The 71585-nt window shown below is 39.5% G+C and overlaps 2 protein-coding genes across 7 annotated transcripts; one reads left to right on the plus strand and one right to left on the minus strand.

The window, feature by feature from the left end:
• Window positions 1-284: 284 nt before the first annotated feature.
• Window positions 285-31821, plus strand: CHEK1 (checkpoint kinase 1). 3 transcript variants are annotated; one of them, XM_047071044.1, is made up of 13 exons: window positions 285-332; window positions 1062-1146; window positions 2207-2430; window positions 3605-3669; window positions 3759-3828; window positions 18602-18790; window positions 19231-19335; window positions 21831-21926; window positions 25584-25692; window positions 26121-26298; window positions 26564-26695; window positions 29397-29498; window positions 30999-31821. In XM_047071044.1, the coding sequence occupies exons 2-13, from the start codon at window positions 1082-1084 to the stop codon at window positions 31092-31094; spliced, it is 1431 nt and encodes a 476-aa protein (XP_046927000.1). In that variant the 5' UTR covers window positions 285-332; window positions 1062-1081; the 3' UTR covers window positions 31095-31821. The 3 variants fall into 3 exon arrangements, with proteins under 3 accessions (XP_046927000.1, XP_046926999.1, XP_046926998.1); XM_047071043.1 differs by having other exon boundaries at window positions 304-349; XM_047071042.1 differs by lacking the exon at window positions 285-332 and having other exon boundaries at window positions 849-1146.
• A 20650-nt stretch (window positions 31822-52471) lies between these two features.
• ACRV1 (acrosomal vesicle protein 1) lies at window positions 52472-58241 on the minus strand. 4 transcript variants are annotated; one of them, XM_047072500.1, is made up of 7 exons: window positions 58190-58241; window positions 55356-55424; window positions 55108-55265; window positions 54888-54972; window positions 54831-54857; window positions 53350-53469; window positions 52472-52596 (listed from the first exon to the last, which is right to left on the minus strand). In XM_047072500.1, the coding sequence occupies exons 1-7, from the start codon at window positions 58239-58241 to the stop codon at window positions 52472-52474; spliced, it is 636 nt and encodes a 211-aa protein (XP_046928456.1). The 4 variants fall into 4 exon arrangements, with proteins under 4 accessions (XP_046928456.1, XP_046928457.1, XP_046928454.1 ...); XM_047072501.1 differs by having other exon boundaries at window positions 54831-54972; window positions 55108-55205; XM_047072498.1 differs by adding an exon at window positions 55018-55062 and having other exon boundaries at window positions 54831-54972; window positions 55108-55424.
• Window positions 58242-71585: the final 13344 nt, after the last annotated feature.

The following is a 71585-nucleotide window of genomic DNA, read 5'->3' on the forward strand; positions in this document are numbered from 1 at the left end:
CGGCCCGACTGCGGGCCACGCACCGGACACCTGCATGCACTGGGGCCGGGAGATTCTTCGCGTTGATGCGCTCGGCTGTTCTTAAACCTCTCCAGCCTGGGTCTCCTCTCGACTCTAAAGTAACCCGGGCCTGGCCAGCTCACGCCTCGGGGTCAACCTCTGGGTACCGGCCGCCCGAAGAGGCCACTCTTCACAGCCGCCTGAGTAGGAGACGCGCGCTCTCCTGCTTTACGGCAAGGGTGCGCGCGTTTGCGACAGCGTGACGCCGGGAAAGTTTTGGCGGGAAAAGCGCCGCATTTGGATTCCTGTGGTGGCGGGCAAAGGACGGCCTGGTGAGGAGAGGCAGCCGGTAGGGTTGGAAAGGAGTCTGGAAAAGGACTTCGGGGGTCTACATTCGTTGAGAGGGGCATGGCGAGAGAAAGTTATGGGTGACAAGCGAAGTGGATCAGAGATTCCCGCGGAGGGGCGGTTTCTGAGACTGGAGGAGTTTGGGACCAGGGGGACCCTGTCGTAGAGGGATTGGAGAGACTACCTCTCTGCCTGCTGGGGACCCCAAAGGTTTGGGCGCCAGCCGTCTCGAGTGCCAGCTAGCCCTTCCTTCCGCTTCTTGGGGCAGTTTGGCCCCGCCCCAGGCTCCTCCCGGCCTTCTGGATGGCGTGGGGGTGGGAATTGGAGCTGAGCAAGGGGGGAGGAGGGGCGGCAGGCGTCGTCGGGAAACCCTGTCCTCCTCTAGCCCGCAGCCCTTCACCTGTCTCACCCCTTCCCTTCCCCAGTCACCACCCCCCCCCCAAAGCATTTGTGCCCCCAGCCTCTCAGCACAGCCTCTGCATTTCCTCGGAGGCCTGAGGGCGGCAGTTGTAGCTTCGGTTCGCGTGGGAGTGGGGAGTGTGAATTACACCACAACATGCCAGAATTTAGCATACTTGCTGGTGCTTGAGAGCCTTGGGTAAAATACGGGTGAGGCGGAGGGGGAAACCAAACTGTTAGTTACGTTGAGGGATCGTGGCAGATGGTTGAAGCTTATCCTCAGCCCCATCTTTTCCGGGTCCTGCCTTTTACAGCCGTGATCCATCCTGGAGTCATGGCAGTGCCCTTTGTGGAAGACTGGGACTTGGTGCAAACCCTGGGAGAAGGTGCCTATGGAGAGTGAGTTTGAGTCCTTTTACCTTGCCTTCACGCTTGCTTTCGTTTTCTGTCTGTTGTCTTGTTTGAGTACAGATTTGTTGTTTTGGAGTTGTGTATTCTATTTTATTTTCATTTATTTATTTAGACAGGGAGCGAGCATGGTTGAGAGGCGGGGGGGGGCGGGGGGGGGGAGAGAGAGAGAGAGAGAGAGAGAGAAAATCTTACACAGGCTCCGTGCCCAGTGTGGACCCAAACTTGAGGCTCGATCTCACGACCCTGGGATCATGACCTGAGTGGAAATCAAGTCAGATGCTCAACCAACTGACCCACCTAGGCACACCAGGAGTTGTTTAGTATAATACAGTGGCATCTCAGAGAACAGATCTTTGCATTTGAAATCTAAGACCTTTGGGAACTAAAGCCGTGTGAAATTTTGTAAGGATCAATTTTTTTCTTCCTTTTTTAAAAAATTTTTTTCTGTAAAGAAGTGGAAGAGACCTGTGAAGTCAGGTTCTCCTCCCACATATTCCTTGCTGGGTTTTAAGCATAGTGGTTAAATGAGCAAATGAACAGACTCTGGAGTCAGATTACCTGGTTTCAGATTTTCACTCTGTTACATACTAACACATTGTTTTATGTTCTTAGGCAAGCTCCTTAATGTATCTCTGTTTCCTCAGGTCTACCATGACAATAATAGTACCTACCCCATAGGTGCTTAGAACAGTTAGCACAGGCATATATAGCATGAGGTTAATAAATATTAGGTAACGTTATTAAAATCAAATAAATAGAGCATGTGTATATGTGATGTGGCCTAGAATTACTGTTACTCCATTTTAGTTTACTTTATCAAGCATTTATTAAATAACCTTTGGATACACAACATAATGACTTCTGTAGAGCATTAGCCATCATACATCACATTTCAGAAAGGAGTACTCTCTGTTGAGAACATGGCAGAAACCATTTTCTTGGCTTTTACCGGGTGGAGAAAGTAACGAAGGTAAAATTGTTGGATAAGTCAGTATTTAATCTTTTGAAGTCTTAAATAGAATTCACATGTCTTCGTTTTCCTTTTTAGAGTTCAACTTGCTGTGAATAGAAGAACTGAAGAAGCAGTTGCAGTCAAGATTGTAGACATGAAACGTGCCATAGACTGTCCAGAAAATATTAAGAAGGAGATCTGTATCAATAAAATGTTAAATCATGAGAATGTAGTGAAATTCTATGGACACAGGAGAGAAGGCAATATCCAGTATCTATTTCTGGAGTACTGTAGTGGAGGAGAACTTTTTGACAGAATAGGTATGGAAATAAGATTTAAGATATCTATTCTACTAATTAAGTTTCTAAATTTGTTTTTTAATCTTGGATCTGCTATTTGGTCATTGTCCACTCAGAACTGCTTATGCAACAAGGAAATTACAGTAAGTTTTCTTGTTTTTGCAAGTTATGTTAATACATTAAAGTATATATAGATTCATCAAGGAGAACCTTTTTCCCAAATTGTGCATGTGATTTTGGTTAGGGTTGCTGTTTTGTAGAGTTTAAGAATGATAAACTAATCTCATGGTGAAGTATTGTTTTACCTATACAGTGATTTTTCTTTATAGACATTCCAGTTACAGAGCCAAAATAATAGCATGTTGTTATATTTGTTCTTTTTTGTTTAAGTGAAATAACTTGAGAACTTTTTAGAATTGCTTTACCTATATTTAGTAAATTCTGTACTTGCTACTTTCAGCATTCTATGTAGATTCAAAGGCTTGATGTTTCAGAACACTGAGAAGTACGTAAAAATATATTATGTGGATCTAAATTTATTGTCTACAGCTATTGTTTTCACAGTTAAAAACTGATTATTTAGAATCTCCAGTATGTATCTCAGGAGAGAGTTCAGTGTAAAAGAAATCAAGAGGTAAAGACAGATCAAAATATAAAAAGAAAACACAATAGAACATTTTTTAATAAAACTGTATTTCCTAAAGGAACTTTGCAGGCATTCATAGCTTTGTAGTATGAGGGATTAGATGAAGTTTCATTTTGTTGTTCAATATTTGGTGATATTAGTTTATGTTTGCCCAGGCTTATACTTTGGCAATTACATTTTAGCAATGAAGAAAACAATGTCAGAGCATTTAGAAGAAATTAGGGGAGAATTGGAAAGATACCAAATAAATCATGATTAGTGTAAGATAATCAGAGGCTTTCAAGGTATGGCTTGCATTCTTGATCTCGATAATAGTTTCTCTCTGTAGTTTTCCTGTGATGTTATTTTATTTTTGCCACATAACAGATGGGGAATGTGAGTTAATTAAGTACCATGTGAATTAACGGACACTAGAGTCTTAATTGCTAGCGTAAGATTCTGTTTGCCAGTATACCATCACAAATGTCTAAGCTTTGATTTAGGAGACTCTGTGGTTGCTGCCTGATTATGTTTACATGGCAGGCTAACTTTCATCATTAATTCTTATAGAGCCAGACATAGGCATGCCTGAACAAGATGCTCAAAGGTTCTTCCATCAACTCATGGCAGGGGTGGTAAGTACATTTGTTTCTTTTCCTTTTACATAAAATTAATATGAATGAAGTAAGTTACCAAAGTATGCCTCTCTCTGTTTCTCTTTTAGGTTTATCTACATGGTATTGGGATAACTCACAGGGATATTAAGCCAGAAAATCTCCTATTGGATGAAAGGGGTAGGTATAGCATTTTGTCACTGTTGCCTAAATTATTTTAATCCATACAAGGCAGAGTTGAAGCTTTTGCATTATTGAAAATTTAGGGCAAGAAATCTGAAAAGTGTAGGAAATTTGAGACAGTATATTTTACAAGCCCTTCCTGATATAGTTGTAGATGAAATAGAGAAATCTAATCTAGATGCAGGGTTAGCTCACTAAATGAATAACTGTATGAATAGTCTTAACTCTTCAGTGAATTAATAAAGGAAAGTTTATGTTGGAATACCCTGGACCATAGCCTTATCCTGTTTGTTCTAGTTAGTTAATTAGTTAATTTTTTTTTCAAGGTTTTATTTAAATTCCAGTTAGTTAACATAGTATAATATTAGTTTCAGGAGTAAAATTTAGTGATTCATCACTTACATATAACCCCCAGTGCTTATCATAACAAGTGCCTTCCTTAATACCCATCACCCATTTAACCCATCTCACAGCCCAACCTCCCCTCCAGCAATCCTCAGTTTGTTTTGTATGGTTAAGAGTCTGTTTTATGGTTTGCCTCTCTTCTTTTTTTCCTTATGTTTATCTGATTCATTTCTTAAAGTCCACATATGAGTGAAATCATATGGTATTTGTCTTTCTCTGATTGACTTATTTTGCTTAGCATAATACATTCTAGTTCCATTCATGTCATTGAAGATGGCAAGATTTCATTCTTTTTTATGGCCGAGTAATATTCCAGTGTATATGTATACCACAACTTTATTCATTCATCTGTTGATGAACACTTGGGCTGTTTCCATATCTTGGCTATTGTTGAAGATGCTGCTATAAACATCAGGGTGCATGTGTCCCTTTGAATCAGTGTTTTTGTATCCTTAGGGTAAATACCTAGTAGTGCAGTTGCTGGATCATAGGGTAGTTCTTTTTTGAACTTTTTGAGGAACCGCCATACTGTTTTCTAGAGTGGCTGCACTAGTTTACATTCCCACCCACAGTGTAAGAAGGTTTCTCTTTCTCTGCATCCTCGCCAACATCTGTTATTTCCTGTGTTGTTCATTTTAGCCATTCTGACAGGTGTGAGGTGATATCTCATTGTAGCTCTGATTTCTATTTCCCTGATGATGAGTGATGTTGAGTATCGTTTCATGTTTGTTAGCCATCTGTATGTCTTCTTTGGAAAAATGTCTGTTCATGTCTTCTGCCTATTTCTTAGCTGGATTATTTGATTTTTGAGTGTTGAGTTTTGTAAGCTTTTTTTTTTTTTTTTAATGTTTATGTATTTATTTTGAGAGAGAGCTTGAGTGATCAGGGGAAGGGCAGAAAGAGAGAGAGGGAGAGAATCCCAAGCAGGCCCTGCGCTTACAGTAGGGCTTGATCTCACAAACCATGAGATCATGACCTGAGCCAAAATCAAGAGTCAGATAGATGCTCAACCGACTGAGGCCCAAGTTTGAAAAGTTCTTTATAGATTTTGGATGTTATTAATAACCCTTTGTCAGATATGTCATTTGGAAATATCTTCTCCCATTCCAAAGGTTGTCTTAGTTTTGTTGATTTTTTTCTGTGCAGAAACAATTTATTTTCTGTGCAGAAGCTGTTTATCTTGATGAAGTCTCAGTAATTCATGTTTGCTTTTGTTTCCTTTGCCTCTGGTGATGTGTCTCATAAGAGGTTGTTATGACTGAAATCAAAGAGGTTGTTGCCTGTGTTCTCCTCTAGGATTTTGATGGTTTCCTGTCTCACATTTATGTCTTTGATCCATTTTGAATTTATTTTTGTATATGATGTAAGAAAGTAGTCCAGGTTCATTCTTCTACAGGTTGCTGTCCCGTTTTCCCAATATCATTTGTTGAAGAGACCATCTTTTTTCATTGGATGTTCTTTTCTGCTTTGTTGAAGATTAGTTGACCATATAGTTGTGGGTCTATTTCTGGGTTATCTGTTCTGTTCCATTGATCTATGTGTCTGTTTTCGTGCCAGTACCATCCAGTCTTAATGATTACAGCTTTGTAATATAACTTGAAGTCCAGAATTGTGATGTCTCCAGCTTTGCTTTTCTTTTTCAACATTGCTTTGGCTATTTGGGGTTGTTTGTGGTTTTAGGATTGTTTGCTGTAGCTCTGCAAAGAATATTTGTTCTTCCAATCCACGAGCATGGAATATTTTTCTGTTTCTTTGTGTCATCTTCAATTTATTTCATATGTGTTCTGTAGTTTTCAGCGTACAGATCTTTTATCTCTTTGGTTAGGTGTATTCTTATGGGTTTTGGTGCAATTGTAAATGGGATTGATTTCTTGATTCCTCTTTCTGTTGCTTCTTTATTGGTGTATAGAAATGCATTAGATTTCTGTACGTTGATTTTGTATCCTGCAACTTTACTGAATCTATGTGTCAGTTCTAACAATTTTTCAGTGGCATCATTTGGGTTTTCTACATAGAATATCATGTCATCTGCAAATAGTGAAAGTTTGACTTCTTCCTTGCTGATTTGGATGCCTATTATTTCTTTTTGTTGTCTGATTGCTGAAGCTAGGATTTCTTGTATTATGTTAAATAACAATGGTGATAGTAGACATCCTTGTCTTGTTCCTGATCTTAGGAAGAAAGCTCTCAGTTTTTCCCCACTGAGGATTATATTGGCTGTGGGTCTTTCATGTATGGTTTTTATGATGTTGAGGTATGTTCCCTCTATCCCTACTTCATTGAGGTTTTGTGTTTTTTTTTAAGTGTTTATTTTTGAGAACGAGAGACAGAGACAAAGAGCGAGTGCAAGTGGGGGAGGGGCAGAGGGAATGGGGCACAGAGGATCCAAAGTGGGCTCTGTGCTGACAGCAGAGAGCCTGATGCAGGGCTTGCACTCATGAACTCGGAGATCATGACCTGAGCCGAAGTCAGATGCTTAGCTGACTGAGCCACCCAGGCACCCCTCTTAAGGGTTTTCTTGTTTGTTTTTTTAGAGAGAGAACTCGAGTAGGGGAGAGAGGCAGAGGGAGGGAGAGAATCTTAAGCAGGCTCCATGCTCAGCATAAAACCCAACACGGGGCTTGATCCCACAACCCTGGGATCATGACCTGGGTCAAAATCAAGTCAGTTGCTCAGCCAACTGAGCCACCCAGGTGCCCCTATTGAGGGTTTTTATCAAGAATGGATGCTGTATGTTGTGAAATGCTTTTTCTGTCATCTACTAAGAGGATCATATGGTTCTTATCCTTTCTTTTATTAATATGGTATATCATGTTCATTGATTGCAAATATGGTATATCCTATTCATTGATTGGATGCTTGCTTTTAGTCCAAGAATAACTATGTACTATTGGATTCAATTTGCTAGTATTTTGTTGAGAATTTCTGCATCCATTTTCATCAGTGCAGAACCCAATGCAGACTCTAATTCATGAACCCTGAGATCATGACCTGAGCTGAAGTTGGACGCTTAACCAACTGAGCCACCCAGGAGCCCTTGTTTGTTCTTTTTAATCTGTGATTTGGATAGAGATGCAAGGAGTTTAGTTATATTTTATGGATGTCATGAAAACTGAGAGAGATGGATAGTGAAAGTGTTAGCTTATTAAGTCAGGATCAAAAAAGATGACAGAAATGTCTGTAGCATGAGACAGTGATTTTTGTCTGTTTTGTTTAATGGTTATTTAGTACATTAGAATAGTGCCTGGCCAATAGTAGGCTTTCAAAAATATTGAATGAATGGATACAGCAGGCCAGAGAAGTGGGTCAGGTTTAACTTTTCCAGGACAGAAAAATCTGAAGTTCAGGATTTGGATTTTGAAAAGTAACTAAGTTTAGTTGAATCACATTATCGTTGGTAGAAAAGCAGGTTAAAAAAGACTTTTACCAAGTAACATTTCATATTAGTCACCTGTGTGATGTAGTCAGTAGAAAACTAGGGTGATATTGAGAATGAGGAAGATAGCATTCCAACACTGCTTAAGTGAGGCCATACTGGAAATAATGGGTGTCCTGGGACACTACTGTAAAAGGTATGTAGATCACTGAAGTGCTTTTACAGGACAGTGATGAGACTGGTGGAAGGGGCACAAACTATGTAAAATAAGGAATAATTGAAGGAGCCCAGGAGAACGTTACTAGTGGTTAAATACAGTTTTTCTGAACACGTTGGTGAAAACTATACAGAAGCAGTGGATTAGTGCAAGCATGGACCCTGTTATTGGACCTATCCAAAAATTGAATAGGTTGCTTTGGAATGTAATAAGTTTATAACATGAGAGTCAAACACTAGATTATTAATTATCAGGGAATATTATAAAGAGAATTTAAACATTGCTTGGCTAGTTGGACCAAAGTATTTTTTTTTTTTTTCAACGTTTATTTATTTTTGGGACAGAGAGAGACAGAGCATGAATGGGGGAGGGGCAGAGAGAGAGGGAGACACAGAATCGGAAACAGGCTCCAGGCTCTGAGCCATCAGCCCAGAGCCCGACGCGGGGCTCGAACTCACGGACCGCGAGATCGTGACCTGGCTGAAGTCGGACGCTTAACCGACTGCGCCACCCAGGCGCCCCTGGACCAAAGTATTTTTAAGATCTTGTCCAACCCTGACATTTAGTATTGCTGGCAGTGTTGTTCACAAGTCACTGTACTTTCTTTTCAGCCTCCTAACATTTTCCTGAACTCTGTAATTGACCTTCATACAAGGAGATAAGCTAAGAAAAGCCAGTTTATTTAATAAGTAATGGAGATGTGAATATTTGGAATAGGAAAGCTTTGTTTCCAAACTAAAAATATTGGGTGTTTTTCTTTATAAAGATAAAAGTTAATCATGAAGTAAGATGAAAAACATAAAGAAAAAGGTAAAAAATCACCAGAAATCCATCAGTCAGTTATAACCACTGTTAAGTTTTGGTGAATATCTTTTTGATATCCTTTTATTAACCCACCTACCTAGCTACCTAAGATCCTCCTTTGGTTATTTAGCCTTTTGCAAGTAGCTTCTTAAGGCACATAGCAATTTGGTGTATGGGAAAAAGGAACAGAATCGTTGATTGATGAGTGCCAAGAAATGAGAGTACAGCTGGAGAATTCCTTTATTTATTTATTTATTTTTTTAATTTTATTTTTTATTTTTTAAATTTACATCCAAATGAGTTAATATATAGTGCAACAATGATTTCAGGAGTAGATTCCTTAGTGCCCCTTACCCATTTAGCCCATCTCCCCTCCCACAACCCCTCCAGTAACCCTCACTTTGTTCTCCATATTTATGAGTCTCTTCTGTTTTGTCATCCTCCCTGTTTTTATATTATTTTTGTTTCCCTTTCCTGATGTTCATCTGTTCACTGTCTTAAAGTCCTCATATGAGTGAAGTCATATGATATTTGTCTTTCTCTAATTTCACTTAGCATAATACCCTCCAGTTCCACCCACGTAATTGCAAATGGCAGGATTTCATTCTTTTTGATTGCTGAGTAATACTCCATTGTATGTATGTATATATATATATATATATATATATATATATATATATATATACCACATTTTCTTTATCCATTCATCCATCGATGGACATTTGGGCTCTTTCCATACTTTGGCTATTGTTGATAGTGCTGTTATAAACATGGGGGTGCATATGTCCCTTCAAAACAGCACACTTGTATCCTGTGGATAAATGCCTAGTAGTGCAATTGCTGGGTTGTAAGGTAGTTCTATTTTTAGTTTTTTGAGGAACCTCCATACTGTTTTCCAGACTGGCTGCACCAGCTTGCATTCCCACCAACAATGCAAAAGAGATCCTTTCTCTATGCATCCTCGCCAACATCTGTTGTTGCTTGAATTGTTAATGTTAGCCTTTCTGACAGGTGTAAGGTGGTATCTCATTGTGGTTTTGATTTGTATTTCCCTGATGATGAGTGATGTTGAGCATTTTTTTATGTGTCAGTTGGCCATTTGAATGTCGTCTTTGGAGGAGTGTATTCATGTCTTTTGCCCATGTCTTCACTGGATTATTTGTTTTTTGGGTGTTGAGTTTGATAAGTTCTTTATAGATTTTGGATACTAAACCTTTATCTGATATGTCATTTGCAAATATCTTCTCCCATTCTGTCGGTTGCCTTTTAGTTTTGCTGATTGTTTTCTTCGCTGTGCAGAAGCTTTTTATTTTGATGAGGTCCCAGTAGTTCATTTTTGTTTTTGTTTCCCTTGCTTAAGGAGACGTGTTGAGTAAGAAGTTGCTGCAGCCAAAATCAAAGAGGTTTTTTCCTGCTTTCTCCTCGAGGATTTTGATGGCTTCCTGTCTTACATTGAGGTCTTTCATCCATTTTGAGTTTATTTTTGTGACTGGTGTAAGAAAGTGGTCCAGGTTCATTCTTCTGCATGTCGCTGTCCAGTTTTCCCAGCACCACTTGCGGAAGAGACTGTCTTGATTCCATTGGATATTCTTTCCTGCTTTGTCAAAGATTAGGTGGCCATACGTTTGTGGGTCCATTTCTGGGTTCTCTATTCTGTTCCATTGATCTGAGTGTCTGTTCTTGTGCCAGTACCATACTGTCTTGATGATTACAGCTTTGTAGTATAGCTTGAAGTCTGGGATTGTGATGCCTCCTGCTTTGGTTTTCTTTTTCAAGATTGCTTTGGCTATTCGGGGTCTTTTCTGGTTCCATACAAATTTTAGGATTATTCCAGCTCTGTGAAGAATGCTGGTGTTATTTTGATAGGGATTGCATTGAATATGTAGATTGCTTTGGGTAGTATCAACATTTTAACAACATTTGTTCTTCCTATCCAGGAGCATGGAATCTTTTTCCATTTTTTTGTGTCTTCTTCAATTTCTTTCATAAGCCTTCTATAGTTTTCAGCATATAGATTTTTCACCTCTTTGGTTAGATTTATTCCTAGGTATTTTATGGTTTTTGGTGCAACTGTAAATGGGATTGATTCCTTGATTTCTCTTTCTGTTGCTTCATTGTTGGTGTATAGGAATGCACCCGATTTCTGTGTGTTGATTTTATATCCTGCAACTTTGCTGAATTCATGAATCAGTTCTAGCAGTTTTTTGGTGGAATCTTTTGGGTTTTCCTTATAGAGTATCATGTCATCTGCAAAGAGTGAAAGTTTGACCTCCTCCTGGCTGATTTGGATGCGTTTTATTTCTTTGTGTTGTCTGACTGCAGAGGCTAAGACTTCCAATACTATGTTGAATAACGGTGGCGAGAGTCGACATCCTGGTCTTGTTTGTGACCTTAGGGGGAAAGCTGTCAGTTTTTCCCCATTGGGTTGTTCATATATGGCTTTTATGATCTCGAGGTATGCTCCTTCTATCCCTACTTTCTTGAGGGTTTTTATCAAGAAAGGATGCTGTATTTTGTCAAATGCTTTCTCTGCATCTATTGAGAGGGTCCTATGGTTCTTGTCCTTTCTTTTATTTATGTGATGAATCACGTTAATTGTTTTTGCAGATATTGAACCAGCCCTGCATTCCAGGTATAAATCCCATTTGGGCGTGGTGAATAATTTTTTTAATGTATTGTTGGAGCCGGTTGGCTAATATCTTGTTGAGTATTTTTGCTTCCATGTACATCAGGGAAATTGGTCTGTAGTTCTCCTTTTTAGTGGGGTCTCTGTCTGGTTTTGGAATCAAGGTAATGCTGGCTTCATAGAAAGAGTTTGGAAGTTTTCCTTCCATTTCTATTTTTTGGAACAGCTTCAAGAGAATAAGTGTTAACTCTTCCTTAAATGTTTGGTAGAATTCCCCTGGAAAGCCATCTGGTCCTGGACTCTTGTTTTTTGGCAGATTTTAGATTACTAATTCAATTTCCTTACTGGTTATGGGTGTGTTCAAATTTTCTATTTCTTCCTGTTTCAGTATTGGTAGTGTATATGTTTCTAGGAATTTGTCTGTTTCTTCCAGATTGCCCATTTTATTGGCATATAATTGCTCATAATATTCTCTTATTATTGTTTTTATTTCTGCTGTGTTGGTTGTGATCTCTCCTCTTTCATTCTTGATTTTATTTATTTGGGTCCTTTCTTTTTTCTTTTTGATCAAACTGGCTAATGGTTAATCAATTTTGTTAATTCTTTCAAAGAACCAGCTTCTGGTTTCATTGATCTGTTCTACTGTTTTTTTGGTTTCGATAGCATTCATTTCTGCTATAATCTTTATTGTTTCCTGTCTTCTCCTGGTTTTGGGTTTTATTTGCTATTCTTTTTCCAGCTCCTTAAAGCATAAGGTTAGGTTGTGTATCTGAGATCTTTCTTCTTTCTTTAGGAAGGCCTGGATTGCTATATACTTTCCTCTTATGACCGCCTTTGCTGCATCCCAGAGGTTTTGGGTTGTGGTGTTACCATTTTCATCGACTTCCATGTACTGTTTATTTTCCTCTTTATCTTGGTTAGCCCATTCATTCTTTAGTAGGATGTTCTTTAGTCTCCAAGTATTTGTTACCTTTCCAGATTTTTCTTGTGGTTGATTTCGAGTTTCATAGCATTGTGGTCTGAAAATATGCAAGGTATGATCTCAATCTTTTTGTATTTACTTAGGGCTGATTTGTGTCCCAGTATATGGTCTATTCTGGAGAACGTTCCATGTGCACTGGAGAAGAATGTATATTCTGCTGCTTTAGGATAAAATGTTCTGAATATATCTGTTAAGTCCATCTGGTCCAGTGTGTCATTCAAAGCCATTGTTTCCTTGATTTTTTGATGAGATGATCTGTTCATTGCTGTGAATGGGGTGTTGAAGTCTCCTACTATTATGGTATTACTATCAATGAGTTTATGTTTGTGATTAATTGATTTATATATTTGGGTGCTTTCACATTTGGCGCATAAATGTTTACAATTGTTAGTTCTTCTTGGTGGATAGACCCCTTGATTGTGATATAATGCCCTTCTGCATCTCTTGATACAGTCTTTATTTTAAAGTCCAGATTGTTTGATATAAGTATGGTTACTCTGGCTTTCTTTTGTTGACCATTAGCGTGACAGATGGTTCTCCATCCCCTTATTTTCAATCTGAAGGTGTCTTTAGGTCTAAAGTGGGTCTCTTGTAAACAGCATATAGATGGATCTTCTTTTCTTATCCATTCTGTTACCCTATGTCTTTTGATTGGAGCATTGAGTCCATTGACGTTTAGAGTGAGTACTGAAAGATGAATTTATCGCCATGATGATGCTTGTAGAGTTGGAGTTTCTGGTGGTGTTCTCTGGTCCTTTCTAATCTTTGTTGCTTTCTTTTCTCCCCTCAGAGAGTCCCCCTTAAAATTTCTTGAAGGGCTGGTTTATTGGTCACAAACACCTTTAATTTTTGTTTGTCTGGGAAAATTTTTATCTCTCCTTCTATTTTGAATGACAGCCTTGCTAGATAAAGAATTCTTGGCTGCATATTTTTATCATTCAGCACACTGAATATATCCTGCCACTCCTTTCTGGCCTGCCAAGTTTCTGTGGATAGGTCTGCTGCAAACCTGATCTGTCTTTCTTTGTAGGTTAGGGACTTTTTTTCCCTTGCTGCTTTCACGATTCTCTCCTTGCCAGAGTATTTTGTGAATTTGACTATGATATGCCTTGTTGATGGTCGGTTTTTGTTGAATCTAATGGGGGTCCTCTGTGCTTCCTGGATTTTGATGTCTGTGTCTTTCCCCAGGTTAGGAAAGTTTTCCACTGTGATTTGCTCACATAACCCTTCTACCCCTATTTCTCTCTCTTCCTTCTCTGGGACCCCTATGATTCTGATGTTGTTCCTTTTTAATGAGTCACTGATTTCTCTAATTCTTAAATCGTGCTCTTTTACCTTAGTCTCCCTCTTTTTTTCTACTTCATTATTCTCTATAAGTTTGTCCTCTATATTGCTGATTCTCTGTTCTGCCTCATCCATCCTTGCCACAGCTGCATCCATCCGTGATTGCAGCTCAGTTGTAGCATTTTTAATTTCATTCTGGCTATTTTTACTTCTTTTATCTCTGCAGAAAGGGATTCTAATCTATTTTTGACTCCAGCTAGTATTCTTATTATGGTGATTCTAAATTCTGGTTCAGACATTTTGCTTATATCGGTGTTGGTTAAATCCCTGGCTGTCGTTTCTTTGTGCTCTTTCTTTTGGGGTGAATTCCTTCGTTTTGTCATTTTGAAGGCAGAAAATGAATTAATGAGGTAGAAAAATTGAAATTAAAAAATATTAAAATTAAAAAATTAAAAACACGCACAGGAACAAAAATTGAATAAATGATGCTAGATCCTAGGTGTGTTTTGGTTGGGTGTTGAAAGTGGTTTGACAGATTACAGAAAAAAAGGGGGGGGGAGAAAAGGAAATCGTTTGAAAATTTGAAAAGAATACACTGAAGTAGACTAAAATGAGATGAGGGGAGTAAAACAGAATTTGAAAAATATACACAAAAGTAAAGAATATAGTAGAAAAAAATTAAAGAAAAATATTTTTAATAAAAACTAAAAACAAAATGAAATTTTTCTTTCTGTATTCAAGAAAAAGAAACGAAAAAGAAAAAAGGAAAAAAAGGAAATCGTTTGAAAGTTTGAAAAAGTGAATACACTGTGGTAGACTAAAATAAAGTGATGGAAGTAAAATAGAATTTGAAATAATTTACATAAAAGTGAAAAATGAAGTAAAAAATTAAAAAAATATATTTTTGATAGAAATTGAAAGTAAAAATGAAGTTTTTCTCTTTCTGCATTCACGAAAAAGAGAAAAAGGAAATTGTTTGAAAATTTGAAAAGGTGAATACACTGAAGTAGATTAAAATAAAATGATGGAAGTAAAATAGAATTTGAAAAAATTTACACAAAAGTAAAAACTATAGTAATAAGAATTAAAAATATTTTTAATAAATTTGAAAATAAAAATGAATTTTGTCTCTTTCTGTATTCAAGAAAAAGAAAAGAAGTGTAAAAGAGAAAAAAAGAAAAAGAAAGAAAATTGAATAGATGAACCTGCTAACAGATTGAAGTAGGCCTGAAATTGCTTCGTTGTCCCCTAGAAGTCAGTCTATATAGCTCTTTATACTCCATAAACTAAGCCGGCTGTGAGACTTTTGTTCTTGAAGAGTGAAGTTGGCCCAGTTGGGCGGGGCTCAGTGTATCAGCTCCGATCTCTACTAGATGGCGCTGCTAGCCTACTGGGGTGGATTGTTGCGTGCTCCTAGGTGCGTATGCGCGGGATCGGTGAAAATGGCGCCGCCCAGCTACCCAGTCTGTTCTCCCAGATCAGCAATGGCACACCAGCACTCTGTCTTCAGCTTTTGTCCACTCCCCGCTTTTTTACTCTCTGTGACCAGGCCCCAGGCAGTACCTCTCTCCCAAGTTTTGTCACAGATGCTGGAGAATTCCTTTAACTTCCATTTATCATTCTATTTTCATTACTTTTTGAATGCTCATAGCCTTGATGGTATTACAGTCAATTCCTCCCCTTCTTCATTTACAAATTAAGTCCTTTTTTGAATAAATGTAGGTTTCTAGCTAAATAAAACACTCTGGGAAAGAAGAGTTGTGTGTCTACCTGTGACAAGCAGTATAGCATATTTTTAACAGCTTGAGATTTACAGTCATTTGAACCTAGGGTTAATCTAGGCCACCTCCTAGTAGGTGTATGGCCTTGGGTAAGTTGCTTGCCTTCTCTCTGCCCCACTTTCCTTCTTTATAAAATGGTGATAGTAAGAATCTATTTGGGTTGTAAGGATAAAGGAGACATATATATCTTTAGCCATATATGTATTAACATGTTAGATCATAAGATATATGCTTTTTTAACGTGCATGTGGACTTTATTTTTCAGCCTTTTCCATTGTATTTATAGTGTAAAAATCTTTACTTTTAATGAAAACTTAAAAAAAATTCAGGCATGGGGCCCATCTGGCTGGCTCAGTCAGTAGAGCATGTGACTTTTGATTGTAGAGTGATGAATTCAAGCCTCACATTGGGCATAGAGCTTACTTAAATAAATTCAAGCACATAAAAAATTATATAAAACATATAATGCATATTATAATAAAATAAAAATACGGCAACCACCTGTGTAACAACTTGTCTTAAAAAATTAAACATTATACATGTGTATACCACTCGAAGCAGTGGTGTTTATAATAGCAAAGAAACTGGAAACAACCTAAATATCTGTCAACAATAGAATAGATAAATTATGAAATGGATAATTTATAGGTACAAGTAATGACATGGATATAAGTTTCATAGAAGTATTTATACCAGTATGATTCTATTTATAGGAAGTTCAAAAATATGTAAAATAAAACATATTGTTTATTTGGGAATAAACAAATATGGGAAAAATTACAGAGGAAAAAAGCATATTAAAACCAAAATCAGAATGGTGGTTACTTATGAGAAGGTAGAGAAAGAAATAAATTGAGGGAAGTAATTACAGGGGATTTCAAATTTTTTTTTTTTTACATTTATTTATTTTTGATAGAGACAGAGCACAAGTGGGGGAGGGGCAGAGAGAGAAGGAGACACAGAATCGAAAGTAAGCTCCAGGCTCTGAGCTGTCAGCACAGAGCCCAATGCTGGGCTCGAATTCCCAAACCACGAGATCATGACCTGAGCCGAAGTTGGACGCTTAACCGACTGAGCCACCCAGGCACCCCAATTAATTACAGGGGATTTCAAAGGAGATATGAATGTTCTTAAATTGAGTATTGGGTAAATGGGATATGCTCACATCCTGCATATTCTGTAAACATTCTTTTGTTTCTATTCAATATTTAATAATCTTTTTTTAAAAAGATAATGTTACTGGGGCACCTCGGTGGCTCAGTCGTTTGAGCGTCTGACTTCAGCTCAGGTCATGATCTCGCCATCCGTGAGTTTGAGCCCCGCGTCGGGCTCTGTGCTGACAGCTCAGAGCCTGGAGCCTGTTTCAGATTCTGTGTCTCCCTCTTTCTGACCCTCCCCCGTTCATGCTCTGTCTCTCTCTGTCTCAAAAATAAATAAACGTTAAAAAAGAAAAATTTTTAAAAAATAAATTAAAAAAGATAATGTTACTAATATAGTCCAAGTCCTGTGTATGCCTTCTCAAATGTATTCCCTTTTCTTTTTCTCAGAGATAACCACACTCCTCAATTTAGAATTGATTATATGCAGTTCTCTAACCTGAGTGTTATGTTGCAGACATAAGGAAACAATAAAATCTGAGGAATGCTACAGTCATCCATTAGTATTTTCAGTGATTAGTAACATAGAAGTAACTTGGCACTCTAACTCTCAGTGGTTTGTCAAGATTGTGTCATGTATAGCTATTAAAAGGATAATTACAGTAGCTACCTCCCAATTCAAATACAGGTAAACATTATCAATGGATTATATATCATATTGTATGGATATATATATACCTGATTTTAAAGAATCAGTCCCCTATTTTAGGACATTTAAGTTGTTTCTAGCTTAGAAAATGGAACAGTGATGTCTGTTCTAAAGTTTTGCGCAGTCCCCGAATAAAACTTGGGTCATGTTATAATGGATATTTGCTATGGCCCTTGTCCTTTTTTTTCCACTCATACCCTATTCCGTGTCAGAACTATAGATACACCTTTTCTTTTTTTAAACAACTTACCTACATAGTTATCCTTCCATACATGTGTAACAAGATTTTACCATTTCTTTATTGGATATTTAAGCTATTTACAGATAATACTGCTAGGAATATCCTTGTGTTTGTGAATTTGGGGGATTATTTCTGTGTTTGTGTTCCTGGAAATGGGAATTGCTAGTTTAAAGTTCTTTTTTAATGTTTGTTTATTTTTGAGATTGAGAGACAGCACAAGAGGGGATGGGCAGTGAGAGGGAGACACAGAATCTGAAGCAGGCTCAAGGCTCCAAGCTGTCAGCACAGAGCCTGACATAGGGCTTGAACCCACTATGAACTGTGAGATCATGACCTCAGCCAAAGTGAGACACTCAACCGACTGAGCCACCGAGGTGCCCCGGGAATTGCTAGTTTAAAGAGTGAATATTTCAATTTTGACATCTTTTGATAGATTGCCCTCTAAAAAGGTTATACCATTTGACACCTTGATAATAGGGCTCTTCCCTCACTCCTAAGATTAGGTTAGATTCCCTTGCTATAAGATCTAGTAATATCCTATGTTTTCGTGACTTTCCCAACAGTTGTCTGTTGTTAATCTTCTTTAGTAATTCACTTACCTGCATTGGCTAGCATAGCATCAGTCAGTTGTGGTGGATATTCACTAAGCACAGGGTAAGTTGAAAGTTCTGCTTGTAGTTTGTGTGTGTTAAAGATGAAGTTAGAGGAAATTTGCCTTTCTGGTTTATTTTCTGTGCGTAGTTCCTCCTCCTTTTCTAAATTTAGCCACTTTGACACGAAATTTTAACTGTTTGTGGATCTTTAGTTTTGGTATGTCTTTACATATTTTCTTCCTGCTCTGTGGGTTTGTTTGCTGCTGAGAAAGTTGTACTTGGTTTGTTATTGATGTCTCCTTCCAGCCCTTTGTACAAGTTGATGAAGGACTTGGCTGTGCTTTCAGCCTAAGACTATAGTGCCCTTTTTACAGAAGGACAGCCCCTTTTGACTCCATTGTCTTTAACCTGGTCCAAACTGTTTTGTGTATTGATGATTTTTCTTTAGTTAGTAGAAGCTCTGAGGACTTTTTCTAGGTTTAGCTAGGTGAAAATGTCTTATTTCTTTTAAAATGTCTTTTTTGTCATTTTAAGGTAGAAAAGTTCTACAAACTTGAAGTAACAGAAGTGATTTTCCAGTAATACTTAATTCCTTTAAGTATATCTATTTACAAAACATCTTTATTAAGTGCCATTCATTTTTCCTTTGGTTTAGATAACCTCAAGATCTCTGACTTTGGCTTGGCAACAGTGTTTCGGCATAATAATCGTGAGCGTTTATTGAACAAGATGTGTGGCACTTTACCTTATGTTGCTCCAGAACTTCTAAAGAGAAAAGAATTTCATGCAGAACCAGTTGATGTTTGGTCCTGTGGAATAGTACTTACAGCAATGTTGGCTGGAGGTAAGAGCTTTTTAATCATGATGAAACTCCTGTCTATGGAAAGCCAGATTTGTTGTACCAAAATAAATAAAACAAACCAGGGGAATCCATATTTATATGATAGTATTTTGATAGTAAACTTATTTATAACTAAGTTGGAACTTTTAATGTCAAAGCTTTTTAAAAATCAGTTTTATGTAGAGCTACTAAATGAAATATCACAATAGCAACCTCTTTTAAAATTCATGTGAATAATTTTGGAAAGAGTAGGGCAGAAGTAGTTCATCTGTCTTTGAGGTGCCTCTAAAATTTCTATGAGTTAGGATTCTTAGTTTGAAAACCATATTGAATTAATTTGGAGGAAACATTTAATGGATTTGTATCACTGATTATTTTCCTTTAAAATCTTTACTATATAATGACATGAACACTCAGAAAACTGGGACTTGTTTCTTTTTTAGAATTGCCATGGGACCAGCCCAGTGACAGTTGTCAGGAATATTCTGATTGGAAAGAAAAAAAAACATACCTCAACCCTTGGAAAAAAATTGATTCTGCTCCTCTAGGTAACTGGGTTATGTTGATTGAAAGCACTGATTTCTTGGATAATGAAGACTAGTGCTATTTGAATTTTTTTCTTATAAATTTTTTCTTTTTAACTTTTAAATAATCACATAAATAGTCCGTGATCCTTGCAGATAGATTAGAAAATAACAATTTTTTAAAACCCTATAATCCCAGCACTGAGCACTCGTTAATAGTTTCTATTAATGTTTTGATATATAGTTCTACACTTTGTTGTAAAAATAAATAGCAAGTATACGTTTTTTGTATATGTATATAAGTGTGTGTGTTTTTACAAAAAATAAGATCATACTACACATGCTATTTTATAACCTGTTTTTTTTGTCTTAATGCTATAGTCAAGTACATTTTTCCATGACTATAGTTGTAGGTCTGTCTCATTATTTATAAGTGAAAGCTGTGATGGTATTTTGCTATGTGGATATGTCTTACTATATGCATCCAATTCACTGTTTCAAAGACTTATATTTAAAAAAAATTTTTACTTATGAAAGAGATCCAGTGATCATCCCTGTAATACACATACTGTAAATCATTTAATTAAAAAGCAAATCCAGAAATATCAAGGATGTACACAGGTTTTTTGTTCTTTTTTTTAAAATATTTATTTTGAGAGAGAGAGTGAACACATGTTTGTGAGAAGGGGCAGAGAGAGGGAGAGAGAGAATCCCAGCAGGGTTTGCACCATCAACATAGAGCCTGGTGTGAGGCTAACCATGAGATCATGACCTGAGCTGAAATCAAGAGTCAGTCGTTTAACTGACTAAGCCACTTTGGTGCCCCTAGGATGTATGCAGTTTTTAATTATTATGGTTTACTTTGCCAAATTACTTTTCAGAAAGTTTGTACCATTTTACCACAGTCTCATTGGTTTATATATTTTTAAAAATATTTGATTATTAGCTTTTTGCCTGTTTTTGTGGATGGTTTATTTTACTCACTTTTTGGCAGGGAGGTTTTCTTATTACTTTGAATTTTTTAAAACATTAATGTCATTAGATCTTTGCATTTGTTACAAATATTTTTCACAATTTGCCATGCATTTTTACTTTGTTTATGCTATTTTCATGTGCAGAAGTTTTATATTTTTATTTATTCAAATCTATTATTTTGTCCTTTGTGGTTTTCTGACTGTACTGTTATGTTTGGCAAGGTCCTCCCCACCCCTAACTTTAGAAGAAAATTCCTGTGTTTTCATATGTGTGTGTGTTTTTTTAATGTTTATTTTGAGAGAGAGTGCGAGTGGGGGAAGGGTAGAGAGAGAGAGGGAGACACAGAATCTGAAGCAGGCTTCAGGCTCTGAGCTGTCAGCACAGAGCCCACAGTGGGGCTGGAACTCAAAACCATGAGATCACTACCTGAGCCGAAACCAAAAGTTGGACATTTAACCAACTGAGCAACTCAGGCACCCCTTAGTTTATTTTTTATGTAGGTTCCATGCCCAGTGTGGGGCTTGAACTCATAATTCTGAGATCAGGAGTTGCATGCTTTACTGACTGAGCCAGCCAGGGGGACACCCCTCATTTGTGTTTTTATACCTTCAGTTTTTCACTTAAGTCTTTGGTCCATTAGAAAATAATTTTGGAGGAGGTTAGAGTGGGAGAGAACAAAAGCATAAGAGACTCTTAAAAACTGAGAACAAACTGAGGGTTGATGGGAGGTGGGAGGGAGGGGAGGGTGGGTGATGGGTATTGAGGAGGGCACCTTTTGGGATGAGCACTGGGTGTTGTATGGAAACCAATTTGACAATAAACTTCATATATTGAAAAAAAAATAATTTTGGGGGTGCCTAGGTGGCTCAGTCGGTTAAGCGGCAGACACTTGGTTTCAACTCAGGTCATGATCTCACGGTTCATGAGTTCAAACCCTGCATTGGGCTCTGCACTGACAGTGCAGAGTCTGCTTGGGATTCTCTCTCCCTCTCTCTCTGCCTCTTACCTGCTCATGTTGCCTCTGTGTCTCTCAAACAAAAAAACCTGAATAAAAAAAAGAAAATAATTTTGGTTTTTGGGAGATGTATGAGTTCTTTATCAAAATAATTAAGGTACTTTAGGATGACAGTTACTTATATTACTATCTCTTAAAAAGTTACTAGAAAGTAATTTTTCTTTATAAAACTGTGTGAATGAGGATGTAACTTGACATATTGGCACACTGGAGTTTGGTGTTGAAAATGGATGAGGATTTTTAAATCTTTTTGTTAATGTTGTCAAGTGGGGAGAAACATTTCCACCTGGTTCTTGCTTTACTTGTTTGCAGACAACTGAGCATCAGATCTGGGAATGGCGTTCTCAGATACAGACAGTAGCAAAGAGCAAATGCATGAAATTAAAGCAATAATTAAGTAGCTTTATTCTTTCTCCTCCCTGGAAATAATATTTGGATATAAGGAGATCAATAGAGAATATATTCCACAGTACAGGTTTCTAATTTGCATGTCTCTTTTGTAAATGTTGTCTTAATATTTTATTTTTAGCTTTGCTGCATAAAATCCTAGTTGAGAATCCATCAGTAAGGATTACCATTCCAGACATCAAAAAAGATAGATGGTACAACAAACCTCTCAAGAAAGGTAATATCCTTAAAATACAAGTATTTTTTTCTGTGAAAGAAAAGGCACTTGCATTCAGTATCACAAATCAACAATACAGGATACCTATGGTCTCTGTCCTTATGTAGGTTATAATGTGTAGTAGGAAAAACAGAAATACAAAAAATAATTTTAAGTTTGTTAATAAAGTGGAAAAGCAGAGTACTATAGCTAAGTGTTTGACCCAGTCTTAAGTGACTTAGAAGACTTGTCTTCCTGAGGAAATCACATTAAATCTAAGAACTGAAGATTAAAAGGGACCTAGCCAGATGAGTACTAGCAAGATGAGTGGCAGATTCTGAACAGAGAAAGCAACATTTAGAGAGTCTTAGAGTTTGGAAGGTGATACATTTGAGGAACTTGAAAGAAGGCCAGTATGGCATGGACCATGTCTGGCTTGTCATTTTAAGTCATTAGTTGTTAGCGTGATGTGTGGTACATTGTAGGCTCTCAGTAAATGTTTGTTGAGTAAATGAGTGAATAGAGAAGGGGGAGAGGGAGAGAGGTTTGAAATGAAGTAGATAGTGACCGAAGTGTGAAGGAGGACCTTGTAAACCATGTTGAGGATTTTGGGCTTTAACTTAAGGCCATTGAGGAAGCAAGGAAATGACACGATCGTATATTTGGTTTTAAAAGGTCCTTCTGCCTACTTTTTTTTTTTTTCTATTGTTTTTGAAATTTTTTATCCTAGATGTGAGAAGATGGTACCTTGGATTGGGTTAGTAGCAATGGATTTGGAAGGAAGAGGTAGATGCCAAAGAAACTTACAAACTAGAATTGATAGGACTGGTAATTGTTTATATGTAGAAAATGAAAGAGAATTAGGAATCCGGGATGACTCTTCTGGGGTGACAAACTCAGAAAATGGTGATGCCATTTACTGGGATATAACTTAGGAAAAACAGAATTGGGGAGAAATTTTATTTGGCTTTGGACATGTTGATTTTGAGAAATAAAACTGTCTAATAAGTGTGTGTGTGTGTGTGTGTGTGTGTGTGTGTGTGTGTGTAACTCAGGAGACAGGACCAGGCTTGAGATGTCAATATTTAGTTGTTTTCTGCAAATAGATGATAATTTAAACTGGTAGATGAAATTAAGTATATGAAATCTTAAGGAATGTCAACATTTAAGTGGTAAGTAGAGGCCAGGGACACAGAAAAGTAGCCAAAGAGATGGGAGGAACATCTGGAGAATATGAAAAAAGTGAGGCCAACAGAAGAAAATGTGTGATAGTAGCAAACACTGTTAAGTGAATTAATAACATGAAGCCTGAAAATTTGCCCAGTAGTTATTCATGATCATGGCAGGAACAGGTTTGGTGAAAGGCTAGGAGTAATTTTACTTGACAGTGCAATGATTATAGTCTAAAAGAGAGATAATGAGTATAGACAGCTCATTCAAGAAGTCTGGCTGTGAATGGGAGGAGAGAATGGCTAAAGATAAGTGAGGAGTTTTTAACTCTTCTCTGAATGTGTCTTTTCCCTTTTCCCTTTGTTTTAATTGAACTCAAGCTCTCTCCTGAGAACACAGCTTCCCCTCAAGTGGTGATGTTTTCTTTCCCACACACTCCTACCCTTGAATCTGGGAGTGGGGGAGGCATCCTTTTTGTCCTTCATTTCTACTTTCTCCCTTTTTCTCATATTTCTTCCCTCTTCATTTTGAATCTCATATTATCAGACTACTTCCTAATGTTCCCTCCTTGTGATAATCAGTTTCTGAACCCCCATTTAAAACTCCTGCCACATCGTCACTCTCTCTAACGTGACTCTTGTACATTTTGTCATGGCTCTTGGTGATTTAAATATTCATTTGGATGACCCTTCGAATATCCTGATTTCATATTTCCTTTACCTTCTCTCTAGTGATCTTCTCTTCAGACATCCTGCTTTGACTACTGGCATATTTTTTTTCTGGCTTCCTCCTCTAGTACCCTGACTTCAACAATCCTTTGACCCTACCTAGACTTGAAGTCCATTAATTCTACTTCCTTTTCACTATCTCTTACCTGTCCCCTCCCTAGGTCCTCAGTTCCATCGTCACTACTTTAAATCCCAAGGTCAGTCATTGTAATGACTTCTTTACTTTCAGCTTCAGCGTTCCTGCCCTATTCTCTCTTCATCATGCTTATTGGACAAAACCTAATCCAATTTTAATCCAGTTTTCTACCTGCTCTATACTTACACCTGCACAGCTGATTGCACCTGGACCAAAATACACAACAATGTTCACTTTAAATTCAGGATCACTGATCTCAAGTGAGCCCTTAATTCTGCCAGACAATTATAATGCATTTCCCTACTTCTTTCACAACCTCAGTCTTCTGAGTCACATTTGTATACCTTTTTTTTTGTTTTTCAACTTCTAGCACCTCCTTCCCCATCCTCACTCTCACTTCCTATTTCACTGGGAAATAGAAACAATCATAAGGCAACTTCCATAAGCTCCCATCACCATCTCCAGCCACCTAACCAGCTGCCTCTGTGCTCATATATTCTGCTTTCTCCTTTGTTGCTATGAATAAATTGTCTGCTCCAGATATATACTAGCTCTCTCTCTTATGCACTATGCCCATTTCTCTTTTGCCTACTCAGAGACAATTCTTTTGTCTTCCTCCTGCATCATTAATTTTTCCCTCTCTACTGCTTTCTCATCAGCATACCAGTATGCTGTTTCTTTCCTCTTACTGCCTGATGTATAGTAGGCTTAATAAAATAAAATATTTGAATGAATTAGTTAGTAAATAAAATGTTCAGCTAAATGTAAGTGTGTTTAAATGATTTTGGGACCGTTCCAGTTGAGAGGAGGAGGCTGAAGGTCAAGAGAGAAGGAATGAAGGAGCATCAAGACCCCCTGAGATAGGAGGGCATAGGCTCACGTACAAGTACAGAGATGAACATTTTATGGGAGCTTGGAAGAGGGAAGGATGGGTAGCAGTGCAAGTAAATTGACAGATTTAGTAGTGGCAAATTGAGGGAGTTTCTAATGACTTATTTTCTTTGTGCAGTTGTAGATGGTATCGAATGCGAAGCAGTGAGGTGGTGGGGGTGGGTCGTTATGGGAATTTGACAAGAGTATAGAAGTTTTGAAGAGATCATTGTGTAGAAAGGGAGAGGAAACTAACTAGAGAAACACAGTGTTGAAGATTCAGCTGATGGTAGCAACCAATGAATTTATAGTGGCATCATTTTCTGTATAATGATTATTCTTGGTAAAGCTTTTCCAGGGAGCAAAGAATGTTGGATAGAGCAGATTCATAATATTTATCACCACTGTCATAAATTGTTTTCTATTTTTAAAAGTTCTGGTTTTTTAGCTAGGTCTCTTTGTCTTCGTAGAACACTGTTCTTTTACCATAAATGGTACCATTAAAATTGTGGCCTTAACCCCATACTTGGAACATGCTTACAGGTCAGGATTTGTGAAATGTGTAATTTGATAAGTGAGTTCTCATAAGTTTATAATGATCATATTTCTTTTGTAATCATGTACAAAGAGCCACTATTTGTCTTATATAACTATTTTGCTTTAAATACATGGATTTAGATGTGGTTTTACTTCTTGAATTTTCCAGTGGGGTTAGTTGAAGAACATTGCTTAGGAGACTTGAAAATATTTGTATTTATGTTTTCTGTTTTTTAGGGGCAAAGAGGCCCCGAGTCACTTCAGGTGGTATATCAGAGTCTCCTAGTGGATTTTCTAAGCACATTCAATCTAATTTGGACTTCTCTCCAGTGAACAGTGCTTCTAGGTAAGATAAATCAGCAAAGATCAAATAGTTGTTGAATGTAGTACTCCCATAAGAAGTAATGCATATATATATATTTTTTCTTTTTTAAAAATTTTTTTTTTTTCAACGTTTATTTATTTTGGGGACAGAGAGAGACAGAGCATGAACGGGGGAGGGGCAGAGAGAGAGGGAGACACAGGATCGGAAACAGGCTCCAGGCTCTGAGCCATCAGCCCAGAGCCCGACGCGGGGCTCGAACTCACGGACCGCGAGATCGTGACCTGGCTGAAGTCGGACACTTAACCGACTGCGCCACCCAGGCGCCCCTATATATTTTTTCTTAATAGTGAATGTAATGTTTATCAGTGTGAGAATGGTAATGTGATATAAGAAAGGCCAGATTGATTTTATCTAAAAATATATATTTTCCCCATATCTCAATGCCTCAGTGAAGAAAATGTGAAGTACTCCAGTTCCCAACCAGAACCACGGACAGGTCTTTCCTTATGGGACACCAGTCCTTCATATATTGATAAACTGGTACAAGGGATCAGTTTTTCCCAGCCCACATGTCCTGATCATATGCTCCTGAATAGTCAGTTACTTGGCACCCCAGGATCCTCACAGGTAAGGGAATTTAGTTTTTCAAATAATAATGAAAACCCTCTAGTTTTTTGTCATAAAGCCTTTTTTTTAATGTATAAATCTTAGAAATGTGTTAACACTTTAACATATACAGATTTTTTTTTTTTGCAAAGGAAGGAAGAATTAGAAGATACTTTGATGTATAAGAATCTTAAGTCACAGAAGAGAATTTTCAGACCAATTAGTTGTGATATGACTGCTTTTGGTGATACCAGATTTATTCAGGTCTCCTCTGTTTGACATGTAGAACCCTTGGCAGCGCTTGGTTAAAAGAATGACACGGTTTTTTACCAAATTGGATGCAGACAAATCTTACCAATGCCTGAAAGAGACTTGTGAGAAATTGGGCTATCAATGGAAAAAGAGCTGTATGAATCAGGTATGTTTCATTGATTTTCCTAAAGAAAAATGTAAATATTTGAGTAAAAAAGATCATTATCAGTATATTTTCAAAAAAGAAACAATTGAAATTCAAAGGATTTAAGTAAAATGTTGTTTACCTTAAATAATATTGAAAGTCTTCTCTGAGGTTATTAAAAATACTGACTCAAGTCATTATTTTCTTAAAAACTACATATACTTAAATTGTAACAGTAACAAAGATTCCCTTCTATGAAAGATGAATACATTAACAATCCCATATTTCTTCCACCTCCCCTGCTCCCACCTACCAGTTTTTGTTGTTTATGTTATTATGGCATATTTGTATCATTGAAATTCTTTATTTTTTAATTTTTTTTAATGTTTATTTATTTTTAAGAGACACAGAGTGTGAGCAGGGGAGGGACAGAGAGAAAGAGGGAGATAGAACTTGAAGCAGGCTCCAGACTCTGAGCTGTCAGCACAGCCCTATGCAGGGCTCGAACTCCCGAACCAAGGTCAGACACTTAACTGACTGAGCTACCCAGGAGCCCCTGTATCATTGAAATTCTAATCTGTCTTTAGGTTTTTCAAAAACTTTAATGTCATGAAAAACAACATGAGGGGAATATTATGTATTAAAGAAGCCTGATAGGGGTGCCTGGGTGGCTCAGTCGGTTAAGCGTCCGACTTCAGCTCAGGTCATGATCTCGTGGTTCACGAGTTCGAGCCCCGCGTCGGACTCTGTGCTGACAGCTCGGAGCCTGGAGCCTGCTTCCGATTCTGTGTCTCCCTCTCTCTCTGACCCTCCCCCCATTCATGCTCTGTCTCTCTCTGTCTCAAAAATAAATAAATGTTAAAAAAAAAAAAAAAAAGAAGCCTGATAAATAATGTAATGCATGATCTTTCACTAGATCATGGATTTAAAGGGGAAAAAAAGCTTTAAAGAGTGTTATTGGGATGATTGGAGAAATTTAATATGGTTTTTATATTAGATATTATTTTTGTATCGGTGTCAAATTTCTTGGGTGTTATCATAATATCGTGGTTTGTAGGCGAATGTGTTCATAGGAGAAATATGTTGAAGTGAAGTGTATGTCTTCTATAGCTTGGTTGAAAAACTTAAAAAAACACACACAAAAAAGACAAGTAAACATATACTTATCTAGGTTGATAAAATCAATGAAGGATATATGGTTATTTATTGTAGACTCTTTCAGTTGTTTTGTAGATTTGTAAGCTTTCAAAATTAAAAGCTAAGGGAAATTGTTACTATGCAGAAATCTGAGGCCAGTCTGATTTTCCTCTCCCTTGTGTGGGGTAACTTACTTTTTTTTGGTCAGGTAGATTTATTGAGATAAAACTCACATAACATAAAAATCATCACTTTAACCATTTTAAAGTGTACAATTTTGTGGTTTTGGTGTATTCAAAAGATTGTGCTATTATCATCACTTAATTCCAGAACATTCCATTGCCCCCAAAATAAACTTTATACCAATTAGTGGTCACTCCTCATTCTTCCCTCCCTTCATTCCCTGGCAGCCACTGATTTCCTTTCCGTCTTTGTGGACTGCCTATTCTGGATGGTTCATATAAGTGGAGTCATATAATGTCATATAAATGGCTCTTTGTGTCTGTGTTATTTTACTTAGCATGTTTTCAGGGATAATCTGTGTTGTTTACATTCATTACTACTTCATTCCTTTTTATGGGCAAATAATATTCCATTATGTGGATAGAAGACTACATTTTATTTGTCCATTTTCCTGTTGATGGACATATAGGCTATTATATGAATAATGCTGCTACATACGTTAAAAAAATTTTTTTTGTAATGTTTATTTATTTTTGAGAGAACAGAGACAGAGCACGAGCTGGGGAGGGGCAGAGAGAGGGAGACACAGACTCTGAAGCAGGCTGCAGGCTCCGAGCTGTCGGTACAGAGCCCGACGTGGGGCTCGAACTCATGATCTGTGAGATCATGACCTGGGCCCAGGTTGGACACTTAACTAACTGAGCCACCCAGGCACCCCTTATACAAGTTTTTATATGAATTTACATGTGTTTTAGTTTGCCAGGGCTGTCATAACAAAACAGCAGAGATTGGGTGCTTAAACAACAGAAATTTGTTTTCTCATGATTCCAGAGACCGGAGTCCAAGATCAAGGTGCCAGCAGGGTTGGTTTCCTTGGAGGCTTCTCTTCTTGGCTTTCAGATGGTCTTTCCTCTGTGTGCATGCATGCCTGGTATCTATGTATGCTAACTTTTTTTTCTTACAAAGACACCAGTCATATTGGATTAGGGCCCACCTAATGGTCTCATTTTTAACTTAATTACCTTTTTAAAGGCCCAGTCTTCAAATATAATCGTATTCTAAAGAGTTAGGGCTTCAACATACGAATTTTGAGAGGACACAATTGCACCCATAACAATATGTTTTCAATTTCTTAGCTCTATACCTGCTAATAGAATTGCTAAAGCATAGAGTAACTCTACGTTTGACTTTTTGAGGAGCTGCCAAGTGGTTTACCAAAGCAGCTGCACCATTTACATTCCCAGCAGCAATGTATGTGTTTTGTATTTTTCCAGAACATGATGTGTTGTTCTAGTTTTGCATAATTGTGGTACACCAGTGTGTTTTTTATAGTCATTCCTTGAAGTGAGAATTATTATAGATATTTTTGTAATTTGGACTAACCTGATTTTTATTGCCTTAGGTTACTGTATCAACAACTGATAGGAGAAACAATAAACTGATTTTCAAAGTGAATTTGGTAGAAATGGATGAGAAGATCTTGGTTGACTTTCGGCTATCTAAGGTATGTAGAACAGCACTTTTTTTTTTTTTTTGAGAGAGTGTGCTGAACTAAAATCAAGAGTCAAATGCTTAATCAACTGAGCCACCCAGGTGCCCCTAGAATAGCACATTTTTTAAAAAAACTTTGTTTTGCTTTTGTTAGAGAAGTATTACGTGTTCGTTGTAGAAACCTAAAAAATATGAAAACATATAGAGGAGAAAATAAAAATCAAGTTTAATCTTGTCATTCAGAGAGAACAGAGACTTATTTTTTACTATATTATAGTAGTCTTACTACTTCTTTAGTATGTACTATATGCAAATACTCTTATGTAGAGATTTTTTTTAATGCCATTTATTTGTATTTACATGGCATGTGTAAAATATGGTAACTTACTTCTTCTCATTCAATGTTATGAGCATTCATTCTTGTCATTCTTCTGAAACAAAGTCTTTTTTGTAGAAAATGTAAATAAGTAAAAATGAAATAAAAATAATCCTAAATTATGCTACCCACCAGTAATTAACCCTGATTATTTTAGAGCATTCTAAGCTTTGGGGCACCTGGGTTGGCTCAGTTGGTTGAGTGTCTGGCTCTTGATTTCAGCTCAGTCATGATCTCACCCTTCAGGAGTTTGAGCCCCGTATCCGATTCTGTTCTGACAGCTCAGTGCCTGCTTGTGATTCTCTCTCTCCTTCTGTCTCTGCCCCTCCCCTGTTTATGTTCTCTCTCTCTCTCTCTCTCTCTCTCTCTCTCTCTCTCAAAATAAATAAACTTCAAAAAAAAAAGCATTCTAAACGTTTTCTTATTTAATCCAAATACATCTTTTTAATTCCAATTATATGTTTGTCAAAATGTACAATATCATTAATGAATCTTTATCTGTCATAAGTAAGTCTGTGATTAATGTTCATGTACATAGAGTTTTGTTCACATTTCTGGTTATTTCTTTAGAGATTACTCGTTCTGATAGAAGACCAAAATAGCATTTTCTCTATTTCCTGAGAGGTTGTACATGGCTCTAAGGAGGTTGGAGAAATAGGTCACATTCTGAAATTGGAGCTTTGCTGTTAGATGCTTAGTATGGAATTAAATTATTAAGATCCTACTGTAGTGAAATCTTTCTCCTGACTGAACGACTGGCTTTGTTGCCACAGTATTTTGGCAAGATTTCAGTGTAGTTGTGTAGCTTAATTTTAGTTTACAAACCCCCAGTGCCTATGGAAAACAGTGACTTAGGTCCAGAGTTACCAATGCTTGAAACAGACAAGCTGCCATTGTTTCTGCTCTCTGAGCCCAGTGTAGTGGGAACAGTGATGGGCCCAAAATCAAGTTGGAATTATTTATGTAGCCATTTCTTCGAGAATATTTGGTCTTCCTAAGAAGACCCGAAGGGAATTGTAGCTGGACATACCTAAGGATATTTGCCTTTAGTTACCACTAAAGAAAGTTTGATTTTATGGCAGTCTCTTTTTTTGACTTTTTTTTTTTTTTTTTTTTTGGATATTATTCCTAATATAGGGTGACGGATTGGAATTCAAGAGACACTTCCTGAAGATTAAAGGGAAACTGAGTGATGTTGTGAGTAGCCAGAAGGTTTGGCTTCCTGCCACATGAGAGATCCATTGGATTCCTGGTGAATATAGTGCTGCTATGTTGACATTATTCTTCCTAGAGAAGATTATCCTATTCTGCAAACTGCAAACATTAGTCCCTGAAGAGTTGTCTTCCCTCTAGCCAAACATTTTCCAATTCTTTTTGTATGTCCTGCATACAAACAATACCTGTATCTTCACTGTAACTAAAGATTTGGGGAACGAATGGATAGAATTCATTAGATATTTCTTCATCTTGTGTTTAGTGTCTACATGTGATGGAAACCATACTTTGGGAATACATGAGCTTACCAGCTTTTATACCAATGTAATGAAAGATGATATTCTTGCCGCATTGTTAACAAAACATTTGGTTTCATCCAAAAAGTACATGTTTCCTTCATGTTGATTTAGTTATATGGATGGATTAGTAATAAAAGCAATCCCTGTAACTTTTGGACAGTAGATTTATCAGCCTATAAAGTGAAGCCAACTTCAAAAAATGTATCCTCAAGATTTGTACTTCTGTTTTCACAAGGGCATGACCAAGTATATAAATCTGTTTTTGAATTATAACTGTTAATTAAAATTGCAAGTAGGTATGTTTTTTTCCAGTGTGGTTAATAATATATATAATACTGGTTGGTCTTTCAAGTAGAAGTTGAGCATAAACTCTAATGCTTAACTACCTTTACTCTAAAATTACTATTGCACATTTTAAATATTTTTCTATTTTATTTTCTACTTTCACAGCCATATTTTAATTCTTTATTAAAGAAATAAATTTTATTTTGAAAATGAAGAGCTAACTCTGTGAACTTATTGGTGACCAAGCTTCTAGGTGGTAGGGAATAATAGAGGAGGGAGAAAGAAAGAAGCTGTGACAGAAATAGATCTGCTAGATTTACTAAGACTTTGTTTTTCTGATAAAATTTATATTAATTTTTGAATGTATTAGGTTGGGGCCTGTATTCCTTTTTCTTGGTAATTTATAAAATTAATCATCTTAGTCTGCTAAGAACATGAAGTTTTATGGTTAGAGTTTTATCATTATTAGTGTATACTGGTAAATTGTGTTGCTGCAGTATACCCATAGGAGAAATAAATTTGAACCAATAGGTGGCTCTGACGAATTGAGCCAGTAAAATCTCAAACATGAAAGGAATTTTCTTCTTGAGAACTTGTCATTAGTAACTCTCAAAAACAAAGTTATCTCAGGTTTTGACCTCTTCCCTGAGTTCCAGACTTTTACAGCCATAGCCAAGCTGACAATTTCCACTTGACTAATAGTGAACACATGACCAAAACCAACGTTTGGTCCCAGTCCTACAACCCAGTCCTCCCTAGTTCCTCCCATCCTAGTAAATGTTACATTCAGCCCTCCAGTGCCTTAAGCCCAAACCCCAGGAATCCTCTTTGACATGATTTTCATATTCTCAACTTAATACAGCAAATCCTATTCAGTTTAGTAGATTTATCTACAACCTATCTGACTTCACATCTCTCCTAGAAGTACTCTAGTTGAAGTCTCTGTTATCTTTCTTTTCATATTACTTACTCTTCAACAGTTCAAAAAAGTAGTCAGAATGACCTTTCTAAAATGTGAATCAGGTATCCATCCCCAGTTCTCAACTCTCATGACTTTTCACCACACTTCAAACACAATTTAGAATTTTCTCTGACCTCTTGGCTTTATAGGACTCGTCCTCGCCACATTTTGTGCCTCCTCTGCTGCTCTCTGACTTACTCATCCTGCTGTAGCTGCATTTGCTCTGCTGTTCCACTCGCAGTGTAAGCACATTCTCACCTCAAGGTCTTTCTTTGCTGTTCCCTCTCTCTGGAGTGCTTTACTCCCCAGACTCATGTGATTTGTGCTTCACTTTAAGTCTGTGCTTAAGTGTCACATGTTATACAGTCTTTCATTGACTTACCTAAAATGTTACCCCACTTCTATCATTCTTTGTTTTTCATCATAACACTTATTATCTGACATTATATTTTTATTTACCTATTAAATGTCTGTTTCCTCCATTGCAATATGTAATATTTAAGCTCCTTGAAGTCAGGAATCCCATCTGTCTTGTTCAGTTCTGTGTCCCCAGCACCTAGAACATGCCTTATGTATTACAGCATGCAGCGAAATGTTACTTAATGAAGAAATACACTCAGTTATCTTATCTCCCCTCAGAATAGATCTGAAAGATGAACACTTCTCTCCATTTTGATTGCTATCACTCCAGTTCAAGCTCCTTCATCTCCTCCCTGGATTTGTTACTAAAAACTATGTCTTCCCACTTCTACTCTTGCCATTTCCCAACCCTTGCTCCCTCAAAGCCTTTTCTTGACATAGATCCCAAGCTGGTTTTTTTTAAGGATAAATTGTACTGTGACATTCCTTGCTTTAAAACCTCCAGTGACTTCCCATTGCATCAAAAATGGAATCTAAATTCTTTGCTTGGACTGACCTGCAAGATACACCATCTGTCCTCTTTGCCTACCATACTATAGGCATAGTGGCCTTCTACTTCTTCTTCTATTCATTGGATATGCCAAGGCTCATTCCCCTTACCGGGCTTTGATGTTTACAGCTGCCACTGCCTGGAACCCCTTCCAGTAGTTTGCATGGCTTATTTAGTATTCATATCTCAGCCCAAATGTTTCTACTATCCCCAATCACTGTCCCATTGTTTTGTTTTCTTCATAGAACTGATTACTATCTGAAATTATTTATTATCTGTGTCCCCTACTAAAATGTAAGCTTGGACTTTGTCATATCTTTTCCTCCTTTGTTTTCTCTTCCTTCCTTCCTTCCTTTCTTTCTTTCTTTCTTTCTTTCTTTCTTTCTTTCTTTCTTTCTTTCTTTCATTTTTCCCCCTCTCCCTTCTTGCCCTTTAGTATATCTTATATATGGAACAGGATCTGGGATATAGCAGGTACTAAATAAGTATTTGATGAATAAATGAATGAATTAAATATCAGATGAAGAAAACGCTACAGAACATTGTAAGGGGAAGGTGAATAGGTGCATAGTAAACAAATTTTCTCAGCTATTGGGATTTGTGTACAATAGTGGGGAAAGTTCCATTCAGACTTGGACAGATTAGCTCTCACATTTACAATTATGCGAGCCCAGGCAACTGCCTCTGGAAAACATTCTAGAGTTGTTTTTAATCTTAAATGAGTTAATGTGTATGAAGAGTATAGGATACTGGGTTGCACAAAAGGCATTCAATAAACATAAGCTGCTCTAATTTTTCTGCAGTGTTCATTATGCCATTTGGGAGAAGGCATTTACTCCCATTTTTAAAATTAATGTTTGTTTATCAGTGAAAATTTGCTAAGTGTAAAAATGGGAAAGGGATTCTTATCCCAAGATAACAGCTAAAATTTTGTTGGAGAGATCAATGAGTGCTGCGCACGCGTGTGTGTGTGTGGCGTTGGTGTGGTGTGGTATGTGTAGTGGGTGATTGCTGAGATAAATATAAACACAGGGGCGCCTGGGTGGCGCAGTCGGTTAAGCGTCCGACTTCAGCCAGGTCACGATCTCGCGGTCAGGGAGTTCGAGCCCCGCGTCAGGCTCTGGGCTGATGGCTCAGAGCCTGGAGCCTGTTTCCGATTCTGTGTCTCCCTCTCTCTCTGCTCCTCTCCCGTTCATGCTCTGTCTCTCTCTGTCCCAAAAATAAATAAAAACATTGAAAAAAAAATTAAAAAAAAATAAATAAATATAAACACATAAAACACGTACAGTTTAATAAGCAGTTATAAAGTTAACATCTGCTTAACCAAACTCAATTGAAGAAAGAGCATTTCTGGACCCTTATAAGCCTTCCCTTGGCCCCTTCTTACAGACCACTCCCTTCCCCCAGGAGTAATTATAAAGCTTATTTTTGTAATAATCCTCTCTTTGGTTTTCTTTAGTTTTCTCATTTATGCATCCTTAAATGATATAGTTTAGTTTTGCCTGTTTTTGAACATCATATAAATGAAATTAGGCTGTATGTAGTTCTTATATGTTGCATTCTCTTTATATTTATGCTATGGCATGTATCGAATTCATCAATTTTAATTACTGTATAGGATGCCATTTATGAACATATACCACTAATTATGTATTCACTCTAGTGCTAATGGGTTGGATTATTTGGATTATTTATAGTTTGACACTATTATTAACACGCCTGCTAAGAACATTGTTGTACATATCCATGAATTTCTCTAGGTCCTGGAGACTAGTATATATACCTCTGAGCAAATGGCTGGGTTTTAGGATATCTATATCTTCAACTTGAATAGAATAATGGCAAACTTTTCTAAGGTGATTGTACCAATTTATACTGTCATATGAAAAGAGGATGCAGTTGCTGGAAAAAGTTTGGAATGATCTAAAGTATCAGAATTTTCATAGCAGAATATGTATGTCTAGTGTTCTCAGATTTTCCACCTGTGTTTATTGTTATCGGTCTAATTTTTGCCAAATTACTGGTGTGTAATGTCTTTTTGGTATTAATTTGCTCATTCCTAAATTGTTTTTTTTTTTTCCACGTTTATTTATTTTTGGGACAGAGAGAGACAGAGCATGAACGGGGGAGGGGCAGAGAGAGAGGGAGACACAGAATCGGAAACAGGCTCCAGGCTCTGAGCCATCAGCCCAGAGCCCGACGCGGGGCTCGAACTCACGGACCGTGAGATCGTGACCTGGCTGAAGTCGGACGCTTAACCGACTGCGCCACCCAGGCGCCCCTACTCATTCCTAAGTTTAAATGAGGTTGAGTATCTTATGATATACCCCCCCGCTGTCTTTTCCTCATTTTTCTTCTGTTTTTTCTTTTCCTTAATGATTTTAATTCGTATGTTCAGCGTACTAGTTCTTTGTCAGTTGCATAAGTAGTATGTACACTCTCCTGTTCTGTGACTTAGTGTTTCATGTTTCATGGAGGTTTATAATTTTAATGTAGTTCAAGTAAGACCTTTCTTGGCTGGCTTTGTTTCCTATTTAAGGACTCATTCTCTACTTCAAGATCGTGAAGATTTTCTTGTATATTATTTCCTAAAAGCTTTATAGTTTGGCTTTCACGTTTAGATCTACAATCCACTTGAAAATGGATTTTGTGTGGGGCGCCTGGGTGGCGCAGTCGGTTAAGCGTCCGACTTCAGCCAGGTCACGATCTCGCGGTCCGTGAGTTCGAGCCCCGCGTCGGGCTCTGGGCTGATGGCTCGGAGCCTGGAGCCTGTTTCCGATTCTGTGTCTCCCTCTCTCTCTGCCCCTCCCCCGTTCATGCTCTGTCTCTCTCTGTCCCAAAAATAAATAAACGTTGAAAAAAAAAATTAAAAAAAAATTAAAAAAAGTAAATAAATAAAAAAAAATGGATTTTGTGTATAATGTGAGGCAGAGGTCAAGTTTCATTCCTCCCCTCCCCCACTTGGCTATCCAATTTTAAATTTATCCAATTTTTAAATTAAAAAACTGGCCGTTTTTTAAAACATTTTTTAGTTTATTTATTTTGAGAGAAAGAGAGAGAGAGAGCATGAGTGAGGGAGGAGCAGAGAGAGAGAGAGAGAGAGAGAGGATCCCAAGCAGCCTCTGGGTCAGCATAGAACCCTACATGGGGCTCGATGTCATGAACCATGAGATCATGACCTGAGCTGAAACCAAGAATTGGACACTTAACTGACTGAGTCACTCTGGTGCCCCAGGACTGGTTATTGAAAAGATTATCCTACTCCCACTGACTGCTCTTCATTGATTCAGTGTTCAGATTTCCAATTCTTATTTTTTACAGTACATTTTGGATCAGGATTCAAATAAGGCCCACGTCAGCAATTGACTGATGTCTTTTAACTTGATTTTGGTCTACAAATTTCCCTTCAGCCTCCCTCCCTCTTTCTGACTCTTTTAACCTTGAAATTATTGATAGAAGAATCCAGCTGGTTTACTTTGTAATTTTCTTTGGTCTGGATTTACTGATAGCATCATTGTGATACAGTTTCTCATGCTTCCTCTATTTCCTGTTTCTTTGAATATATACTTCAGGAGAGGCGCCTAGGTGGCTCAATCGGTTAAGCATCCAACTTCGGCTCAGGTCCTGATCTTGCGGTTCGGGAGTTTGAGCCCCCAGGTCGGGCTCTGTGCTGACAGCTCAGAGCCTGGAGCCTGCTTTGGATTCTGTGTCTCCCTGCTTCTCTTCCCCTCCCCTGCTCGCTGTCTGTCTCTCATTAAAGAAAGAAAAACTTACATACATACTTCAGGATACTAGTTTTGTGTCAGTTATATGTGTTGCATATAACCATTTAAAATCATAGATTTCCAGGAGTGCCTGGGTGGCTTGGTTAAGCATCTGACCAGCTCACATCGTGATCTCATGGTCAGGACAGTGCAGACCTACTTGGGATTCTCTGTCTCCTCTCTCTCTACCCCTCCCCCACTTGGACACACACTGTCCTGTTTCTCAGAATAAATGAACTTAAAAATAAATAAATAAAATCATAGATACCCCTCTAAGTACCATTTCAAGTCATAAATTTCATTCATTGTATTTTATCTGGCTCACATTTTTCTATCTCTGTGAGTTTTTTTTTTTCTGTGAGTTATTTTTGACCCATAGATTATTTAGAATTATGCTCCTGAATTTCCAAACCTTTGGGAATTGTTTTTATTTAAAAACTTTTATTAAGATGCAATTTATATGCCATAAAATTCACTCTTTAAAAAGTGGTTTGCAATGTGTTCACAAAATTGTGCAACAATCACCACCACCATCTAATTCCAGGACATTTCATCACTCCACAAAGGAACCTTATACTCATTTTTTCCTCCCTTAGCCCCTGGGAAGCACTAATCTACTTTCTGTCTGAATGGATGTGCTTATTTTGGAATTGTATAATGTGTGGCCTTTTCTGTCTGTTTTTTTTTACTTAATGTGTTGATGGTTTATCCATGTTGTAACATGTATCAGGTTTCCATTCCTTTTTATGGCTGAATAATAATATGTGGATACTACTTTGTGTTTATCCATCAGTTGATGGATATTTGGGTTTGTTCTACTTTTGGCTATTATGAAAAGGCTGCTGTGAACATTATTATACACACTTTTGTACATATTCATGCAATTTTCAGTTCCCTTGGGTATATACTTATATTTGCTGGGTGGTAATAGTTTGTGAATATTTTAAAGTAAATTTTAGCTTAATTGTATTGTGGTCATAAAGCATACTTTATGTAGTTTCAGTATTTTGAAATTTGTTAAGTCTTATTTGGTGGTTCAGAATACAGTTAAATTTTGTAAATGTTCCATCTGTGCTTAAAAAGAATATGGTGTATATAATTGTTGGGTATAGACTTCCATATGTATCTAATCAATGCAGGTAACATATTCAAATTTTTGATATCCTACTTCTTATTCACTGAATTACTGAGGAAGTTAAAATTCACTACGATAGTAGATTTGTGTATTTTTCCTTGTGATTCTATTAATTTTACTTTGCATTTGGGGGCGATGATTTAGTTTACATACAGGTGCAAACTTGTCATATCTTCTTAGTGAATTAAGCCATTTGTTTATTTTGACATGGCATTCTATATGGATATAGTAATGCTTTTTGTCCAATATTAAGGTAGCTCCACAGGCTTTCTATTGGTTAATATTTGTATGGCATATCTTTTCCACTCCTTTTCTTTTAACTCTTCTAAGCCATGTGTAAAATGCACCTCTTTTAATTATCTTTTAATCCAGTCTGATGATCTTTGCCTAACTGGCACACTTACTCCATTTGTATTCAGTTTAATTACTGATATATTTGGATTTATTTCTACCATTTTACTTTGGTCCCCCTGTACTTCAATTCTTTTCTCCTTTTTTTTTTTTTTTTTTGTCTTGGTTTGCCTTCCTTGGTATTTCTTTAAAACTCATTTAGTCTTCTTCGTCTAGTTTGAAACTATAACTCTTATTTTGGTGAGGGCAGGGAGGACCGGTTCTCTAGAATTTACAAGGTACGTACTTATCAAAGCCTGAAGCTAATCACTTATACTCTTTCTGGGCAATCTAAGAACCTTATATTTTTCTACTTTATATACTGTTGTTTTGTATTTTAATATGTGTGTTTATATGTAATTCTGTCTATATAAATGTTTTTGAGAAAATTATAGTAATATCTCATTATAATTTTGATTTGCATTTCCCTAGTGGCTAATGATGTTGAATATCTTTTCATGTGCTTTCTTGCCATCTGTGTATCTTTGATAAAATGTTTTTTTCATGTCTCATTCATATTCTAATTGGATTTTTTTATGTTGGGTTTTGGAAGTTCTTTGTATGTCCTAGATGCTGGTTCTGTGTTGGATATATGGTTTGCAAATACACTGTCCCATTCTGTAGCTTGCCTTTTCATCTTCTTAATGGGTCTGAAAATGACAGAAGTTTTAAATTAAAATCAAGTCCAATTATTAATTTTTCATTTTATGAATGATGTTTTGGGGATCTATTAGACAAAGAGTCTAATAATCCTTTAGGCTTAGATCTCAAAGATTTTCTCCTATATTATTTCTAAAAGTTTTTGTTCTTTCATCTTACATTGAAGGCTGTGATGCATTTTGAGTTAATTTTTGTGTAAGGTGTGAGCCTTCAGTCGAGTTTAATTTCTTTTTCCTCTGAATATCTAGTTGTCCCACTGCTGTATGCTGAAAAGGTTATTTTTCCTCCATTGAATTGCTTTCACACCTTTGTAAAAACATCAGTTGGGTGTATGTGTAGGTTTGTTTCTGGGTTCTCTGTTCTGTGTCATTGATGTATATGCATATCTTTCAAAAAATACCCCACAATCTTGATTACAACAACTATATAATGTGAATTTGGTAGATTGATTCCTTCCAGTTTGTCTTTTTCAAAATTGTTTTAGCTATTCTAGTCCTTTGTCTTTTGTATACATTTTAGAATAATCAGTCTGAATCTAAAAAAAATCTTGCTGTGTCTTAGTTTTAATTGTGGTAAAATATATACAATATAAAATTTATCATTTTAAGTATTTTTAAGTGTCCTGTTTGGTGACATTCAGTACATTCACACTGTGATGCAATCATCATCATCATCATCCATTCCCAGAACTTTTTCATCTTCCCACACTGAAACTCTTGTACATATGAAACTAATGCCTCATTTACCCTTTGCCACCGGCACTCAACATCCTGTCTATTTCTATGAATTTGAATATAGTACCTCTAGTCCCTCATAGAAGTAGAATCATACAATATTTGTCCTTTTGTGTCTAGTTCATTTCACTTAGCATTTGTTCTCAAGGTTTATCCATATTACAGCATGTATCAGATTTCATTCCTTTTGAAAGGCTGTATAATATTCCATTGTATTATAATCCACATTTTGTTTATCCATTTATCCTTTGATGGACATTTGGGTTGTTTGTACCTATTGGCTGTTGTACAGCTGTACGGCTGCTGTGAACATGAGTGTACAAATATCTATTTAAGTCTCTGCCTTCAGTTCTTTTGGGAATATACCTAGAAGTGGAATCATTAGTTATATGCTAAATCTGTTTTTAATATTTCGAGATAACACAATACTGTTTGCCACAGTGGCTGTACCATTTTATATTCCCATCATCCTATAGTTATAACAATATATTTAAAATTAACACCAACTTAATTTTGGCATGAAAGGACTCTAGGCCTTTACAGCTTTGCTTCTTCCCTTCCCCATTTTATTGTTGTCACAAATTATATATATATCATATACCTATTAACATAGATTTACAGTTATTTTTTATGCATTTGTCTTTTAAATCCTGTGCAAAAGTGGAGTTCTAATTGTTTTCTCACTACACATAAGGTTTTGTTTTTCTCTGGCTATTTTTAACATTTTTTTTTTCTCTGAATGTGGAAGTTCCTCAAACAATTAAAAATAGAAATACTTTACAATCTAGTAAATCCACTTTGGGGTATTTACCCAACGAAAACGAAAACACTAATTAGAAAAGATATATACATCCCATGTTTGTTGGATATGGAAGCAACCCAAGTGTCCATTGATAGATGAGTGGATAAAGAAGAGGTGGACTGTGTGTGTGTGTGTGTGTTGATGGAAAATTACTCAGCCATAAAAAATGAAAATTTGCCATTTGTGACAACATGGATGGACCTAGTAGGAGTGTTGTGCTGAATGAAATAAGTCAGACAGAGGAAGACAAATACCATATGATTTCACTTGTATATGGGATATATATATATAAAAAGAAACAGAAACAGACACAAAGATAAAAAACTGATGGTTGCCAGAGGAAAGGAAGATGGGGGGATGGATGAAATAGGTAAAGAGAGTTAAGAGGTATAAATTTCCAGTTATAAATAAATTACAGGGATGAAAAGTACAGTGTAGGGAATATAACGAATAATATTGTAACTTTGTATGATGACAGATGGTAGCTGCACTTACTGTGGTGAGCATTTCATAATGTATATAATAAAACCACTATGTTTATACCTGAAACTAAGGATTGTATGTCAACTACAATTAAAAATAAATTTTTTTAAGTTTTTTTTTTTTTGTTTTTAGCTTTTAGAAGCTTAATTATGATGGTTCTTAGTGTAGGTTTCTTTAGATTTTTGCTATTCGGTATTTTCTCAGCTTTTTGAATATGTAGTTTATGTCTGTCTAAATTTGGGAAGTTTTCAGCTGTTATTTAAGTATATTTTCAGTCCTGCTTTCTTCTCTTTAGGGACTCCAATGGCGTGAATGTTAGATCTTTTGTTATAGGCTCTGTTCTTGTGTTTATATGTATATTTTTTGTTTAGTTTTTTGCTGTTTTCTGATTGGGGAATTTCTCTTTTCTGTCTTCTGATTCACTTATTCTTCTTTCCTCTCCATTCTGCTGATGAGTCCAATCCACTGAGTTTTTTATTATGGTTATTATATTTTTCAGTCCTAAAATTTTTATTTGGTATTTCTATACGTTTTATTTATTTGCTGAGACATTTTATCTACTGAGGCTTTCCACTTTTTTCAAGAATGTTCATAATTCCTCATGGAAGCATATTTATTATAGCTGCTAAAATCTTTTTCAGATAATCCAACATCTCTATCATCTCAATTTTGACATACATTGTCTTCCCCCGCACCTCCCCCCCCCCCCATTTAGTCTGGGATCTTCCTTGTTCTTTTTTTTTTTTTAATTTTTTTTAACGTTTATTTATTTTTGAGACAGAGAGAGACAGAGCATGAACAGGGGAGGGGCAGAGAGAGAGAGGGAGACACAGAATCTGAAACAGGCTCCAGGCTCTGAGCAGTCAGCACAGAGCCTGACGCGGGGCTCGAACTCACGGACTGTGAGATCATGACCTGAGCCGAAGTCAGACACTCAACCAACCAAGCCACCCAGGCGCCCCGGATCTTCCTTGTTCTTGATATGAAGAGTAATTTTTTTTTTTCAACGTTTATTTATTTTTGGGACAGAGAGAGACAGAGCATGAATGGGGGAGGGGCAGAGAGAGAGGGAGACGCAGAATCGGAAACAGGCTCCAGGCTCTGAGCCATCAGCCCAGAGCCCGACGCGGGGCTCGAACTCACGGACCGCGAGATCGTGACCTGGCTGAAGTCGGACGCTTAACCGACTGCGCCACCTAGGCACCCCAAGAGTAATTTTTTTAAACTTGGACAGTTTTTAAAAATTTTATTCATTTATTTTGAGAGAGAGAGTGTATGCACAAGTAGAGGAGGGGCAGAGAGAGAGAAAATCCCAAGCAGGCTCTGCACTGTCAACACAGAGCCCAATGTGGGGCTTGAACTCATGAATTGCGAGATCATAACCTGAGCCAAAGTCAGGCGCTTAACCAACTGAGCCACCCAGGTGCCCTGAAACAACATTTTTTGAACTGTGTTTTGGAAATTGAATTTTATTTAAGCCTTTTGTTTTAATTGCCTTTTTTGCAACACTACTCCAGCAGTGAGAGGGGACAATATCTTGTGCTATCAGGTGGAGACAGATGTCCGGTTTTCCACTGGCCCTTCATTGACAGCCAAGTTGGGGAGCTCTTCATTACTGCTGTGCAGGCTAGACTTCCAGCTCCACATGTAGTCACCACTGATATTATCACGGGGCCTGCCTCCTTACTCCTGGGTAATGGGGAAAGTCCCAACCCCACTAGACTTCCTCTGGTACCACTCCAGTGGGGATGGGAAGATACTCCCCATTATTGCTGAGTGGAGGCAAAAAAGTCCTGGCTTTCCCCATGGCCTGCACTGACACTGTTTGGGAAGGGCCTTATTTCCTACTGGGGATGAAATCCCAACTCCGTACTTGGCCTTCTCTGACACAACTACAGCAGAAGTGTTGGGCAGCTGATTATATCCTCATTATATAGAAAGAAGTGCAGTCTCCTCACTTGGCCTGTGCTGGTATTGGTGGCTATGGGACCATAACTGTTACTGTGGTATGTAGCTGTAATTGATTGGTTGTTGTCTTTTGACGGGGGGAGGGGAGGGGGGAGTAAAAAAGCATTTAATAACAAATTCCTTACATTTGTACAGTTTACATTAAAAAAATTTTTAAGCCCCATAAAGTTAACATATAGTGTTATATTAGTTTCAGGTACACAATATAGTGATTCTGTAATTCTATGCATTATTCAGTGTTTGTCAAGATAAATGTACCCTTGGGGTGCCTGGGATGGCTCAGTCAGTTGGGCATCCAACTCTTGATTTTGGCTTAGGTCATGATCTCACAATCATGAGATTGAGCCCCACATGGGGGTCTGTGCTGAGCGTGGAGCCTGCTTAAGATTCTCTTTCTCTCTTTGTTCCTCCCCCACACTCCCTCTCTAAAAAAAATAAAAATAAAAAAAAGTGTATTCTGAATCCCCTTCACCTATTTCACCCATCGCCCCCCCACCTCCCTCTAGTAACCATCTGTTTGTTCTCTACAGTTAAGAGTCTGTTTTTTTCGTTTGTCTCTTTGTTTTTCTTTTTTTTTTGTTTCTTAAATTTGACATGAGATCATACGGTATTTGTCTTTCTCTGACTTATTTGACTTTGCACTCTCTCTAGATGCATCCATCTTGTTGCACCTGGCAAGATTGCATTCTTTTTATGGCTGAATAATATTCCATTGTGGGGTGTGTGTGTGTGTGTGTGTGTGTGTGTACATGTGCACGCACACCTGTGTATATCTCATATCTTCTTTTTCCATTCATCTACGGATATACACTTGGGCTTCTTCTATAATTTGGCTATTGTAAATAATGCTGCAATAAACGTAGGGATGTATATATCCTTTTAAATTAACATTTTGTATTCTTTGGGTAAATACCCAGTAGTGTGATTTCTGGACCAGATGGTAATTCTATTTCAAAAATTTTGAGGAGCCTCCATACTGTTTTCCACAGTGGCTGTACCAGTTTACATTCCCACCAATAGTACATGAAGGTTCATTTTTCTCCACATCCTCGCCAACATGTGTTGTTTCTTACGGGTTTTTTTTGTTTGTTTTGTTTTGGGTTTTTTTTTTTTTTTAGCCATTCTAACATGTGAGGTGATAGTTCCTTGTGATTGATTGTTTATTGTCCTTTTTTTTTTCTTTCCTATTGGCATTTTCAGGTTGCCAGATTCTTCACCTCCATATCTGGAATATCTGAGGGTAAAAAAAACAAACAGGGAACTCAACACTGTTTTTCCTTGCATCCCGAGGTCCCTAGCTAGTTTACTTTCTTGTCTCCCCCTTTCAGATTCGTATATTTTATAATGCCCAGGGGTTTTGGTTGTCCTTTGAGGGAGGCATAGGGAAAAGTATGTTTACTCCATCTCACAGAAGCGGAAGTTTAGACGTGTATCAGTTTTAAGTGTCAACGTATGGAATATATTTTAATTCTTTGAGACATTATTATTTTATTTATGCAATGTAGATTGAGCCAGATTCTTCTTTTCCTTTTCTTTCTTTCTTTCTTTCTTTCTTTCTTTCTTTCTTTCTTTCTTTCTTTCTTTCTTTCTCTTTCTTTCTTTCTTTCCTTCTCATTTCTTCTTATGGAGTTTCTGGGATAATTTTCCTTTTGTTTGAAGTTCATCTTTTTAATTTTTCCTTTAGGGTCTGTTGGTGGTGATACTCTTAGTTTTCACTTGTCTGAAAATGTCCTATTTTTTTTATATTTATTTCTTTTTTTTATTGTTTATTTATTTTTTTTAAATTCTTTTTTTTAATGTTTATTTATTTTGAGAGAGAGAGATGGTGAGCAGGAGAGGGCAGAGGGAGAGAGAGAAAAAAATCCCAAGCAGGCTCCACACTGTCAGCATGGAGCCCAGTGTGGGGCTCAAACCCATGAACCCTGAGATCATGACCTGAGTCGAAGTCACTCGCTCAACCTACTGATCCACCCAGGCACTGCTAAATATTTTAAATATTTTCCAGTATTTTTAGTTTAGATTTTTTTTTTCAGTATGAGGAGTAGTCCAAATAGCCTGTTTCAGTTGGTGTTATTTTTCCTCTGAATAATTCAATATGCATTTCCTAGGAACAAGGACCTTCTCATAGACAACCTAGTTTAGTTTATAGAAATCCAGAAACTTAACAGTGATATAATACTCTTATCCAGTTCATAGTGTATATTCAAATCTTATCAATTTTCTCAATAATATTCTTTAGAAAAATGTTTAGGTCAGGGTCATGCATGGTTTTCATGTCTCCTTATTCTCCTTGAATTTGAAACAGTTCCTCTGTCTTTATGTTTCTTGACCTTGACATTTTTGAAGATTATAGACCTGTTATTTCATATAATTTCCCTAAGTTTTGTTTTGTATGATGTTTTCAGATGATTAGGTTCAGATTATGTATTTTGGGTAGGAAGATCACTGATGGTGTGTCCGCAGTTATTGATGTTTGGATTTTTGGTTTACCATATTGACACTCTGTCTACCAGTTTTCAATTTGGCCCAAGGGATTGTTCTTTTATTTTTTTTTCCTTTTCTAACTTATTTGAGTTAATCAAATATTTTTTTAGTGTTCCATTTAAAATTTTCTATTGGGTTTTCAGCTATCGCTTTCTGTATTTTTTTTTTAAATTTTTTTAAATGTTTATTTATTTTTGAGACAGAGAGAGACAGAGCATGAATGGGGGAGGGGCAGAGAGAGAGAGACACACAGAATCTGAAGCAGGCTCCAGGCTCTGAGCTGTCAGCACAGAGCTCAACGCGGGGCTGGAACTCACGGACCGTGAGATCATGACCTGAACCGAAGCCGGACGCTTAACCGGCTGAGCCACCCAGGCGCCCCGCTTTCTGTATTTTTTAAAATGACTTTTCTCTAAGGATTACTCTATCTTTTCTCAGTTGAGTTAAATTAATATTGTACTATTTCACTTAAAAATAAGAAACTTTTGAAATAGTTCCAGTGACCTCCCCTGTCCTTTGTGCTATTATTGTTATATATATTATATCTTTCTACATTACAAATAATTTTACCTTTAAGTGAGCATGACTTTTAAAATTATGAAAAGAAGGGGTGCCTGGGTGGCTCAGTCAGGTAAGTGTCCGACTTTGGCTCAGGTCATGATCTCACGGTTCCTGAATTTGAGCCCCATGTCAGGCTCTTTGCTAATGGCTTGGAGCCTGGAGCCTGCTTCGGATTTTGTGTCTCCCTCTCTCTGCCTCTCTTCTGCTCACACTCTGTCTCTCTCAAAAATAAACATTAAATTTTTTTTAGTTAGGAAAAGAAGTAGTATACATGTCTTAAATTTACCCACATATTTACTTTACCTGTTCTCCACATTTCTTCCTGTAGTCAGAGTTGCCATCTGGCATCATTTTCCTTTAGCTTCCTTGCACATGAAGAAATTCCTGTAGCTTTTTTTTGTAGTATGGGTCTGCTGGTTGTGAATTCTCTTCCTGTTTGGTTATATGAAAATGTCTTCATCACCTTCATTTTTGAAGGTTAATTGTCTTGTTTGTAACATTCTGACTGACAGGATTTTTTTTTTCTTTTATGGCTTTAAACATGTAATTCCCTTGTTTTCTGTTCTCTTTTTTTTTTTTTTTTTTTGATAAGAAGTCAGCTGACATTTGTATCAGTGTTCTCCTATATAATAGCGTATCTTTCGTTGGGACCAATTTTGAGTTTTTTCCCCTTATCTTTGAATTTTAGTAATTTGACTGTTACGTGCCTATGTGGTTTTCAATTGTATTTCTCCTACCTTCAGTACACTGAACTTCTTAGATGTGTAAGTTTATGTTTTTCAACCCATTTGCGGAAATTTGGGCCATTATTATTTTTTTTTTTTTCTGTCTCATTATCTCTCCCCTATTCTTCTGGGACTCCAATTACCTATGTGTTACGTTGCTTGATATTGTCCCGTGCAAGCCACTGAGGATTTGTTCTCTTTCTTTAATATTTTTTCTCTGTTTTTCAGATTGGATAATTTCTGTTGAGCTCTCTTCAAAATTGCTGACTCTTACATGGTCTCTAATACGCTGTTAAAACTATCTAGTGATTTTTTTCAGTTATTGTCCTTTTCAGTTCTGAAATTTCCATCTGATTCTTTTTTGTAGTTTCAGTTTCTATGTTGAGATTCTGTATCTGTTCATTCATATGACACTATTTTCCTTCAGATTCTTGAACATATCTCTAATACCTGCTTACTGCTTTTGTTCACTGATTCCAATGTCTGGTACATCTTGGGGTCAGTAACCTTTTTTTTCTTTGCTATGGGTCACATTTTAATTTCTGTGTCTATTGATTTCTTATATAGTGGACATAGTGAATGATGCATTGTAGAGATTCTGGATTCTGTTCCTCTGAAATGTGTCGACTTGTGTTCTACTAGGTAGTTATCTTAGGTTGACTTGTACGCCAAACTCTATCTCCTTTGAGGTATACAGCAGCACAAATCTCTGCTCAGTTCTTTTAGCTTCCAGCTGCTATTGTTGTCAGACCTCCTGAAGTCAGTGATCAGCCAAGAATTTGGTCACAGTTTATACACATTTTGAGGCTTATCTGTGGCTTCTTCCTTTCCAGAATTTCCCTAATTTTACAGCTGCTTTGCCAGCCCTAATCTTGGTTCTCTGAATCTTCAAACCAGTAAACTGTGGGGTTGTGCCCTCCCTGTGTTATGTGGATGAAGAAGTGCCCTTAGGTATAAAGCCACAGACTTGTAAATCTCACCCATTGCTGTTCCTATCTTTTTAGGGGTGACTTCCCTCCAGTTGCTTTCTTTTTTATTTTTATGTGTATTTATTTTGAGAGTGTTCACATGAGTGAGAGTGGGGGAGGGGCAGAGAGAGAGGGAGAGAGAGAGAATCCCAAGCAGGCTCTGCACTGTCAGCACAGATCCTGATATGGGGCTCAGTCTCACAAACTGTGAGATCATGACCTGAGCCAATCAAGAGTCAGACACTTACCCAACTAAGCCACCAAGGTACCCCTCTTCAGTTCCTTTCAAGGAACTTTTAAATAGTTCTTTCTTATTTTTTACCCAGTTTATAATTTGCAGGCATGAGCAAGACATCCAACTTGTATATTCTTATCTAAAGGAGGGGTAGTTCCACCAAACTATTCCACTATTAATGGAAGCCAGAACTTCCCTTCTTTTAAATTTTAACATATTTGAACTTATTTCCTCAAAATACATAGCTAATAGATTTAGCTATATTTTATAGAATAGATTTAGCTGATATTTATCCCCTTCCCTCAAAAAAAAAGTGTCAACTGTGTTAGTAGGATTTCATTTTCATTCTTGCCCTCAGTAGACCATATTTCAATTGAGAATTCATTTGTAATTTTAGTTCCAGGTTTGGGAGGTCTTTAGTTTTGAATGCCAGTTTATCAAGGGATAGTACTATGTATCTAACAGAAATTTGAAAAGGAGTGTGAAAGAGTCTCAATACCACTGCCGTTTATTTTAGCTTGTGACAAGATTCTCCAGTTTGTCTTGCTTAGGATTCTGCAATTTTAGGATTCTGTATGGTTGTTTTCGAGATTAAAAGAGAAAGCATAAACAAAACTGCTTCTCATGGCACAGAGTATATATTCTGTAAATGCTATTCCCACCCTCTTCACACTGATGATTGTCTTCATGGAAATACATACACAACATCAGTGCCCAACTCATTCATTTGGTTCTTAAATAGGACATATTTAAATCCATAGGTGAAAATACTAAATTAACCACAGCTTATATTTCTCTATTAACATAAAAAATGTTGAATGTGTTGTCAATATGGATATTCCCATAAAAAAACAAGTATCACTGAGTTTTAGCCAACGGAAATACATGCCAAGAAACATGTTGTTTTGTTTTGTTTTAAGAAATTTGAGGTTCCATTGTCTTCCAGGCAACAGTTATTGCCAACAAAGAGTCTGTTACCAATACGTTTTTGGGAGAGGGTTCATGGTGTGGGTGTGTGTGTGTGTGTGTGTGTGTTTAATTTTTAAATTTCACAAACAGTAAAATTTGTTTCTTGATGTACTATTCCAAGAGTTCTTAAGCATGAAATCTAAAGCCCTGTACATAAAAGGAAAAAAAATGATAAATTAGATTTTACCAAAACTAAAGGCTTTTGCTCTGCAAAAGACATTGTTAAGACCACCCAGCTGACTGAAAACTATAGAAAGCTTATGAAAGAAATTGAAGAAGACACACACACACACACACACACACAAAGGAAAAATATTCCATGCTCATGGATTGGAAGGACAAATATTGTTAAAATGTCGATACTACCCAAAGCAATCTACATATTCACCACAATCTGTATCAAAATAACACCAGCATTCTTCACAGAGCTAGAACAAACAATCCTAAAATTTGTATGGAACCAGAAAAGACCCTGAATAGCCAAAGCAATCCTGAAAAAGAAAACCAAAGCTGGAGGCATCACAATCCTGGACTTCAAGATGTATTACAAAGCTGTAATCATCAAGACGGTATGGTACTGGCACAAGAACAGACACTCAGATCAATGGAACAGAATAGAGAACCCAGAAATGGACCCACAAACGTATGGCCAACTAATCTTTGATAAAGCAGGAAAGAATATTCAATGGAATAAAGACGGTCTTTTCAGCTAATAGTGCTGGGAAAAGTGGATGACGACATGCAGAAAAATGAACCTGAACCACTTTCTTCCACCATACACAAAAATAAACTCAAAATGGATGAAAGACCTAAACATAAGACAGGAAGCCATCAAAATTCTAGAGGAGAAAGCAGACAAAAACCTCTTAATCCTTAGCTGCAGCAACTTCTTACTCAACACATCTCTGGAGGCAAGGGAAACCAAAGCAAAAATGAACTATTGGGACCTCATCAAAATAAAATTTTTTGCACAGCGAAGGAAACAATCAACAAAACTAAAAGGCAACCGGCAGAATGGGAGAAGATATTTGCAAATGACATATCAGATAAAGGGTTAGTATCCAAAATCTATAAAGAACTTATCAAACTCAACACCCAAAAAACAAACAATCCAGTGAAGAAATGGGCAAAAGACATGAACAGATACTTTTCCAAAGAAGACATCCAGATGGCTAACAGACACATGAAAAAATGCTCAATATCACTCATCATCAGGGAAATGCGAATTAAAACCACAATGAGATACCACCTCACACCAATCAGAATGGCTAAAATAAACAACTCAGTCAACAATAGATGTTGGCAAGGATGCGGAGAAAGAGTATCCCTTTCGCACTGCTGGTGGGAATGCAAACTGGTGCAGCCACTCTGGAAAACAGTATGGAGGTTCCTCAAAAAATTAAAAATAGAACTACCCTACAAATTGCACTACCAGGTATTTATCCAAGGGACACAGGTGTGCTGTTTCAAAGGGGTACTCCAATGTTTATAGCAGCGCTATCAACAATAGCCAAAGTATGGGAAGAGCCCAAATGTCCATCGACGGATGAATGGATAAAGAAGATGTAGTATATATATATGATAGAGTATTACTCGGCAATCAAAAAGAATGAAATCTTGCCATTTGCAACTACGTGGATGGAACTAGAGGGTATTATGCTAAACGAAATTAGTCAATCAGAGAAAGACAAATATATGACTTTACTCATATGAGGACTTTAAGATATAAAACAGATGAACATAAGGGAAGGGAAGGAAAAATAATATAAAAACAAGGAGGGGGACAAAACATGAGAGACTCTTAAATACAGAGAACAAATTGAGGGTTGCTGGAGGGGTTGTGGGTGGGGGGATGGGCTAAATGGGTAAGGTGCATTAAGGAAGACACTTAGGATGAGCACTGGGTGTTATATATAGGGGATGAATCACGGGAATCTACTCCTGAAATCATTATTGAACTATATGCTAACAAACTTGGATGTAAAATTAAAAAAAAAAAAAAAAGACCACTCAGCTGATCTCAGGAGTTTTAAACAGAGGTTTGGGGAAGCAGTGGCTGAAAGGAGATGGGCTTGTGTAGGAAGAGAGGATTGATTTTGGTCTTGAAAGAACCATTCTGGCTAATATTTATAGTGTAGTGGAAACAACTCAAATTGACATCATGCAGATTTGGTTTTGAAATCTGGCCCTGGCTCACTGTAGCTCTGTAACCATGGCAAGTTTGGAACAACATGAAATATGAATAAATTCTGTGTGTTTGTACACTAAGGATGATGCTATCTTTTTTGTCTACCTTTCTGTGCTCTTTTCTGAGGATCAGATGAAACCATGTATGTGAAAACACACTGAAGAATGTAACACTAATACAGGTAGGTGAGGGACTATTAATAGTTATTTCCACTCGCCCCTCTATGCTGATATGATCCCGTAACATTGTGTGAGAAAAATATTTAAGCAGTATGACCTACTACATATTTATATAGCAAATTTTTAAAAAGAGTCATTTTATTGTTAAAATCAAGAATAGACTCTTGAATACTGAAAATTCTCCAGAGCCAAAGAAGGTGAGTTTTAGACATCCTGACAAGTAGACAGGGGTGGGGTTCCTATTGAGATGGAAAGGTAGGGGGTTCAGGGAAGGTTCCACAGTGTTGTTTAAGCTACTTTGCATTTCTCTTTGTGGTCTCTGCCCTGGGGGACCCCTCCACTTTGAGGAAGGTGGAGTGATTTAAAATGCATCCACTTTAAGCTCCGGCTGACTCTGCAACTGGCTAATGGGAAAAGAAGTCTGTCGCCAGCCTATATTCTTTACCATACGAATTTATTGAGAAAGAAAAGAATGTTGAGAGATGGGGTAAGGGAAGGCAGATGACAGAGAAGAATGGCTTATAGGGCATGGATAGGAGAGGAAAGGTGAGGGATTTGAACATCCTGTCTGACACTCAGGCGGAGACAGATGTGGTTAGTTATAGACTGGGGGAGAAACAACATAACTTGAGCCCAGTAGGGTAATGGAGAATTTTTGCTGCCTGAGTCAGAGCGGGAAGCAAGGGCACAGGCTTCTAGATCTTGTTGCAGAAAGATTGATTCCGACAGCATATAATTTGCATCCTGGTTCCATGGGAGAAGAGGTTCATTGATGGGCACATATTCTCACAACCCTGAACCATGAATTGGAGTTTTCCACCTGAAAGAAGTAGAGATAGACTATAGTGAGCAGAAGGCTTCCTTCTCCCACGTTAGCCTTCATCCATGGTCCCCAGTGTCCCCATACAGGCACGACCAAGGTCTCCAGCTTGTATATTCTTCCACCCCTTCTCTTTCCATCCGCCTTTTCTGGGCCCTTCCCCATATCTGTTGCCCACTGCCTCTACTGAGGGACTAGACAAACCACAAGGGAAATCAGACAGTGTGGTTCACGGGAAATCAGGCAGTTTTGGTGATGAGGAGTGAGTATAAGAGTAGAGAGGTATGGGAATATACTAAGATAGTTCTGGCAACCTATGAACACTGACTGATAGACAATTCTTTATTCACTTATTCAATATTCACTAAATGCCTTCCATGAACTAAACATTGTGCTAAGTGCTAGGAACATATAGCCATGAACAAGACAGACATAGTCCTGAGCTTATGGTCAATGTGTCAACATCTCAAAGTGCAACTCACACATTTCTTTAATACAAAGAGATAGACAGTCTCCCTGTCTCCTTTTAAGACATCATAGGCTTGCTCTATGGAGGGCCTCTACCTCTCCATCAGTAGCTGGAATGCTGCTCTTAATTCTTGAAAGGATTAAGGTTCTCCTGAATCTCCAAGTTTCTGGGGAATCACAACTTGACCCCTCCTCAGACTCCCACCACTGCAACTACTCCCAAGAGTACTCAAGTTAGTGGATGTGTTTCCCTGGCAAAGATTGTATCATGAAGTCCCCACATACCTTCAAAGATCTTCTTTAACATGCACTGCTGGGAATTCTGAGTGGAGCAGACTCCCTCTCCACGAAGACATTTTCCTTGATCATTCATATATGAGCATGTGTGACAATTTAATATCGGGCCTGCCAATTTAAGATAAGCCTAATGAAATTCCCTGATGGTCCAGGTGTATAGCTATGAGTCACAAGGGGTGGGATGATGGGTAGCAAGGAGCCTGGATACCACACATTTCATTGCTTGGCTCTCACTGAGCATCTGAGGGCCCTGCGTCTGATAGAGCATAGTCTCTGTTCTGTATCTGAGGAAATGCCTTCATTCTTACCGCTTCATCTATGATTTTCATTGCTGAAGAATCCCAGACTGCTCCCTATATTACTGATGTTTGCTCCATACCCCCACTGGCTTCCTGGATATTTAGTTAGATGCCCTTCTGCCACATCTGACTCCAAAGGAGCAAAGTAGAACTTTTGTCACTTGACTGGCTCCCCTTTGTACTCCCCTGTCATGCTCTTACCCATACGGGACAAATGGAGTAAAAACTGATTAATAAGCTATGTTAGAATACTCTAACGTTGCAAACTCTGTAAAGGGTGATCAGTCTCCAATTTCAAACTGACCTTCAACAATGTCAGTTTGTCACAAAGGGCATTCTTTTTGAAATGCTTCCGTTTTGCCTCTTTTGCTATCTCCATTCCCAATTCCCTAGTTGAGGAAGCACAAAGAAATCGAAAGGATGTGGGCTGAAGAGTCAGGCTGACCCAAGTTTGAATCCAAGGATTGCTCCTCTCTAGCAATGTGATGTTAGCCTTACTTCTTAGAAGATTTGGAACACTACTACTTACGCAATGGGAAGAAATATGAAGTACTTATATTTGGTAATATCTTGAGACATCAAACTCTGGGTCTTGTTTTCCTTCCTTGGACAACCCTTTTTAGTAAGAGCTAAAACATTGCAGTTTTACTGGGAACTTACTTGTGGATCTAATAGACAAAAGTGTGCTCATGCTTTATTGTCCATGTTCAAACAAAACAGAGCCACCTAGCCAGGGCTAGATATCCACTTACAGAGTTTGCAAAGCATTCTAACATAGTTTGTTGGGGCAGATTTAGCATGAAGCTCATGGAGCCTAGTCTTCCACGAGCCCCTTCCAAGGGAGTGTATTCATAGTTTCTTATGTAGAATAAAGATGGGGGGACTGCTGGCATTTTGTATTTGTGTGTGTGTGTGTGTGTGTGTTTTAAAGAGGGCCCTCAAAACTGCTTAGCTCTCAGGGCCCCACAAAACCTGTATCCTGCCTCCTGGTATTATTATCAAGAGACGTAAAGAGCGTCTTTGAGAGAGCTCTTCGTGAAGTGTTTGTGAATTAGTCTCTCTTCCATACCATCTCCTTAAAGTTGGCTTTCTTGATGTTCTGCCTAGGTCACACCTGAAGTCAAGGACTAGTACCCATCCAGATGTGCCTCACCTGAAAAGGGGCCTCACCTGAAAGTGTGCTTGAAGGTGGAATGCCTGAAGGCTGTTCACCCGGTGGCTTTTCACCTGAAGCTTGTTCACCTGAAGCTTGTTGTTCACCTGAAGCTTGTTCACCTGACGCTTGTTCACCGGAAGCCTGTTCACCTGAAGGCTTCTCACTCAAAACTTGTTCACCTGAAGGCTTTTCAGCTGAAACCTGTTCACCTGAAGGCTTTTCAGCCAAAACTTGTTCACCTGAAGGCTTTTCAGCTGAAACCTGTTCACCTGAAGGCTTTTCAGCCAAAACTTGTTCACCTGAAGGCTTTTCACTGGAAGACTGTTCACCAGAAGTCTGTTCACCAGAAGTCTGTTCACCTGAAGGCTTTTCACCAGAAGTCTGTTCACCTGAAGGTTGTTCACCAGAAGTGTGCTCACCTGAAGCGTGTTCAACTGAAGCGTGCCCACCTGAGGTGTGCTCACTTAAACTGCTCTCGTCTGAAGAAGTCTCATACAAAGCCTCACCATCTGAAGGGTTTCCAAGTGAAAAGTACCCACCTGAAAATTGCTGAACGGAAGCCTGATGATCCATAGAACCGGGAGGTTCATCAGGCTGACCTGATGCTCCTGGGGTGGAGAAGGAGCAGAAGAGAGAGTGAAGGTGAGAGAAAGAATGTCTGGGATAAAGACTGCTTTTCGTATGCAGTAAGGCTAATGTTGTGGGATTCCTGGGTTTCCTGTGGGCCAGATCAGGCACCTGAAGATATTACAGATGTTGGGGGAACTCAGTGAATTACCCAAGAGACCATGAAGGTCAGAGGCGTTAGTAATGAAACACACAGAGACCAACCCTGGCATTTAAAGGAAGAATTTTAAGATCTGCGTTGTTAAGAAATGCACAGGGGGGCCCACTTGCCCATGTGCCAAAAGCACCTAAAGGGAAAATAACGTGCTCCCCCTGACAAAGCCAGCATTTGGAAATCAAAGTACCATCATCACTCACATAACCAGAAGTCCACCCCAGCCCTCCCTCCAGTGTCTCTGTGGGTGAAAGGCAAGAAGGATGAAGATATGAAAGGGAAAGAGAAGCTAAGTGGTTCTGGCTGGAATTTAACGTGGAAGGTTTTAACCTTGACAGGATAAATTTTAAATTAGGGATGACAAATATCTCAGGAACCCACAAAAATTATGAGACAGGATTTAAGACACTTTTATTTGGCAAATTCAGGTTCTTGCTCACACTCAGTCACCAATCCATGTGGGTTGGAGACTCAAAGTTGCCATCAATTATTGAGGTAAGGGACACCTGGGGGGCTCAGTTGGTTGGGCATCCGACTTCAGCTCAGGTCATGATCTCACACTCTGTGAGTTTGAGCCCTGTGTTGGGCTCTGTGCTAACAGCTCAGAGCCTGGAATCTGCTTCAGATTCTGTCTCCCTTTTTCTCTGCCCTCCCCTGCTCATGCTCTGCGTGTCTCTCTCTCCTTGAAAAATAAACATTAAAAAATGATTAAGATAAAAACATTCTTTGCTTATTTATTTCTGAATTGATATTCCTTGTGACATATACCATTTATATCCACTTCACTTCGTGTAGTTGTCATGAGTCTTCAATAAGATAAATTGTGAAGTTCCTAGTTTATTCCTTAGGTGCTCAACTTATTTTTCTCTCCTTCCCACTTTACACTGGGACTTAACAAAACTCTTAACTGGTCATTCTCTTCTGGCCAATTTCTTCTATCTTTAATCCATTTCACCAATGACCATCAGACAAACATTCTTTAAGTATGACTTTCATTTTGTTGGAATGTAGCACCAAACAATTTGATTATTACTCTTTGACTAGACTGAGTAACCCAGAGGAGAGTAGGTAGGCTACTGAGTTATTAATCCCAGCCAAAAGCTGAGAGGAATTACAAGATCTTCTGAGGCTAAGGTAGCCTAAGTCTCTAAAATACCCTTATCTCTGCAAGAGTTCTGCAATGATATATATATATATATATATATATATATATATATATATATATATACACATATATTCTGGGTGATTTGTAGTCCTTATAATCAATGACTTTCTGAAAGACTAGGAATAGAATACACTGATAAAGCAATTATTTGTTAAGGCTTTTGGGAGGTTTTTATTTTTATTTTTTAATTTTTTTAAATGTTTATTTTTGAGAGAGAGACAGAGAGCAAGCAGGGGAGGGGCAGAGAGAGAGGGAGACACAGAATCCAAAGCAGGCTCTAGGCTCCACACTGTCAGCCCAGAGCCTGACGTGGGGCTTAAACCCACAAACCGTGAGGTCATGACCTGAGTCAAAGTCAAACTTAACCAACTGAGCCACCCAGGCGCCCCTTGGGAGGCTTTTATTTTTAAAAGTTGTTACTGAAATATCTGCTTTGCTGATTCTTCAATATTTAAAAAAAATTTTTTTTTAATATTTTTTAGAGAGGGAGAGCACAAGTCAGGGGAGAGGAGCAGAGGGAGAGAGAGAATCTTAAGCCGTCTGCATGCTCAGCACGGAGCCCGACATGCAGGACTCAATCCCATAATCCTGGGATCCTGACCTGAGCTGAAATCAAGAGTCAGGCACTCAACCAATTTAGCCATGCAGGCACCCCTTATTCTTCAATATATTCTTCAAACTATTCTTCAATAGTTAACAGAAGTTTTAGTACAGAGATTTCTGATACAGAAAGGTTGAAAAAGCACACTAATTTCTTAGTCATTCTTATAGTTGATGACTTAACTGTTTCACCACGTGGCTGGCATTTCTGAGTCAATTTTTGAAAGTCTAAGAAAGTAAAAACCAAAATTCTTTGAGAACCAACATTACATTTGTCATTTAATTGACACCTCAGAGCTCACGGCCTCTCTCTTCTCCTCTAGGAGGAATGAGGGAGCACAGCCCTTCATGAATGAGGATCCTGAAAGAGGAAATACAATTGGATAGATAGAACATGGCTATGAAGGAGAGGCTCGTAAGGTCTCTGGCCCATAACTATGCTCTGAGATGGATTTCTAGGTACATCACATTCCCGTCTCCTTGTATCTTTCCTTGCTACATCAACTACATAAGGATCCCTTGCACTCAGTTAATTGGGACAAACCTTCAATGGACTTCCACAGAACTCCTAGACTTATCTTCTCATCTCACAGAGCAACAGGTTCAAATGGTGAGTGGTTGAAAGAAGTAGGAATGAGACTGTGCCAAGCCAGTGGGCTTCTCTGGTGGTAAAGCCATAACTAGGAGGAATCAATGGACTCAGGAGCTCTCAGAGTTGAACTCGTTTAGCTCTTCCTGATTCTGAGTCAGATTGGTTTGGGTAACTTTCTTCTTCAAGGGCTAAAAGACCTTAAAGAAGCCTCCTAGAGCCAATATAAGGGACTCACCTCTGGCAGATCCAACCAGATAAAGACTCATTAGTAAGAGAAACTTCTTCATCTGGATTTTGGGGAAGAGGGGACCCTGGTGTGGGGCACCCAAGAGCTGTGAAGTAAACCTGTGAGCAGAAGCTCCCAATACTAGGTTACAGCTTCTGGGAATTCTAGAATCTCAGAGACCACCCGTGTTGCCTCACAATGGGTTTGAGCTTTGAGGTTCTCCTGTAGGCTGCTCAGGCAGGAAGGCCCTCTAACAACCCACGGCAAATTGTGCCAATGAAGACTAATTTGCCATGTGTCAGGTGGTGTCTTGGGGCTCAATCGCTCTGCCCTATCTTTTTTTTTTTAAAACATCTTATTACCAAAATAACATACTCTCTTTGAAATAAAATTTAGAAGTTATTTACTCTCTTTCAAAAGTGTTTTTGACAATGAATTGTGATTGGCTGATTATTATCTATTTGGCTCTTTAAATCAGCCTTTTTTGGCTCTGTAGGCTGACCTCTATTGACTCGATCACCTGAATGCTAGCTGGGTTTGGCTGCAGACTAAATTTAGCCTTTGGAAGATTGGAGGCGGAAACACACACACACACACACACACACACACACACACACACAGATTGAGATTGAAATATTTCTTCTTTTCCTGCCACAGACACTGGTTGGATCTTGACATGGCAAAGCTTCTACAGCTCCTGCTCTTCACCAGGCAGTGGTAACATTTTGGTTTTGGCAAATACATGATATGGGCACAAATAGAGATTGACAAGGGATCGTTGAGAGCTGTGCCTTGAGCTGTAATTTCCGTCAAGGGGGTAGAAGATGGATGCAATGAGGCCTCCACCTGGTATATTGGGGATTGGGTGGCAGAGATCCCCTGGCCCTCACCTCCTACTTCTTCCCTACCTTCCTCCCTTGTAGCACTTTGTTACATGTACTACTGGATGCTGGACCCAGAATAGATGTATTTGTCACTCATAATTATGTGTTTAATATATGTCTCCTCCATTTGACTCTAAACTCCTTGAAAGCAGGGTCCTTGTCTGTCTTGATCACTGTAGTATCCCCACTACCTAGCAGCAGGTTTGCCACAGAATACATACTTAATAAATGCTTCCTGAATGAAGGAATGGATGAATTGTCTTTCTAGACAAGCTCTTCCTCCCTCTTCATCCTACATCCATCCCAAGCCCTACCCATAGCCAACTTCTAGCTCTTCTCTGAATATGCAATGGTCTCTGCCTTTTCCTAGTGCTCCTCCCCACTTTTCCTGAAATTGTACTTCTCCATCCCGTCTTCCTGATGAGAATTCTTACTCTTCACACACTCCCTAAGAAGCCTTATCATGTCCACCATCACCTACAAATTGAGGGCTCCTCATATCTGCAAGCTGGCCCACAGAGCCTTCCCTCCTTAGTTCAGATCCAGATTTCCAACTACCAGCTGGACGTTTCTACCCAAGTATTCCCACAACATCTCAAACTCAACATTCGTAATACCGAATTCATCATTTGTACCCCAATTCCGTTCCTGGGACCTTTGGTTCAGTAACGGGCTCCTCCTTCTCCCACTCCTCACACAATACATCAATTTTACCTCTAACTACTTCTTCAGTTTATCAGCCCTTCTCTACTCCCACTGACACAACCCAAGTTCAGGCTCATCCCTCCCCTGCACCACTGAAACAGCTTCTTCTCGGTCTGTTGTCCTCATCAGAATTTTCCTTTGTTCTGTCGCCATAACTGACTTCTAAAACTAAAATCCTGAGCAATGAAGTTCTTCCTAACCTGCTGCAGAAACTCCAAACAAAGATGTCCAAGATCAGGCTTCTCCACCTTCGGTTTCCACAGCCTTACAGCCCTGCCAGTCGCACAGCACACAAACAGATGGTTAGACTCAGTCCTTTTGAGACCACGCATTCTTGAATATGGCACGAACCTGAGAAGGAGAGGCCTGTTCAAAGGTGGGGACATCCTCTGTTTGGCTGTCTGTATAGATTTGTTCCTTCTGTGATATATCAACTCAAGTCAGGGATGGGCTGTGTGATATTATCACTGGGAATTGTGTGAGTAAAGGGATACAGCAATTTCTACCTTTCACTTTACCAGCTTCTTTGCATGATAGTGACTTAACCCGTGGTGTGCTGGGAGCTGGCTTGAACTGGCGGATGAGAGCTGATGGTGAAAGTTCAGGAATTTTACAAGCTACTTGTCGAACACAGCTATTATTATTTTTTTCAATGTTTATTTACTTATTTAGAGGGAAGAGCACACACGAGTGAGCACAAGCAGGGTAGGGGCAGTAAGGGAGGAAGAGAGGGAGAATCCCAAGCAGGCTCCGCACTGTCAGTGCAGAGCCTGATGCAGGGCTCGCTCTCATAATCCATGAGATCATGACCTGAACTGAAATCGGGAGTCAGACGCTCAACTGACTGACCCACCCAAGCACCCTAAACACAGATATTATTAAAGTTAACATATAAACTGACAAATCATATTAGAAACAGAGGTAAAAAATACTAAAAACCTCATCAATTCTTTATTATTTTACATTTTACTATTATCTGTGCTTATAATGTTATTTAGTACCCTTGTTTGCTGGAAATACTATATAATGGTGGGCACGTGTCTTCTCAACGTCCGATTCAGCGATGTCAGGATGGTAGCTGGTAATTGCCATTTGCACCATGGAAATCTATAAATGCTACAAATCGGGACCTTTTTCACTAGCCTCACCCCACGCGCACCCCAGCACACCAGGAGGCTGAATCCATGTACTGTAACCTGGGGAAGGTGGCCAACTTTTCAGGACATTGAAACTTTTCAGAACTTTTCAAGACATTGAAACCTTGCAAATTCCTTCAGCATAGGAACTCATATCTAACAGGACAACTGATAAGTATTTTTAAAACTAAAAGCCAGGAATTCTGTGGTTGAAGCCAGATAAGGAATGATAGTTTGTGCTAATGGTTGCATCCAATGGATGCAGTCTTTTGTCCCCACTGGTTATTGATAAAGGTTATTAGTAGCCATTGTACAAGGGCCTGCTCTTCCCAGCCTGGGAATTCTGCCACCTATGTGACAAACTTAGGTCTTGCCCTGGAATGTTTCCTGAGGCTAGGACCCTGATGCCCAGGACTCCGCCTTCACTGTATGCATCCACAGCTATTCTTCTGATTCCTTGGGAACCAGGCCACCTAATTTTTCATTTTTTTTAAATTTTTTTAATGTTTATTTTTGAGAGAGAGAGAGAAGGTGAGGGGCAGAGAGAGGGAGACACAGAATCCGAAGCAGGCTCCAGGCTCTGGGCTGTCAGCACAGAACCCGACACTAGGCTCGAACCCATGAGCCGTGGTGAGATCATGAGCTGAACCAAAGTTGGACCATTAACTGTTAACCAACTGAGCCACCCAGGCACCCTGTGGCCACCTTCTTTTTAAATGTTTATTTTCTTTTGTGATAGAGGGAGTATAAGCCAGGAGGGACATTCCTTGACAGTGTTCAGAAGGGGGTTGACTGCTTTCTGATATCACCATGAGTTGTGATGATTTTGTCAAGCTTTATGTAGTTTGTATTAAGAAAGCAAAAATTTTTTTTTCCAGATCAGTGTTCTTCTTATTTTTTAAGTTTGCTTATTTTGAGAGAGAGAGAGCATGAGCAGGGGAGGGGCAGAGAGAATCCCAAGCAGGCACCTCACTCCCAGCCCCCCACTGGGGCTTGAACTCCCGAATTGGGAGATCACGACCAAGCCCACGAGTTGGAAGCTTGATCCACTCGAGTAACCCAGGCGCCCCTCCGCATTGGTGTTTTAAAATTACACTCAGCCGGGCACCTGGGTGGCTCAGTCGGTTAAGCCTCTGACTTCGGCTCAGGTCATGAGGTCATGATCTCGCGGTTTGTGAGTTCGAGCCCTGGAGTCTGTGCTGACAGCTTCTGTGTCTCCCTCTCTCTCTGCCCCTCCCTTGCTCACACTCTGTCTTTCACTGTCTCAAAAATAAATAAATAAATAACATTAAAATTACATTCAGCAGTGTATAAATGAACAAAAATCTCTAGTCTGGCATGCAGCCTGCCTGGAAGATTACCCCAAATCTGCTTTTTCAGGTTTAGTGATTTATTTAGCACCAATGCAGGCACGTATCCATCTCCGTGAAATCAGGAGATTCCCGAGTCTGCGCTCACACCGCATTCAGGGAAGTGGTCTCGAGTCCGGAAAATCCTGGCGTCACGTGCCCCACCCCTCCAGGTTCCTCAGCTCACCTGAATCTCAAGAATTCTTGGGCTGAGCAAGGCGGACACGATTCTCCCGTTAAAAGCTAGGGGGGCATGTGACCAAAAGAAGCCGTGAAAGGACGTGGCTCCCCCAGCGGGGCCAGTGGAGGTGAGCGGAGACCCGGAGGCGGGTGGGGAGGCTGGGGCTCCCACCAGGCGCTCTGTTCACTCCAGGGTCTGTGGAAGCCCAGCCCTCAGCTCCCATTGGTGGCCGCTTCTCGCCGGGGGTGGGGGTGGGGATAAAGCCAGATACTCAGGGGCTGACGCCAGTGGCTCTGTCCCTCCTTCTGTGGCCTGGTCCGAGATGGGTGCGCGCCTCCTGCTGCTGGGCCTCTCCTTGTTGCTGGGCTTCCTGCAAGGTGAGCCAGTGCAGGGCCTCTGGAAGGACCTTGGGCACTGGGGCTGGGTGCTCTGTGCGTTGGTGGGTCAGGGGGAGGTGAGGAGCAAGGCACCAGGGCCTAACCTTAACCTCAGAGGCGATCGTGGTCCTTACCTCCTCGCCCCACTGTTTTTCCTCGTCTCTGCCTCCCCTCTCCGATGCTTCCTCCACTTTTGTCACTGCTTTTTCCTTTCTCGTTTCTCCCCTCTTGCCACTTTTACTTCACCTCCTTCCCACCTCAGTTCTCATCCGATACTCCCCAGTTCCTCAAGATTTCTTGCCGAGAGCCCTACATTTGCGTAAAAGGGAGCAAAGAAGGTTCTTTGTGGGTGGCGAAGGCAGTGGGGGCCGTCCAGAAGGATTGGGAAGATCGGTGACAGGCCATATGAGGGGGGTTGGCAGAGCTGCGATGTAGGACTTGACCTTCAGCACAGTCCGTCCCTGGGAGTAGAGGGGCATCCTGTCGTACTGGCCCGCTTGCCTCCTCCCAGGGGTGTGCCAAGCACCCAGAAATCCCCTGCTCTCAGCCACCTCTTCAGGCCTGGGAACCAGCCCCCTCCAGGCTGCGTGTGGCCCAGAAGGTGTGCTCCCTGCTGATCTGCCAGGAGGCAGTGGTGGCCGAGGCTCATCGTGCGGGTTTTGACTTTCCAGCTCTACCATGTCTCCAGTGCCCACGAGTCAACGCCAGTGGGGTTTGCGAGACTGGGGAAAGTGTCTGCGAGACTCAAGGCAGCCAGCGGTGCTTCCTGAGGAAGGTCTACGAAGGTAGGTGGGTCCTGAGAAGTCACCTGGGTGACCCTTGCCTGATCCTGTGGGAGGTGGCTCTCAGGAGCCCTGAGGGCAAAAGCAGAGAGTTTGGGAAGGAAGTTTTTCTTAAACAGTTGGAAGGGGATTTCCTGGACCCGGTGCTGGACTGCCACTAGCCCTTGACTGGACCAGCAGACCTGTTAGGAGAAAAAGTGCTTGTTGAGGGGTCCCTGGGTCGTTGGGCCATCCCCATGCTACTCAGGGGTGGGAGGGACTGGCTAAGAAAATTCCAGGGGAGCTTGTGTGTGGTAGTGCTTTTGGGAACTGGTGGCCTTAGTTCAGGCAAGGTAAGGGGTTGGAGCAAGATGGCCCACGAGGGGCTCACCTCTGTCTTTGCAGGGTGGCCAATGTCCCTTATTACCTGGCAGCCCGACTCCTTAGGACTATGTGCTGTTTCTCCTTATTCTCTGAATCCCCCATTCTTTCAACAAATGTTTATTGCTTTACCTCTTAAGTGGCAAACACTTTTGAACTTGGAAGTCACAAATCCGAGGTCCTCTTGTCTTGTCTTCCTCTCCAGATGACAGGCTCCTGTATGGATACCAGGGCTGTGGGGACCTGTGCCTCTCCATGTCTTTCTTCAGACAAAGTGTTCAAGTGGATTTTGTATGCTGCAATGACACCCCTTTCTGTAACAGATTTTAGAGACTTGGCCCTTTAGCCCTTTTCTCCCATTTAGCCCTTTTCTGTACTCCTGCAGCCTCAAAGGACGGGGCCATCCTTCCCCAGCACTGTTCAAGCCCCGAAGCCTGCTCCTACTAAGCTACGGGTGGTGACGTTTCCACAGCTTCACCCACCAGACCGATGCTTCCTGTTTCCCATCGCCCCTGCTGCTCTTTTTCTCAGATTCCTGTCTCCCCCCCCCCTTTCTCTCTCTGTACCCACATCCCTCCTCGCTTCCCCTGTCATTGGCTGGCATATAACAAACTCTCCCTCCTCCCCCTTTTCCTTCCTCTGACAAATATTTTCTGACGGCTAAGCCCGGGAGTTCGATGCTGATTAGAGAGCAGTGAATAAAACAGACCTGATCTCTGTCCTCAATCAATGTGCCTTCATTTTAGTGGCTCCTTTTCTGCCAGGTGACCAGGGTCACAATAGCTCCAGTATCTTGCCTCGTTCTTACTCACAGGACTTAAGGCTGGAAGGGACTCCTTCGCCAGCCCCTCTGTCACACACACACACACACACACACACACACACACACACTCTTTTTCTCTGTCTCCCTCAGTCTTCCCCCCTTTCCACTGTGTAGCTTTTTCTGAATAAATCTTGCATCGTGGTGTTGCTTAGATTTTTGTTTTTATGTTTAAATTAAATGAGTAAATATTCAATTTAGGAAAAATATAAAATAGTGATCAGAATAGACAACCCCACCCTACCATGCAGAGACATACCTTGTTTTAGGGCTTATGGTATAACTCCTTAAGTTATCACATTTGCTTAAAATAAAGTGCCTTTTTTTCCTGCTGTGTTCAAGATTTGCTCTCTATCTTTGGTTTTAAGCAGTTTGATGTTTGTGGTGATATTGTTTTCAGTGTTCATCTGTTACAGATTCTTTCAGCTTCTGTGGGTCTGTGTTTTGCTGCTTTTCATTATTTTTCGGAAATGGTGCCTATTATGTTTTTAAGTATATATTCCACCTCATTTTCTGTTTCTTCTCTGTCTGGGCAACTAATTGAGTATGTTAGAATGTTTGGTATTATCCTGCAGCTCTTGGATGCTGTGTGCTGGTTTATTATTGTTATTATTTATTACTTTATTATATCTCCTCATGTTTCAGTCTAATTTCTATTGCCCAATCTTCAAGTTCACTGATTTTTTCCTCCACTGTATTGAGTCTACCGATGAGCCCATGACAGAAATTCTTTACCTCTGATATTGTGTTATTTTATTTCTAGCATCTCCGTTTGACTCTTTCCTAGAGATTCCGTTTCTTCTTTCAAATCCTTCATCTGTTCATGCATCCTAACTTTTCTGTTCAATCTTTTTAACATATTATAGTTAATGTCCCTGATTAATAGTTCCAACAACAGGCCATTGCACAGTTCAGTTATGATAGTTACTTTATCTCTTAACAATGGGTTGGAGCTTTTTTTTTTTTTTGCTTTTTTGTGTTTGTAATTTTTATTTTATTTATTTTTTTAATGTTTATTTTTTTTTTTAATTTTTTTTCAACGTTTTTTATTTATTTTGGGGACAGAGAGAGACAGAGCATGAACGGGGGGAGGGGCAGAGAGAGAGGGAGACACAGAATCGGAAACAGGCTCCAGGCTCCGAGCCATCAGCCCAGAGCCTGATGCGGGGCTCGAACTCACGGACCGCGAGATCGTGACCTGGCTGAAGTCGGACGCTTAACCGACTGCGCCACCCAGGCGCCCCTAATGTTTATTTATTTTTGAGAGAGAGAGACAGAGACCGAGACAGAGTGTGAGCAGGGGAGGGGCAGAGAGAGAGAGGGAGACACAGAATCCAAAGCAGGCTCCAGGCTCTAAGCTGTCAGCACAGAGCCTGATGCTGGTTTTGAACCCACAAACTGCGAGATCATGACCTGAGCTGAAGTCGGACGCTTAACTGACTGACCCACCCAGGCACCCCTGTGTTTGTAATTTTTAAATCAAATGTTTGGCACTGGGGGTAGAATCGTAGAGCATGAGGTAACTATTACTGACACCTAGAAATGGACATGCTTATTTTTATAATTTTTTAACTTTATTTATTTTGAGAGAGAGAGAGAGAGAGTATGAGTGGGGGAGGAACAGAGAGAGAGAGAGACAATCCCAAGTAGGCTCAGTGCAGAGCCTAACACGGGTCTCGGTCTCGCGAATCATGAGATCATGACCTGAGCCAAAATCAAGTCAGAGGCTTAACCAACTGAGCCACCCAGGTGCCCTGGTGCTTCTTTTTGAGTGAGACTGTCATTGTGAGGGGCTGAGGCAATCTAGTCGGACATTGTGACTGGTTACATTTTATTGTTGCTATTGTTACTTTCCATGTGCCCCAGGCTTCACACTCCTCCAGTGATGGAATGTTGTTTTCTTGTGTCAGGGAGGGTTTTTCTTTCTGTTCATGCCCTCTTCCCAGCTACCAGACATCCCTGTATTCCTGCACAACCAGGTCTCTCTCCAAGCTTATACTCTAATGTGGCGGAGGAAAACCAATTTTCCCTCTACCTATCTGGATTCTTGGCTAAGACTGCCCTGTAAGACAAGATTAAAGAAAAACAGAATTTTTTTTTTTAATTTTTTTTCAATGTTTATTTATTTTTTTGGGGACAGAGAGAGACAGAGCATGAACGGGGGAGGGGCAGAGAGAGAGGGAGACACAGAATCGGAAACAGGCTCCAGGCTCTGAGCCATCAGCCCAGAGCCTGACGCGGGGCTCGAACTCACGGACCGCGAGATCAGGACCTGGCTGAAGTCGGACGCTTAACCGACTGCGCCACCCAGGCGCCCCAAGAAAAACAGAATTTAATAGCATGCTTGCCTCTTGTATACATGGGAGATTCCCAGGCAAACTGAGTGACTCTTCTCCAAACAGGCTCAAACCACCACCTTAAATACCATCCCCAGCGAAAGACAAAAGAAGACATTGCAGGGAGAGGGCGGCAGTTACCAGAAAAAGCATAATCAACAAGGGTAAGGTTGTTGTACAGATTTAAGTCGTTGCCTTGTCCACTGTAAGACTTTCTAGAGATTTTAGTCATCTTCTTCCTGGTACACAGAGGGAGACCCCCTTACAAATGGAAGTTTCCCTTATGAATGTACGTACTCAATTTTCAGAGCTTTTCCTATGTCTGCTGTGTCTTAAAAATGACCAGCTTAAAACAACCCTTATTCCAAAGACACTTATTTTAGGGAGCCATATTCTGCTCCCCTTCACTCCTCTCTCAGCATGATAATGCTGCTGCTTATCATTTGGTGCTGAATTTGTGGTTATGAGTCTCTGTTTTCCTGGTTCAACTGCTATCTGAGCCTGTCTCAGAATGCCTGGGCCACTTTCAGTATGCCTGCCCCTCCTTTCTGTGGATTTCTGCCTCGTTCTAGGGCTAGTCTTAGGAGATAGTTTTTGGCCTTCTCAAAGCAGCAAAGATTTAAGAAAAAAAATGTTTAATGTTTATTTTTGAGAGAAAGAGAGAGAGACAGAGTGTGAGTAGGGGAGGGGCAGAGAGCGAGGGAGACACAGAAGCTGAAACAGGCTCCAGGCTCTGAGCTGCCAGCACAGAGCCCGACGCGACACGGGGCTCCAACTCATGAAACTCGAGATCGTGACCTGAGCGGAAGTCGGATGCTCCATCGACCGAGCCACCCGGACACCTCAGAAGTACAGATTTGTAAAAAATTGTTGTTTTACTTATCCTTATCCCAGCCACAATAGGACTTTGTGTCCTATGGTCAGGATTTTCTGCCCTTCTCCCAAAAATGTAAAGCATTTGCTTTAGAGGAAAAAAGGTCAAAGAAAGTAAGGGGGGCTGTGTGTCTTTTTTCAGCAGCTGCCGATCAGGTCTTGCGAGTCTGCAAGGCCTTGGGGTGGAGGGTGGGTCCGCCTTGCTTCTGATCTTTCTCATTAGCTCTGGGTAGAGATCTCTGGAATACAGGTTGTAAGCAAGTACAAAATACTATTAGGTCTGAGGCCCTCATTTCTTTCCTACTGACACTTGAGTCCTCACTTGGTTTTTAATGCTTATTAAAAGCTTAGCTAGTCAATTCTTATGCCTTTTCTTTTCTTTCTTTCTTTCTTTCTTTCTTTCTTTCTTTCTTTCTGAGAGAGAAAGAGAGTGAGATCATGGGCTGGGAAGGGGCAGAGGGAGAGGGAGAGAGAATCTTAAGCAGGCTCCCTGCCCAGTGCAGAACTCGATCTCTGACTGTGAGATCAATGACCTGAGCTGAAATCTAGAGTTGGATGGCCAACTGACTGAGCCATCCAGGTGCCCTGCTTTTGTGTTTTACTCGGCTTTTATGGAGGCTACTTCTTTCCTCTGTGCTCTGCCACAGGTAAGCCAGTTTGTGTGTCTACTCACAGCTACCACGACTACCCATTTAATCAGTCTGTTCTTAAAACTGGCCCTTAAAAAATGTGGGGTTTTTTTGAGGCTTTTTTAGGGGCCCCATTCTGGGTCCTTTCTTGTCTCTATAAGCAAATTGACAGAGAAGAACTATTTTACTCAATTCGTTCTTCTAGACTGCTTATATGATTTTTGGAGATCTCGGGCTCTGAGGCCAAAGTCAGCTCAGTCCTGAGAGATTCATTTCTTTGAAGTCTCACCCTGACTCTGTCTACAAAGGATCCAGTCCAGAGGACTCTCCCAGTTCATAATGTTTGCCTCCCTGGATTATGAGGGATTGAGAGCTGAACCTCTGGACATCAGAGCCTACTGCCTATGCAGTGGTTCTTTTGAGAAAGAAAATGAACATTAACTACTGTCATAACACAAACTACAAAAGTTAAACCATGACAAAAATCTCACTGTGGGAATACAGGGAAAGACTGCCATAGTTTCCCGCTGGGTGAGTCAGGCCTGCAAACACAAGGTGGAAACCATACTCCCCTAGCATTTGTTATCTTGATGGTATGGAAGCCAAAAGCCAGTTGCCCCAAGATGTACCACTCCGGCATGCAGATTATTTTGAGCTGAAACAATCAAGGCCCAAAATACTCAGGAAGAAATTTTGACTTTCCTTCTAAATGCCTAAAAAGAATTTAGATAGAATACTTGTTCCAAGAAGAAAACTATTACCATAGATAACTACATTATAATATGAACTAGGAATAGTAGACAGGGAGGAATTTAGCAAAGTCTGTTTGCTAAAATTCCTCTCTACCTCCCATTGTTTCTGTATGGCCCAGCAATAAATTTGCTAATAAATTTGCTAATAAAACATTCGCTCTTTCTCAACTTCCTGTGAATTGTCTTCTTTCCCTTTGAAGTCCCAGACCCCTACTCCCTTCTCCTCAGTTCAGGATAACATAAATATGTCATTGTGCCTAACTATCCTTGAAATCTCATGTCTATGTGAACTCCCCGTATGTACGTGAGTAAATTTGATTTTTTTCCTCTGTTAATCTGTCTCATGTCAACTTAATTCGTAGACCACCTATAAGAATCTTGAAGGGCATAGGAAAATTTTTCCTCCCCAACAGTGCATTTGGGGGAAGAGGCTCTGCAATGTGAAATATTTATGATTAGCAGAATGGGTGAGAAGTTCTGAAATAATGAGGAGACCAGCTAGCTACATGGCCTACGTATGTCGCTGACAGGAAGTGCAGGTGGCTGACGTGGGGACAGCTGCACAGGGTAGGTTCTCTCCCCAGGCTCACAGGGTCAGGATAACCTGAGATTACAAGTGAAGCTGGTAGACAGCAGGCTTTTCATCCGGGTCCCACACACACATCAGCATCTCCCGAAGACCAGCTAGCAGTGCTCCCAGGAGGTCCCGCCAGGCCTGGGTCTCTGCCCCGCCAGGGGCTCTGCCCGGCCCCTCTCCTCTCACTGGAGCATAGAGACAAGCAGGGGGTTCTACCAGCGAGCAGAATCCTATAACCTGTTTTCCTTTTGTAGAACATTCAACTCTAGGACAAAAACTATTTTGTGGCAGGATACTTAGCTGGCCTACGAAACTCTTTTTGTCTTTCCTCTCTCCCCTTCTCACATAGCTTCCACTTTCTTCTAAGAAGTTTCCAGTCCATTTTATGCCTGCCCTCAGGGAGTATTTTGGGGAAACACAAACCAAAGTAGTTTGAGAACACGCTTCTCTACTGGTTTCTCTGGAAGCCTGAAGCCCTTGGCAGGATTGCCCAGATGGAGGGGAGAGGTTGGATGCCTGGGGGTCTTTAGGAGAATGGGGTCACTTCTCTCACCTTGTTTCTGGCAGCGCCTGCAGGAGCGGGTGACCTCACAGGGGTATGGCTGATGGTAACTCAGAAGGTGGCCCCTCATCCCCATGGATTTCAGATTCACCAGGAACCAGTGGGGCCCCAGCCTGAAACCAAAACGGACCGGGAACATCAGCATGGGTAAATATTTCCCCTGTAAGTTCTGGAAAAAAGTCATGAACTTCCAATGATGTGTCTCTTTAGACATTCTTCCCAGAGGAAATGAGAGGTGGGGTGAAGCCCCAAAATAACAGAGATGGAATTATTTACCACCCAGGCAGTTGGGTGGGTGTCAGATTAGAGATGACTTTAAGAGAATGAGAAATGAAGTTTCTCTTGGACACGAGGTTATACTAACAACACATCCATACTTACTATGCCTATACTTCTTGCCCTAGTAGACTTTCAGAGAGTCCTCAAAAATCACGTGTAAGTAAATTTATTTTCAATTCAGGTGAGTCTGAGCCCCCTCCTAGTTTCTTAGGTCTTGTCATACCTCCCTTGAATGTTGGACAACTAAGGCCCTCACACAGTGCCATCCTATCCCTGGTCCTATATTTTCTGGTAAACAAGGCTGTGTGATTGGTGTGTGGGAAGGATAGGGACAGGGTAGGAACCTTCTCAGAACTTCCTGCACAACTCAGATTTTATGCCTAAGGAATTAAGGAGGTGTGATCACTCCGATGCCTCAGATCCTAGGGGCAGCCGGTGTAGCACAGGTCTCCTGGTCACAGCCTGGGTGCTTGTCCTGCCTCCCTTACACTCAGAGATGTGCCAAGACTGGACTCACTTGTAGTGCAGGCTACTGGGGGGATGGTCTTCTTCCCACACAGTCTATCAAAGGAAATACCATCCAAGCCCACTGCTGCCAGAACCCCCACTGCTCTCTGGGATGTTGAGGCAACTGGAGCCCAGAGAAGGAGGGGCCAACAAGAAAGTGCCTATGGCTCTGAGTGTTTCCTAAGGAAGGAACAGTAATGTTCCAAGTAGACAGTGTGTTGGTCCTAGCGTGCACCTGCTTGTAGAGGCAGCAGGATGCCCAGCTTCTGTTTATCCCCTCATGTTCCCTGTTCCTC

This window comes from Lynx rufus, unplaced genomic scaffold, assembly GCF_022079265.1.
Source record: "Lynx rufus isolate CCGP_SWC_20201006 ecotype Redwood Valley unplaced genomic scaffold, mLynRuf1.p SCAF_9, whole genome shotgun sequence".
In the NCBI taxonomy this organism is placed as follows: Eukaryota; Metazoa; Chordata; class Mammalia; order Carnivora; family Felidae; genus Lynx; species Lynx rufus.

Bases quoted from the DNA above. Each gene is read 5' to 3' on its own strand.
- ACRV1 (XM_047072498.1), bottom strand. From the start codon at position 58,241: ATGAAGAAGTTTCTCTTACTAATGAGTCTTTATCTGGTTGGATCTGCC. The intron at 55,063-55,107 runs GTTTTGGCTGAA...TCAGCTGAAAAG, and splicing joins AAAAGCCTTCAGGTGAACAA to CCTTCAGGTGAACAAGTTTT. The intron at 54,973-55,017 runs GTTTCAGCTGAA...TTGAGTGAGAAG, and splicing joins AAAAGCCTTCAGGTGAACAG to CCTTCAGGTGAACAGGCTTC.
- CHEK1 (XM_047071042.1), top strand. From the start codon at position 1,010: ATGGTTGAAGCTTATCCTCAGCCCCATCTTTTCCGGGTCCTGCCTTTT. The intron at 18,791-19,230 runs GTAAGAGCTTTT...TTTCTTTTTTAG, and splicing joins TACAGCAATGTTGGCTGGAG to AATTGCCATGGGACCAGCCC. The intron at 25,693-26,120 runs GTAAGATAAATC...TCAATGCCTCAG, and splicing joins CCAGTGAACAGTGCTTCTAG to TGAAGAAAATGTGAAGTACT.